Here is a 72,089-nt window from a genome sequence, read left to right as displayed (position 1 = left end):
GTAATTCGGGAAGATCAGGAATAAAGGAAACAAACTGACGTTCTCTGTTTCTTTTTTTTCTTTTCTTTTTACCTTAATGACTACTCTGCTGAGAAACGAGAAATAAATGAAGCAAATCTTTTTTTTGAATTTTCTAAACTTAATGTTCTATAACCTATTTTAAACTCAAGCTTAATGGATTTGTTTTCTTTTCTTTGAAACGAATACTCTATTAAGGAAAAACTCTAGAAGAGAAAGATATTTTTTGATTCCTTTTTTAGGAAGAAAATCTAAAGAGTGAACCACAGAAAAATATTTAGAATTTTTATTTGATATTCTGATGCAAGGTTTCGAAACACGCAAAGAAAAAGATAAAACAAAAAGTTTTTGGATTTCAATTTTGATTGCCTAAAGAAGAATTTCTAATGATAAACAAAGGATAAAATATGTTTTTTTTTCTATGTACAATATCCTAAAGTTCTAATGAAAATAAAAAGAATTTTTTTTTCATTTTCACTAATTTCCCCAAGAAACACCTCAAAAGAAAATCTTTTTGGATTTTGGAATTAATACCTTAAAGAAGGCTTTTAAAGAAGTACTAAAAGAAAATTCTCTTTTTTTTTAATTTTGGTCCTAATATAGTAGAGGAAATATAAAAACAATTCATTTTAAGTCCTAGATAGTAATTGCCTAAAGGAAAAACAATCTCAAAGGAGAATTTTTTTTTATTTCTTATAACAAAAACGCAAAATTTCTTTCTTCTTTTTTCTGGATTTTCGACTTGTAACACATTTCCACATACAAAATAAGAAATACAATAACAAAAGACTCGACAAACTTAACCTTACTATTACAAACTCTAACATCACCTAAAAGACTAAATACTACTATACAGGACTAGAAAATAAAACAAAAATAATTGACTCAAAAACATAAAATGGCTCCTCGAGCAGCTCCTGAATGCAGTGATCCTGGGGTATCTGTAATGCTCAAACTCCAGTAAGTAGATCCACACCTGTATGAGAAAACTTAAACTAGCACTATGTGAGACAATAACATTCCCTAAGACACATGCAAGACATGATTGAGGCTATTTTTGCAAAATGACTTATTTGGCCAAAAGGTGGCTAGAAGTGAAAAATTTGGCTATGACTCCGCAAAGCCAAGAACCTAAGATTTACTAGGAAGACCGGACCCTATGTGGGTTGCCTACATATCACGTCCCGAAAGACGAGAATCAGGTATGCGTAGTTCGGACAGATAGGATATGGGCGAGAAATAAAAATAACAACTAATTTAGAGAAAATATGTGTTTTTTTTCTTTCTTTTTTTTTAAAAAAAAAAAAGATGAAACATGTAAACTCTTTTTTTTATTTTCTTTTTCCCCTTTTTTGATTTTTGATTTTTGAAAAATGATGAAAAAGTACAAAAATCTTTTGAATTTTCCAAGCTCTTTTTTTTCTCTTAACAAAATGTAACAGAAAACATAATTAGGCCCCACTCGCTTTATCTTCACACTTCACCCTCTCTTTTTCTTTTCTTTTTTCTTTATTCTTTCTTTTTCTTTATTTTTTTTTCATTCGCCCTCAATTATCATTGGTCCGCCAAATGACCCTTTTACCCTTGAAGAAATGCAACATGTAGCACATAGGATGCATCAAGCTGGTCTGTTATTTTGGGTACACCTGTCATAGACAGACCCAACCCCTGTGTTGAGTCCCCTAAGTCAAATGCACATGATGCAAACAAGCGTTCCTACTAGGGATCCGGCATGAAGCTGTGTTTTTCTAGGCTTAAATCTTGGGGTTTATTGTTCTAGACTTGGCTTACCCGAGCGGACAACTCGAGCCGAGGGGGGGCTATGTACCGGTAACCAAAAGATCATCCGGCTTTGCAACTTGTTCGACCCTCGTTCTATTTGGGATATGACACTAACAGAAAGAAGTCACGACCAGCGTGCACTCCTCGGGAGAGAGAAGAGAGGGGTTTCGTAGAAGTTTATATATACAGTTCAGATAATATCAAAGCGGTAAAAAGCAACATTTAGCACATTAGGCTCAAACATGTAATAAAATCAGATAACAGATAAAACCGAATATAACAATTCGTCTAAGCTCGAATTCTTGAACCCTGAACCAGAGATTCTGGGTTCTTTTCCCCAGCAGAGTTGCCAGAGATGTCACACCTCCTTTTTCACTTACACCCCCGGAAGAGAGTATATAAGAGAGTTTTTTCCAATTAAAGCGACAATCGAAACAGGATTATTTATTTATTTATTAAATTCAGAGTCACCACTTGGGATAATTTAGGGTGTCCCAAGTCACCGGTTCAAATCCCGAATCGAGGAAAAGATTGACTCTGTTTTACAGTCCGCGAACACAGAAATCCAGGTAAGGAATTCTGTTAACCCGGGAGAAGGTATTAGGCATTCCTGGATTCCGTGGTTCTAGCACGGTCGCTCAACTGTTATAATTGGCCTATTATCTGATTCTAATACATGTTTTAACCTATGGTACAATTTTAACTCTTTAACCGCTTTTATTCAATTATATCTTTTTCAGGAAAATTTCAACGTTATTTAAAACATGTCTTGAACCGCGTCACATAAATGCACCCGCGATCCTCGACACATTTCATCTAACATTGTTGAGATTTGGATTTGGGTCACATAAATGCGCACCCGAGTTTAGGAAGGTAAATTATTAAAATACCGCACCTAAAGCAACTACGCGTTTTATGGTGGCAAACCTTCATTATATGGCTAGCTGGTACCAATTACCCAACTCTAGTTCAACTAAAAAAGGTCATGTTAGACTTGATATAAGTGAACAAATAATGCAAATCCAAGACTTAAATAAAGAAATTTTATTTCTTCCTTGATGTTAAAAGGAAACAACTAACACAATAGCCTTTGACTCGTACAATAGGTTAATATTACAGAAACAAACAAAACAATAATTTAAAATCTACAACAACAATTAAATCTAAAGCAAACGGGGTCAGCTATACTAATTAAATTATCAGCATCACCTCTTGACATGAACTTTGTTGTGTAGCATTTCGAGTTTATGAAGAAACATAACTTAGCTATACAATTACCAGATTCAGAACCATAATATTGTATAGTTAAGCCAGTGGTTGAAATAATTATATAATTAGGTCCAATTCTATTTATTTTATTTTATTTTATTTTTAACTAACAAATATGGCTCCTTCTCTCTTTAAGCAGACTTCAAAAATGCTATCTCAAGCAAAAATGAAACACGCTCAACAATCGAACTAAATGATAACAGAATTTAACCAACAACAAATCATCAAGACGATTAAATACAAAATATCACAATAAACTTCACACCAAACAAAGCCAACAAAGACTAGACCATTCGTATTAAATCTGAAAAATTGAGCTCTACGACAAGAAAATCGCTGAGCAAACAAGCATGCCTGGAAATCACTGATTGCTTAAATGTCAAATAAAGACCAAAAGAACAAAGAAGAAGCTCAGTAGATCAGTAGCACGATGGCAAACAACAACAATAGATTCAGCGACCAAAAATACTACTTCAACTCAAATGTCACCCAAAATTCCAGAAAATTGAAGTAAAGAGTAGAAATTCGAATAACTTTTTTTAGATCTGGATTTCCATGGCGTCTGATTTCTTTTGTAGATAGGAGAACAAAAACTTTTGTTGGAGAAAGCTCTTAGCCAAGAAGTGCAAATGAGAGTCTGATTTTTGCTTTTAGGTTGATGGTTGACTGAGGGACGCAAGGAATGCGTCGTTGCCTTTGTGTAGGGGTCTGATACTTTTGTTTAGGTCTTAGTTCTTGAAGAAGATGAACAGGGAAGGGGTCTGTTTTCCAAAAGCTACGCTAGAGTCTCTTCCCCCCCCCCCTTTGCATTCCTCCCTTAGATATAGAGTGTAGGGTGTAGCTATATAGGAAAGGTTTTAGGTTTAGGGGTATGGGTATGGGTTTTGTGTTATTGAGCTTTGAAATTGGGCCAAAGACTAGAAAAAAAACTACAAAGTTCATAAAGACGGAATAAACCAATCTGACACTAATTCCTCCTTCTAAACTTATATACAATTATAATATAAAAATATAAATTTAATTTTATGATTAAACTAAACTATATTAAGACATGAAACTATTTTTGGTGTTTTTAAAATTATATAAAAATAAAAACATGGTACTATTTTTGTATATTTTTATTTAAATTTATGAAAGATATATAAACTAAAAGCGACTAAAAAGGAGAATTATTTTTGTAATTTTCATTTTCTTGTAATAAAATAAGTTAAGAGAGTCAAAATGAGTTGAAATAGTTGTATTAGGCCTAAATTAAATATTTACGTACTAAAATATGAAAAATCTTGGGAAGGGTCAAAAATCACATGTCTACAATCTTTATACACAAGCACCATATAGTTATCAAAAAGTATATCTGTAGTTGTGCAACGAAAAGGATGGCCGCGAGGGTGGTAGCATTCCTTCTTTCTCAGATAATATAGGGCAATGTCAATATGTTTCATAAAAAGGTAAAAAATAAAACAAATCCATCAGTCATAAAATACTTAAAAAATAATAAATTAAGAATAAAGAAAATAAATGACTTGTGAATTATCAAACCTTATCATCAAGTACAAAGTTACTATCTGAAAGCTCAAGGAAGAACATTTTGCTACTGATTTTTTAATGATACAATTTGTATGGATTCTTTCTCACACCATTACCATCATCATATATATCAATTTGTCCCCTGAAAATTTTGAAAATATCAAAGTTAGAAGTTAGTCATCATTTCCTAATTAAGGACATCTAGTCCTGAACTTAAACTTTCAAGTTGAAAAGTTAAGGACAATTGATCCTGAAGTTTGAGTTTCAAGTTCAAAAATTAAGGACACTTAGTCCTGAAGTTTGAGTTTCAAGTTTAAAAGTTAAGGACACATGGTCCTGAACTTAGACTTACAAGTTCATAAGTTTAAGACTAACATGTATAAAAGTTAAGGACGGACAGTCCTTAACTTATAGTTCCAACTTCAAAAGTTGAGGACACTTGGTCCTGAACTTAGACTTTCAAGTTCAAAAGTTAAGGACACTTGGTCCTGAAGTTTGAGTTTCAATTTGAAATGTTAAGGACACTTGGTCCTGAACTTCAAGTTTTAAGTTGAAAAGTAGGACACTTGGTCCTGAACTTCAAGTTTCAAGTTCAAAAGTAAAGCACACATGGTCCTGAACTTAGACTTTCAATTTCAAAAGTTGAGGGCACTTGGTCCTGAACTTAGACTTACAAGTTCAAAAGTTAAGGACACATGGTCCTGAACTTTGACTTACAAGTTCAAAAGTTCAGGACACTTGTTCCTGAACTTTGACTTCCAAGTTGAAAAGTTAAGGACACTTGGTCCTAAACTTTGACTTACAATCACAGAAGTTAAGGACACTTAACTTTAAGAATTTCAATATCAATACACTTAGTCCTAAATTTAAAATTACAAGTTAAGGACACGAATTTAAGCAATTAACAAATAATGAAATACATTAAGGAACTTGCGGTTTTTTGCGACCTCTCCTTTTCTCCTTGCCCAACCATCCAATGAATTTCTTTAATAATTTTGCATCATCTTTGGCATAATGAAAAATACATCTACGAGTATATTTTGATTTTATCCAGCCCGAATTCTTGGGAGTATTTTCATTGTGCGCCATCGATGACCCTGTTTTTCTTTCCTGTTCAAAAGGAAATTTCAACTGCCAACTAAGCTTCTTATTCCTTTTACCTCGACCAAGCTCTTCTTCAACATTCCCTTCAGCCTCCATAGACAAACCCTCATCAATGCTCATTTGTGTACTTGGAGGAGTAGGAGTAAGAATAGAAAATGATGGACCATCATAACTAATACTATCTCTCTTCCTTTTCCTAGTATATTGGTTAAGAGCTTCATCTTTTTGTTGCTCTGCAGACAACACTCTAATATATATATATATATATATAATAGTTTGCTACAAGTCGTCAAATGAAGAGACAAAAACTAAGAACATTATTTTTTAAATGTACAGGCATTTTCAATTATGAATATAATATTTAGGGCACAATCAATACCTGTCTTGTTCACACTGCCTTCTTGTATTTTTTCAACAGACAATTGAGCTGACATATTAGTTGCATTTTCTTTATCTTCCAACTGCATATTTTCTTTATCTTGCAACTGTTCTCCATGATCTTCAATTGCAAGTTCACAAGATTCTGCAAAAATATTTACAAGAGCTAATACAATTAGTACTTGTTACTAATCTTTGATTAAAACAAACATGTATAAAACTAAAAAAAACATTGTCTAACCGTTTGCAACTGTCAAGATCATCCCAGTTAAATCATTATCTTCACTAGTATTTTCTTGGCTTCCAATATTGTCGGTAAGAGAGCGAGGTGTAGAGAGATCACATGTTCCATCTATGCATTTGGAAACAATCTCACTTATGCTTGTTCCTTGGGTATTTTCTAAGTCTTGAGATTGTACTCCACTTTTCTCTTGATACTCCACTCCATCTTCTTCCCTTGCAGCTTCAAAAGATTCTATAACATTTACAATTAATACACATTCTAATAGTTCACTAAAACTAACATTCAACATATCATGAAAATTCCATCTAACCTTGATTAGCATAATTTTGAACTCCAAATTTCTCTTTATATGAGAGAGGTGTAGACATATCATATGTTTCTTCTAAATATTTGCATACAGTCTCCCTAACACTTGTTCCCAATGGACTTTCTAAATCCTGAGATTGCACTCCACATTTACAAATTTTTTCTGTTACTCCTATCTCTTTTGGATTTTCCTGGACTTAATATTCTACTACATATTGAACTTCCACTCCATCAATAGATTCTACATATATTTGTAATCACAAAAAAGTTTATATGTATTACGCTATTGAATATAAATTTCAATGACATGCAGTCCTTAACTTTGAATTCCAAGTTAAAAAGTTAAGGACAATAGGTCTTGAACTTCAAGTTTCAAATTGAAAAGTTAAGGACACTTGGTCCTGGACTTCAAGTTTCAAGTTCAAAAGTTAAGGACACTTGGTCCTAGACTTCAAGTTTCAAGTTCAAAAGTTTAGGACAGATGGTCCTGAACTTAGACTTACAAGTTCAAAAGTTAAGGACACTTGGTCCTAAACTTCAAGTTTCAAGACAAGATAAAAAGTTAAGGACAATAGGTCCTTAACTTCAAGTTTCAAGTTCAAAAGTTAAGGACGGACAGTCCTTAACTTTGAATTCCAAGTTCAAAAGTTAAGGATACATGGTCCTTAACTTTGGCATATAAGTTAAAAAGTTAAGGACACTTGGTCCTGAACTTCAAGTTTCAAGTTCAAAAGTTCAGGACAGATGGTCCTAAACTTAGACTTACAAGTAAAAAAGTTAAGTACAAGCAGTCATTAACTTTGAGTTACAAGTTCAAAAGTTAAGGACATAAGGTCCTGAACTTAGACTAACTAAAATTAATGAAATTACCTTGATATCATTTTGAATCTTTTTTTCTACAGATATTTTCTGATTTATTCTAGTAACTTTAGCCTACAAATCCTTTTTAAACTTCTCTGATAATCTCTGAATCAAAAACCATAAAAATAAAAAAGTCTCTTAAGCAAAAAATAATCAAATAAAAAACTAATACTATTCAAAGACAGAAAACCTACTTTAACAATTTCCTTAAGCATGGCTTCATCAAATTGTGTGGAAGAAGGCATTGATCTTTGATCTTGAGAAATTGGCTCATGCACACTAACAGGCTTTGTATCTTCTTCACAAGAAACAAATGGTGCCACCTCGATCAAATTATACACCGATTATATAACAAAAAAACATAAGTTTTCAGAACTAAAACACATAAACAAAACAAATAGCTAGTAATTAGATTAACTTACATTTTCACTATGGAAGTATTTTTTTTACATAGAGAATCATATTGTGTAGATTTCATATCCGAATGACATAGCATCCGAGGAAAACCACATTCTCGGAAGTTCACAAATTGTTTTTCCTAGAAAATAGGCAATACTTTCATAATCGAAACACAAAAAGCAAAAGGAAAGCCAAGTATAATGTAGCTATCCTTGTCTTTATCTTTGTCTTCATCTTTGTCTTTCTCTTGCTCATTCTCATTTTCATTGGGCTTCAAACAAATCTTCAATGATTTTAACGGGTTCTTTGACATCGACTCGATTGCTAGGAAGAATGCGGGCTTAGAGCCAATAGAACTCGTGTTCCTTCGTCACCCTCTAGCGTACCGAACTTGTGAAAAGCATGATTTAAGATATGCACGGACAAAAGTAGCTGCTTAGGTTGCATATATAAGAATAGGAATCGAATCCACAGCTATTGATATTGAATCCGCTGTTCTCACCTTAAAAGCTGGGTAAGCCAAGGGGGGACTTTGAACTGTTAAGAGGTGCCTAGCGCTTTCATCAATATGAAAGAGGAAGCTTCTGGGTTGTACCTGTACAACTAGGGATTGGGGGACGTTGAATAGTAAACTAAACGAAGATGTTGTTGTCCAATTGGCCGAACGGAATATCGACATGAGAAGCCGATGTTCTTGGTACAGAATCCCATGCAGATTTCTTAACTGTTTTGTTAGGCATTGGCATGAGCAAGAAAGTAGACAAGAGGAAATCAGAAGAACGGGGATTTGAATCGCCTATTTTTTCCCCTTCTTGTTTGCAAGAAAAAAAAGTAACTGAACTAAACGGTAAACAGGAGGCATAGTAGCAGAAATAGAAAGATGCTCATCCCATTGTATTTGGATTTGGAAATAAAGAAGAAGATAGGCTCTTTATTCTTTTATAGAATCTTTTCTTAAAGTTAAGTTAATCCGAAAATAGAAAATTGTGTATAGTATATAAGAAAGGTATCCGCTCTGGCTTTTTAGGAAGAACATTGTTTGCAAGATCCAGTCTTAGTGAGAGAGTTTGGCGACCAGACTCCTCTTCTCTGGAAGTTTAATGGTTTGGGGGACGTCGATTCCCTGGATTTTCTGGCTTCCCTTCAACCAGCCACTCTTTTAGTTCCCAAAATATATAGAATCCAAAATCCTTTTAAGCGCCTTATCATGAAAGTGACCAAGCAAGCAGATGATGATGGTTCAGCCGGTAAGCTAGCAAGCTTACGAAATGAAGGAAGATGAGACCCTTCTATTATAAGTTGAAAGCGAAGTCGATAGTCCTCGTATTGGTAATTATTATACGCTAAAAGTCTATATAAGATATAGAAGGCAAAATATGATAAAATAAAATAAAGAAAGAAAAAGAAGAAGGCCCTCTATATTATTATTAATTAAGGCTGTGGATATATATATGAATCCAAATCTGCCAAATCACTCATGTTATGATCTTCTACATCCTGGGTCTTCCCATTCCGTCATCTGGCTTATGTTCTTCATGTAGCATTCAGACCGAATGACTCTATGAAATTACGTCGATACTTCCACATATTATGGATAATGTAGGAGACATCTCTATTTTTCCCCGGGGGAATCTTTTCATTATTGCCGATATTGAGACAGTTATGATAAACGATATCCATGTGCCATATGCTGCGGGTTTTTTAGTGGTTGAACTGGGTGATGCTCCATCAGAAGAGATGGGCTGTAGTATTGAAACGTATTTCAGTGAAGACAATCCGGCGTCTCTATTTCCAGCTATCCATAAAAGGAGTAGTAAGATGTTGTCCGACTTTCTAGAGCGGTTAGCAGTCGTAGTGAGCAAAAATCTATCAATTCATACTGTCTACTTCCACAACTTATCGCGATTTGATGGTATTTTATTTTTGAAATGAGAGCAGTAAGAGCAGATAGTAGAACAGAACTAGAAGCAGATAGGCATTCAGTTAGCTTGAAAACAGACTCGTAGTTAGAAATCAAATGCTTCCTCAACAACTATCTTTAGAATGTCCTATCTCTCTTTTCAATGCTTTAAAATGAGCTAGAAGGCTTCTCTTAAAGCAGAAAAATATGAGTTATAGTAGTTTCAACTATTAGATTCGAATGAGTGCCCTCACTTCCTTTCCTTATTACGATATGCCCAAAAAAAAGAAAAAGAAAGTGCAACATGTCAAAGAGCGATGACACAAATTATCAGTGACCTCCTACATAACATATGTGAGCCTTACGTGGACGATTTGGTAGTCTTTTCAAAAGAAAGAACCGATAACATTTCATACAAAGAGAGCCCTAGTTGAAAGAAGAGCAGAGTTCATCATCATCTACAATTTCCATTATCTGCTCAGACACATTCATATTCTTCCGCTTCCACATCAAAACAGATTCAACAAAATAAATTATTGCCAACTTCACAGCATCATCATCGCTGCCTACAAATGATGCAGTTGTACCATTTGGGTGACTAATAATAAAATTAAACAAATCACCCAACTCAACTCTATCCTTTCTGGGGAAATAGACTTTCGAAAGCCTATTCTCTTTTTCATGCAAACCTTTGATGTCCAGTGAAGAAGAACAGTTCAAACCAGTAATTATATGAAATGCTTCACGTGTAAACTTAATTTCATGGTCAAAAACCTTGAATGTCATCGAATTAGGGTCATTATTTACAATTTCTAAAAGCAATACACAGTGAATAAGTTTACCACAGAACTTCACACTTTGTAATCGGAAAAAGTTTCCGAAAATACCATCCCTCAACTTCTTCCACTACCTGTTCAACAAAAAACTTTTTATTGTTTCCTTATACTGTAAAATCTCTTTTCCAATAGCTCATTAAATTATGCCAAACATCAAAGTTGAACACACGATCTCCTTCCATTAGCACACTACAAAGAAGGAAAAAGAACATAAAAGATTAGGACTAAAAGATTAGGACTTACAGTTACAAGTTGAAAAGTTCAGGACACTTGATCCTGAACTTCAAATTTCAAGTTAAAAAGTTAAGGACATGCAGTCCTTAACTTAAAGTTTCAAGTTCAAAAGTTAAGGACAATAGGTCCTGAACTTCAACTTTCAAGTTCAAAAGTTAAGGACACTTGGTAATTAACTTCAAGTTTCAAGTTAAAAAGTTAAGGACATGCAATCCTTAACTTATAGTTCCAAGTTGAAAAGTTAAGGACACTTGGTCCTGAACTTCAAGTTTCAAGTTCAAAAGTAAAGGACACTTGGTCCTTAACTTTGAATTCCAAGTTCAAAAGTTAAGGACACTTAGTCCTGAACTTTGACTTACAAGTTCAAAAGTTAAGGACACTTGGTCCTTAACTTATAGATACAAGTTAAAAAGTTAAGGACATGCAGTCCTTAACTTATAGTTTCAAATTGAAAAGTTAAGAACACTTGGTCCTGAACTTCAAGTTCCAAGTTCCAAAGTCATTTGGTCCTGAACTTCAAGTTTCAAGTTCAAAAGTTAAGGACACTTGGTCCTTAACATTGAATTCCAAGTTCAAAAGTTAAGGACACTCAGTCCTTAACTTGGAGTTCCAAGTTCAAAAGTTAATGACACTTGGTCCTTAACTTTTATGAACACAGTTAACTAAAAATTCATAAGCACAGTTAGCTTATGAATTCGTACGACTATTTTTATGAAATATCCTTACATAATCAAATATATTGATTGAACCACAAACACATTTCAATACCAAAATTTTTTGAATAACTTCCTCGCAAAAATCTGCTCCTTATTTGACACTGAATCAACTTATAATCAATATTTTTGAATTTTTATACATACTTGATGCCAAGCACAGCATTGATATTACACATATACAAAAACAAAAATGCATAAAAGCAACAAAAAAATACCAGTTCGATCGTTCAATGTAGAGAAGATGACAAAGGAGAAAGACTAAGTGCAACTAGTTTGAATGCAAGGACGATACAGATACTGAGGAGCACGCGAAAGTTGCCTCTGAAATTTTCCCTCTGAACGAATAAAACAAGGGTTTGGGAATATAAGAATTGAAGAAAGGGTAAAACTATCTTTTCAAAACAATTTTAATAGAGTAGTAGCTATTTTTGCTCAGCGTTAGAATTAGTGGATAAAAAATAAATACCACCTTACTTAGTGGCTACCACACGCCATTTTTATAACAAATGGTTCATTCTTTTCTTCTTCTTTGTCAAGTTATGAAACATGAGAAGAAACGTGAGATGTAGTTCATAGTGGTGGGAGTGCCTTGTTATTTTGGGCAGAGGGAATTTGCATTGGTAACAAAGTTAAACTACAATGAATTTTTTAAGGAGAAGAAGCTACTAAAGATCCATGAAAAAGGTGAGCAGCTCTGGCAAAAAATATAGGATAACAAAAAAAGAGTAATCCCGGGGTAGGCTAATGTATTTGATGGACATGAGAAAATTGATTAAGGAAGAGAAGTTTAAGGCGTTATTGCTTGGTTTGTCCACACTTTCTTCATATATAACTATATCAATGAAGAGTACAAAAGTGAAAAATCTGACAACTTATTTGGATGGTTGTTATGTATTGTTTCATAATATATCGTATAATATTCTTGTATCGTTTTGATGTATAAAATATTTGAATAAATTATATTTGTTTGGTGTCATTTTATGATGCCATGCACCAATAATATGAAGAATGAACTTGCAATATTACGAAGAAAAAGTAACGTAGTGGGTAGAATTACTATAGAAAAATGTAGGGCAAGGGATGAAAGATGATTATTTAATAATAAAAAAGGAAAAAATGAGAGAAAAAAATAAAGTAATGACGTGTCCATACCAAATCGATTGTTCCATAAAGTGGCATTTTTCGTCGTTACGTAACAATGAATTTAACGATACGATACACAACATATTTGTTGTAACGACCCGGCCGGTCATTTTAAGAATATACGCCCCGACCCCTATTAACTACTTTTGCCGTGTTTGTTTCTGCTGTTGTGAGTTGCCAGGAGGGTTTATTTCGAGTTTCGGAGAGTTTTGGGACACTTAGTCCCTAAATGAGAGTTTAGGTTGTGGAATTTGGGCTATAGTCGGAACAGTATGAAGACGACCTCGGAATGGAATTTCTATGGTTCCGTTAGCTCCGTTGGGTGATTTCGGGTTTAGGAGCGTATTCGGATTGTGTTTTGGAGGCTCATAGCTAATTTAGACTTGAAATACCAAAAAATTGAATTCTTGAAGTTTCTGGTTCGATAGTGAGATTTTGATCCGAGGTTTGGAATGGAATTCTAGAAGTTGGAGTAGCTTCGTAGTGTTGAAAGTGATGTATGTGCAAAATTTCAGGTCATTCAAACGAGGTTTGATAGACTTTTTGATCTAAAGCGTAATTTGAGAGTTTTTGGAATTCTTAGGCTTGAATACGATGTAAAATTGGTATTTTGATGTTGTTTTGAGTGTTCCGAAGGTTGAAACAAGTTTGAATGATGTTATGGGATATGTCGGCATGTTTGGTTGAGGTCCCGAGGGCCTCGGGTGAGTTTTGGGTGGTTAAACAGACCAAATTCTTGTTTTGAAAGTTGCAGATTTCTTCAGTTCTGTGTTGCAGAGAATTTGCCCTTCGCGTTTGCGACGTTTCTCCCGCATTAGCCAAGGGTATGTCATAGTGTGCATCACGAACGCAAGTCAGGTTCCGCGTTCGCGTAGAGTATTTGGGGCAGCTGGGATCCCAGGAGCTTTGTGTTTCGCATTCGCGTAGGTGGAGACGCGTTCGCGAAGGCTTGGAGAGTTTGAGCATCGTGTTCGCGAGGAGGTGTTCGCGTCCGCGAAAGAGGAGTTGAATTGGTCAGTGATTTTGTGCTTCGTGAACGTGAGGTAGTGGCCACGTTTGCGAATGTCACGACCCGGATTTCCACCATCGAGATTCGTGATGGAGCCTACTAGTATGAGCTAGGCAAGCCAATTAATTGCACAATTTACCTCTTTACCCATTTTATATTCATTAACAACTTCAAAATAATAATATTTAAACAGCGGAATTTAACACAAGCGGAAGAAAGAAACAATAAGCTATCTGAACATGAATATCTAATACAACTGTTTGAGTCTCGACTACCCAGAACTAGTATCACGGTTTCACAGACGGTCTAAGAATACTACAAATAAAGGGCCTGAAAGGAATAAATACAACATTGTCTCTAGAAAAGCAAGAAAGAAACAGGAACAGTAGATAGAAGGAGACACCAAGGCCTGCGGACGCCTACAGGACTACCTCGGGTTGCCTGATGATCAAGAATCAGCAATCTCACTGCGGTCCGAAGTCCACAACACTGGGGTCTGCACAAAAGAGTACATAGTGTAGTATTAGCACAACTGACCCCATGTGCTAGTAAGTGCCTCGCCTAACCTCGGCGAAGTAGTGACGAGGCTAGGACCAGACTACCAAATAAACATGTGCATTTCGAATATATATATATATATATATATATATATATATATATATATATATATATATATATATATAGCGGAGAAGAAATACGGAAATAAACAAGTAAAGATGGGAGGGGGAAACATGCTTCGGAGAATAACAGGTAAAAACAGAATATCAAGAGAACTATAAAGGAATCAAAATCCAACCACTAACAAGAATAAGGAAAACAAATGCGGATTTCACTTTCTTTTCACATTTTGTTGTAGGTGTGCAACCCGATCCCGTTTCCTGTATCTCGTGGCAGACGTGCCACCCGCTCCCATTTCATTATATCTCGTGGCAGGCGTGCCACCCGCTCCCATTTTATTTATCTCATGGTAGGTGTACCACCCGGTCCCATTTCATTATATCTTGTGATAAGCGTACCACCCGCTCCCATTTCATTATATCTTGTGGTAGGTGAACCACCGGCTCCCATTTTATTATATCTTGTGGTAGGCATACCACCCGCTCCCATTTTATTATATCTTGTGGTAGGCGTACCACCCGCTCCTATTTTATTATATCTTGTTGTAGGCATACCACCAGCTCCCATTTACAAGCCAACAATAATCACAAGGAATCCCGGCAAGGGAACAATAATATCAACAAATAATAACCCGGTAAGAGAGAAACAGTTATAACCAAACTTGTTACAACATCTAACTACCTTAGCTATAACCAAACTTGTTACAATATCTTAACTACCTCAACTATAACTAAGCTTGTTACGACACCTAATACAAAGAATCATCAACCTAAACATCCATAATATCAATTAAGAACACAATGCAAGGGAATCACAACTCAACAATAGCCCGGCATGGGGGCAACATAGATCTCTTCTCTTTCTCACTTTTACTTCACAACTCGAACCAATACTCTAGAGTTTCAATTATCACTTATACTTTCACAATTCGTTTTACGACTGGAGCCAACGCCCCTCAATGTTCATAGGTCACTATTCTTTCCACAACTTTACACAACAAATGGAAATCTTCACCAAGGCATGAATAATACAACGAAGTCATGAAAATCACAATATAAGACCCACGGTCATGCTTGACACCAATGTATAGATACTCGTCACCATGCCTATATGTCGTACTCAATAAGAAGCAAATAGAAAATAGGACACAACTCCTAATCCCTCAAGCTGAGGTTAGACCAAACACTTACCTCGATGCCACGAACACAATTCACGATTCAATTATAGCTTTACCCCTTGATTCCACCACTAATTCGCTCGTATCTAGTCACAAGTTACTTAATTACATCAATAAACGCTAAATAAATAAATTTGAATGCATGAAAATGAATTTTCCAAAGTTTTACCCAAAAAGTCAAAATCGCCCCGGGGCCCACATGGTCAAAACCCGAGGTTCGAACCAAAACCCGATTACCCATTCCCCCACGAACTCAAATATATAATTTATTTTGAAATCGGACCTCAAATCGAGGTCCAAATCCCCAATTTTTGAAAACCTAGGTTCTACCAAAAACACCCAATTCCTCCACGAAAATCATTGATTTGAAGTCGAAATCATGTTAAAAGATGTTAATGATAGAAGAAAACTAGTTAAAAACGACTTACAAATGATTTGGAGAAAAAGGTTGTTTCAAAAATCGCCTCTTATATTTTTGGGGTCTTAAAAAATGAAAAATAACTGAAAATTCCAATTAAAATACTGCCTTCAGATGCCCTGTGCGGACCGCACAAAATCAAATGCGGTCGCACAGGCTTCTTGTGTTATGCAGTAACAAGTCTTAATATTTTGGCCATAACTTTCTCTACAGATGTCCAAATTATGATTTATTTATCTTTATGTAAACTAAACACGAAGGGCTACAACTTTCGTTTTTGCATCATCTTAACATTCCTTGTAGATCAAAAGATATAGGCTTCTGAAGTCAGACCAGTGAATTGTTCTTCACCGCGGACCGCACCAAAACTAGTGCGGCCGCACAGGCCTCTCCGCGGTAGCAGTCCATATCGTGCGGACTGTACTGCCTGTTCAGAGGTCCTCCACCTCTCTGAGCCTGCAACAACTCAGTTTTTAAGCCTAAAACACCCCGAAACTCACCCGAGCCCTTGGAACTCCAAACCAAGCGCACACAAAACATCAAAAAGATCCTACGAACTTATTCGTGTAATCAAATCATCAAAATAACATCATGAACACCAAATTAAATCTCGAGATCAATAAAATTTTCTCAAAACTTCGTTAAACATAAATTTTGCGATTTAAGTCCGAATCACGTCATATGACATCCGTTTTTTACCAAATTCCACAGAAATGTCTTAAATCATATATAAGACCTGTACCGGGCACCGGAACCAAAATACGGGCCCGACACCACCATGTTCTAAGCAAATTTCATTTCATATTTCTTTAAACAATTTCAGAAAATAATTTTCTTTAAAAAATTCGTTTCTCGGGCTTGGGACCTCGGAATCTGATTTCGGGCATACACCCAAGTCCCATATTTTCCTACGGACCCTCCAGGACCGTCAAATCACGGGTCTGGGTCTGTTTACCCAAGATGTTGACCGAAGTTAAATTTATCTATTTTACAGTCAAAACTTATCATTTTTCATAGATTTTCACATTTAAGCTTCCGGCTACGTGCCCGAACTGCGCACGTAAATCGAGATGGTGCTAAGGGAGGATTTTAAGGCCTCGAAACATAGAATTTTATTGAAACACAAGTGATGACCTTTTGGCTCATCACAACGAAGAAGGAAATAACTGGGCAGTATATAAATAGCCAATATGCGACCCTTCTTCATTTTTCCACCATTTTTGAACGGGATTGAAGCTTTTGAGGGAGATTTTTGAGGAAACCAAAGGGAAATCACTTGGAGGTGATATCCTTGGCTTCATAACTCGTTTATATGTGATTAAAGGTCTAATTAGTGGTGAAAATTAGGAAACAATCAGTGCAAAATGGGTAATAAGGGCTTGAGATTAAGAGACCTTAAATGGGTATTTGAGGGGCCAATTGAACTCCGATTTCAATGTTCTTAATATGTATAGACTCATAAGAGTATGAGGATTCTGAAAATATAAATTTTACCTAATTTCGAGATGTGGGCCCGAGGGGCATTTTGGTTATTTTACCAAATTTCGCGTATTAGCTTAGAATTTATTTGTAGAATCAGTTACTTGAAGTGTTATTTACATTATGCAATTGAATTGAATAGATTTGAGTCATTTGGAGTCGAGTACTCGTGTCAAGAACGTGGTTTCAGGTTGATTTTGAGTCGGTTCGAGATAAGTGGATTACCTAACCTTGTGTGGGGGACATTCCCCGTAGGATTGGTATTGTGATAAATGAAATGACTTGTACGTGAGGTGACGAGGGCGTACTTGTGCTAATTGTTGAAAATCTTGTTTTCACTAAGGTAGCTTTAATTGTATTTTTCCTTTCATGTTTATACTACTTGGAATTTAAACCTACTGTTAGCTTAGAGAAACATGTCTAATTGACTTAATTGCTTTATTTGCTTAAACTACCTTATTTGTATTATGTGAAGCATGCTAGGTTAGAATTACCTATTTTACCTTAGTATGAAGTTGAGTTTAATTGAGTATTCTTGTGTTATTTCTGTGTGTTTTACTTTGGGACTACAGGACGACATCCCTGGAGATCTCCTGTACGTATTTTGGATTTGAACGGAAGTGCGGGATACCGAAAGATCCCTAGCATGTATATTGAGGATACTAAGAGATCCTCGGAATACCAAGAGATCCCTAGCATATATTGAGGATACCAATAGATCCTCGGGATACCAAGAGATCCCTGACATATATTGAGGATACTAAGAGATCATCGGAATACTGAGAGATCCCCGATTATTATCTTTGTGAAGGGTGGTATTCCTTGTGATTGTGTTTGTCTCTGTTTCAGTTGTTGTTATCCTTATTGCCCTGTATCAATTCTTACTGTTAGCTTTCAACTGTACTGTTTTATCTTATACTATTATATCTTATGTTTCATTTAATCTCAGTAGAGCCCTGACCTTCCTTGTCATTACCCGACCGAGGTTAGGCTTGGCACTTATTGAGTTCCGCTGTGGTGTACTCATGCCCTTTCTGCGCATGTTTTTATGTGCAGATCCAGGTACCTCCACTCAGACTTATCACGCTTGAGATGAGGCACTTGTAGAGACTCCGAGGTATATCTGCCATGTCCGCAGACCGAAGAGTCCCTTTCTACTCTCCCTTTTGTGTATTATCCCTTCCGTATTTTTGTTTCCTTGTTATATATTCTGGAGTTAGATGTTTGTAGACATTTAAAAGCTTGTGATCATGAGATTCCGGGTATTGGGAAAAGATATTAGTTTCAAGAGTTGTTATTGTGTATGCCGAGCGGCATTTTAAACATTGTTTTATTTCACTATTTCAGTTTTTAATTATTTCTTCTGCAAATTTTGTTTATTTTTTGCATTGTTAGGCTTACCTAGTCGTAGAGACTAGGTGCCATCATGATGGTTCATAGAGGGAGAACCAGGGTCGTGACAAGTTGGTATCAGAGCTCTAGGTTCATAGGAGTCATGAATCACAAGCTGGTTTATTAGAGTCTCGCGGATCGGTACGGAGATATCTGTACTTATCCACAAGAGGCTATGTAACTGTTAGGAAAATTCCACTTCATTTGATTTCATTGTCGTGCGATATTTTGATGTCACAATTCTAAACTTCTGTCTCCTATTCTCTCACAGATGGTGAGGACACGTGCTACCCGAGATGATCAGGCAGCCGCGCCCCCTACTGCAGCCGTTAGAGGCCGAGGTCGGGGTAGAGGCCGAGGACGCGCACGAGGTGCAGCCAGAGCACCCATGCGAGCTACCACCGAGGTACCACCAACAGTTCTAGCCGGAGTCTAGGCACCCGATATGCCTACTACTACTACTACTACTACTCTAGCTCTTTAGGAGACTCTTGCGCAGTTCATGAGCATGTACACCACTCTGGCTTAGGCAGGGTTGCTTCCTCTTACTGCAGCCACATCTCAGGCTGGGGAAGGAGCACAGACTCCCGCCGCCCGCACTCCTGAGCAGTGGGTGCATGTTGATCAGGTCTTGGAGATTATTCCTGTACAGCCTGTAGTCCCAGGTCATCCCGAGGATAGGGCAGCGGCTTCAGAGGATGAGCAGCGTAGATTTGAGAGGTTCAAGAAGTATGAACCTCATTTATTCATTGGGTTAGCATAAGATGATACCTTGGGATTTCTGGAGAAGTATCACCGTATCCTCCGGACTATAGGTATATCAGGATCGGGTGGGGTTTCTTTCACTGCCTTCCAGCTTTGAGGAGCTGCCTATGAGTGGTGGCGTACCTATGAGTTAGACAGTCCGGATGAGGCAGCTTCAGTGACTTGGACTCAGTTTTCAGATATGTTCCTTAGAAAGTTTGTTCCTCAGAGCCTCAGAGACGCATGACATGCAAAGTTTGAGCATTTGCGCCAAGGTGCTATGACTATATCGGAGTATGCTGTCTGTTACACTAGCTTGGCTAGACATGCCCCAGCCTTGGTTTCTACTGTTCACGAGAGGGTTCGCCGGTTTATTGAGGGGCTTATTCCCAGCATCAGGTCTAGCATGGATGTGAGTTGGAGATTGATATTTCTTATCAGTAGGTGGTGAGCATTGCTAGGAGGATTGAGGGTATACATGCTAGGGAGAGAGAAGAGAGGGAGGCCAAGAGGTCTCGAGAGTCGGGCCATTATTCTGGTGTCTGTTTCTCTGCAGGTCGTCATGGTAGGGGTTATATAAGACGCCCCGTTCATTCAGCTCTTCCAGCAGCCAGTGGTATTCTAGCTCCTCCTAGGCCTTAGGAGCCTTATTATGCCCTTCAGTATCTAGTACGCCTCCTGCGCTGGGTGCTTTCAGAGGTCAGTCCAACAAACTTGGCCCAAGCCAGTCATAGCTGCCACGTCCTCCCAGAGCTTATTTTGAGTGTGCTGACACACGCCATATGGTGAGGGATTGCCCTATTCTTGGGAGGAGTGCACCTCCACAGACTTCTCAGCCACAACGTATCTCGCAGAGTTCTCAGGCTATGGTTACAGCTCCAGTTTCTACCCCACCTGCCCATCCAGCTAGAGGTGGAGGTCGGGGAGGTAGAGGTCGCTCTAGAGGGGGAGGCTAGGCCTAATACTATACCCTTCTTGTCCGTATCGAGGTTGTTGCCTCCGATTCTTTCATCACAGATATTATACTGGTTTGTCACAGGGATGCATCGGTTCTATTCGATCCAGGCTCCACATATTCTCATGTGTCTTATTATTTTTCTCCGCATTTGGGTGTGCCTCGTGATTCTTTGAGTTCCCCTATTTATGTTTCTACTTTTGTGGGAGATTCTCTTGTTGTAGACTGCGTTTATCGGTCATGTTTGGTTGCTCTTAGTAGTTTTGAGACTAGAGCTAATTTATTGTTGCTCAGCATGGTAGATTTTGATATTATCTTGGGCATGGACTGGTTGTTGCCCCATTATACTATTCTTGATTGTCATGCCAAAATCGTGACGCTACCTATGCCAGGTGTACCGCGTATTGAGTGGAGGGGTGCTTTAGGTCACACTCCTAGTAGAGTTATTTCTTTCATTAAGACTCAGTGAATGGTTGAGAAAGGGTGTGACGCATATCTAGTATAAGTAAGAGATGTTAGTATTGATACCCCTACAGTTGATTCAGTCCCAGTAGTACGGGATTTTCCTGATGTGTTTCCAGCTGATCTTCCGGGCATGCCACCCGATAGAGATATTGATTTAAGAATTGATCTGTTGTCGGGCACTCAGCCTATTTCTATTCCTCCGTATCATATGGCCTCTCCTGAGTTGAAGGAGTTGAAGGATCGGTTACAGGAATTGCTTGATAAGGGTTTTATTTGGCCTAGTGTAGCACCTTAGGGTGCTCCTGTATTGTTTGTGAAGAAAAATGATGGTTCTATACGTATGTGTATTGATTATCGCCAGTTGAACAAAGTTACAGTGAAGAATTGTTACCCTTTGCCTCGTATTGATGATCTGTTTGACCAGCTACAGGGTGAACGAGTGTTTTCTAAGATTGACTTGCATTCAAGGTACCATCAGTTGAAGATTCGGGAGCCAGATATCCTGAAGACTACTTTCAGGACTCGGTATGGTCATTACGAGTTCCTTGTTATATCATCTGGGCTGATCAATGCCCCTGCAGCCTTTATGCATTTGATCCACAGTGTGTTTCGGTCATATCTTGACTCATTCATCATTGTCTTTATTGATGATATTCTGATGTATTCCCAGAGTCGGAAAGATCTCAAGCAGCACCTGAGGACAGTGCTTCAAACCTTGAAAGAGAAGACGTTATATGCTAAGTTCTCGAAATGTGAGTTTTGGTTGGATTCCATGGCATTGTTAGGCCACGTGGTGTCGAGTGAAGGTATTCAGGTGGATCCGAAGAAAGTAGAGGTAGTGCAGAGTTGGCCCAGACCATCCTCAGCTACAGAGATCCCCAGTTTTCTTGGGTTGGCGTGTTACTACTATCGTTTTGTGGAGGGGTTTTCATCGATTGCAGCCCCTATGACCAGACTAATCTAGAAGGGTGCTCCGTTCTAATGGATGGAAGAGTGTGAGGTGAGATTTCAGAAGCTCAAGATAGCTTTGACAACAACCCCAATTTTGATATTACTTACAAGTGATATCTCGAGGATTGGCCTTGGAGCGGTTTTGATGCAGGACGGTAGGGTGATTGCCTACGCGTCTAAACAGTTGAAGCTACATGAGAAGAATTATCATGTCCATGATCTTGAGTTAGCTGCCATTGTTCATGCCGTGAAGATCTGGCGTCATTGTTTGTACGGTGTTTCTTATGAGATTTATACTGATCATCGGAGCTTGCAGCACATGTTCAAGCAAAAGGATCTAAATTTGTGCTAGAGGAGGTGGTTAGAGTTGTTGAAGGACTATGATATCACTATTTTGTATCACCCGAGCAAGGCCAATATGGTGGTTGATGCTTTGAGTCGCTAGGTAGAGAATTTGGGGAGTTTGGCTTATTTACCAGCATCGGAGAGGCCTATGGTGATGGATATTCAAGCCTTAACCAGCTAGTTTGTGAGATTGGATCTTTCAGAGCCCAGTCGAGTTCTAGCTTGCGTGGTTTCTCGATCTTCCTTATTTGATCGTATCAGGGAGCGTCAGTATGATGACCCTCATTTGCTTGTCCTCAAGGACAAGGTCCAGCATAGTAATACCAAAGATGTGACTATTGGTAATGACGGGGTATTGAGGATGCAAGGTCAAATTTGTGTACCCAATGTTGATGGGCTTTAGGAGTTAATTCTAGAGGAGGCCCATAGTTTGCGGTATTCCATTCATACGGGTGCCACGAAGATGTACCAGGATTTGAGGCAGCACTATTGGTGTGGAAGTGGATGAAGAAAGATATAGTTAGGTTTGTAGCTCGGTGCCTCAATTATCAGGGGGTGAAGTATGAGCACTAAAGACCGGGTGGGTTGCTTCAGCAGATAGAGATTCCGGAGTGGAAGTGGGAGCAGATCACCATGGACTTTGTAGTTAGGCTCCCACGGACTTTGAGGAAGTTCGATGTCATTTGGGTGATAGTGGATCGACTGACCAAGTCCGCACATTTCATTCCTGTGTGTACTACCTATTCTTTGGAGCGTCCAGCAGAGATTTATATTCGGGAGATTGCTCGTCTGCATGGTATTCCAGTTTCCATCATTGCAGATAGAGGTACTTAGTTCACATCACGGTTTTGGAGGGCCGTACAACATGAGTTATGTACTCGGGTAGAGTTGAGTACAACCTTCACCCTCAGACGGACGGACAGTCCGAGCGCATTATTCAGATTCTTAAGGATATGCTCCGTGCGTGTGTGATTGAGTTTGAAGGGTCTTGGGATCAGTTCTTGCCATTGGCAGAGTTTGCCTATAACAACAGCTATCAGTCCAGCATTCAGATGGCACCGTATGAGGCTTTATATGGTAGGCGGTGTAGATCCCCAGTAGGTTGGTTTGAGCCGGGTAAGGATAGATTATTGGGCACAAACTTTTTTCAAGATGCTTTGGAGAAGGTTAAGGTGATTCAGGATAGACTCCGCACAGCCCAGTCCAAACAGAAGAATTACGCAGACCGGAAGGTTCGTAATGTTTCCTATATGGTTGGAGAGCGGGTCCTACTTCGGGTATTGCCTATGAAGGGCATTATGAGATTTGTGAAGAAAGGGAAGTTGAGTCCGAGGTTTATTGGTCCTTTTGAGATATTGAGACGTGTTGGGGAGGTTGCTTATGAGCTCTCCTTACCTCCCAGCTTGGCAGGAGTTCATCTGATATTTCATATTTCGATGCTCCGGGGTTATCACGATGATCTGTCGCACATGTTGGATTTCAGTTCAGTCCAGTTGGACAAAGATCTATCTTATGTTGAGGAGCAGTGGCGATACTGGACAAGCAGGTTCGAAAGCTGAGGTCAAAGAACATTACATCAGTAAAGGTTTAGTGGCGGGGTCAGCCGGTCGAGGAGGCGACCTGGGAGATCGAGCAGGATATGCGTAGCCGTTACCCTCATCTTTTCACTACTTCAGGTATGTCTCTATGCTCGTTCGGTGATGAACGAATGTTTCCGGCCGGTCGTTTTAAGAATTTACGCCCCGATCCCCTATTAAATAATTTTTCCGTATTTGTTTCTGCTATTGTGAGTTGCCGGGAGGGTTATTTGGAGTAGGGCTGGGCATAATTTGGTAAATACCGAATTACCATACCGAAACCGAAAATTTTGGTATTTGGTATACGTTATTTTGGTATTTGGTTTAAGTTTTAAAAAAAATTGGTATTAGGTATGGTATTTGGTATTTTAAGATAAAATACCGATACCGTACCGAAATATATATTATATTACACAAAACACATATTATCACTTATAACATAAATAAAAAAAATCAAAAACTTTACTTTCCTTTATTCTCAAAGTTCATCAATTAACTCTAAACAAGTAACATGACATTTCTAATGATCAAATATTCTTTTATGTACAATTTTCTCTATTTGGGTCGATATTTGCTAGTTTTGGACAAAGTTTTTGTGTCAACAAACATTTTTAGTTTTGTATTTTTGAGTACTTTAATTAAGAATATTAGAGTGTATGGCTCTATGCACTAGTTATTATTCAAATCGAAGTTATCGAACCGAATAAACCGAAATCTAAAGGAGAAAAACTAAACCATACCGAATTTAATTAAGTACGGTATTGGTATAGGATTTTAACAAATTTAATACCAAAAATACCGAACCAAAATGTCCAAATACCGTACCATACCGACCGACGAACACCCCTAATTTGAAGTTTCGAAAAGTTTTGGGATACTTAGTCTCTAAATGAGAGTTTAGGTTGTGGAATTTGGGCCTTAGTTGGAACAATGTGAAGACAACCTCGAAATGGAATTCCTATGGGTCTGTTAGCTCCATTGGGTGATTTCGGGTTTAGGAGCGTGTTCGGATTGTTTTTTGGAGGCTCGTATCTAATTTAGGCTTGAAATGACGAAAGTTAAATTTTTGAAGTTTTCGGTTTGATAGTGAGATTTTGATACGAGGGTCAAAATGGAATTCCGGAAGTTGGAGTAGCTCCATAGTTTTGAAAGTGACGTGTGTGCAAAATTTCAGGTCATTCGGACGAGGTTTGATAGACTTTTTGATCGAAAGCGTAATTTGAGAGTTTTTGGAATTCTTAGGCTTGAATCCGATGTAAAATTGGTATTTTGATGTTGTTTTGAGTGTTCTGAAGGTTGGAACAAGATTTAATGATGTTATGGGATATGTTGGCATGTTTGGTTGAGGTCCCAAGGGCCTTGGGTGGATTTCAGGTGGTTAAACGGACCAAATTCTTGTTTTGAAAGTTGCAGATTTCTTCAGTTCTGTGTTGCAGAGAATTTGCCCTTTGCGTTCGCGACGTTTCTCCCGCATTCGCGAATGGTATGGCATAGTTTGCATCGCGAACGCGATTTAGGTTCCGCGTTCGCGTAGAGTATTTGGTGCAGCTGGGATCCCAGGAGCTTTGTGCTTCGCGTTCGCATAGGTGGAGTCGCGTTCGCGGAGGCTTGGAGGGTTTGAGCATCGTGTTCGCGAGGAGGTGTTCTCATTTGTGAAAGAGGAGTTGATTGGTTGGTGATTTTATGCTTCGCGAATGAGAGGTAGTGGCCGCATTCGCGAAGAAGGAAATAACTGGGCAGTATATAAATAGCCAATCTGCGACCCTTCTTCGTTTTTCCACCATTTTTGAACGGGATTGAAGCTTTTGAGGGAGATTTTTTAGGAAACCAAAGGGGAATTACTTGGAGGTAATATTCTTGACTTCATACTCGTTTATATGTGATTAAAGGTCTAATTAGTGGTGAAAAATTAGGGAAACATCAGTGCAAAATGGGTAATTAGGGCTTGAGATTAAGAGACCTTAAAATGGGTATTTGAGGGGTCAATTAAACTCCGATTTCAGGGTTCTTGATATGTATAGACTCGTGAGAGTATGAGCATTGTGAAAACATATATTTTACCCAATTCTGAGATGTGGGACCGAGGGGCGTTTTGGTCATTTTTCCTAATTTCGCGTTATAGCTTAGAATTTATTTGTAGAATCAGTTATTTGAAGTGTTATTTACATTATGCAATTGAATAAAATAGATTTGGTCCATTTGGAGTTGAGTACTCGTGGCAAGAATGTGGTTTCAGGTTGATTTTGAGCCGGTTCGAGGTAAGTGGCTTGCCTAACCTTATGTGGGGGAAATTCCCCTGAGGATTGGTATTGTGATAAATGAAATGCCATGTACGTGAGGTGACGAGGGTGTACTTGTGCTAATTGTTGAAAATCCTGTTTTCACTAAAGTAGCTTTAATTGTATTTTTCCATTCATGCTTATACTACTTGGAATTTAAACATGTTGGTAACTTAGAGAAACATGTCTAATTGACTTAATTGCTTAAACTGCCTTATTTGTATTATGTGAAGCATGCAAGGTTAGAATTACCTATTTTACCTTTGTATGAAGTTGAGTTTAATTGAGTATTCTTGTGTTATTTCTGTGTGTTTTAATTTAGGACTACGGGACAGCATCCCGGGAGATCCCCTGTACGTGTTTTGGATTTGAACGGAAGTGCGAGATACCGAGAGATCCCCAGCATGTATATTGAGGATACCAAGAGGTTCTCGGGATACCAAGAGATCCCTAGCATATATTGAGGATATCAAGAGATCCTCGGGATACCAAGAGATCCCTGGCATATATTGAGGATACTAAGAGATCCTCGGGATACTGAGAGATCCCCGGTTATTATCTTTGTGAAGGGTGATATTCCTTGTGATTGTTTTTGTCTCCATTTCAGTTGTTGTTATCCTTATTACCCTGTATTAATTCTTACTGTTAGCTTTCAACCATACTGTTTTATCTTATTCTGTTATATCTTATGTTTCATTTAATCTCAGTAGGGCCCTGACCTTCCTTATTACTACCCGACCGAGGTTAGACTTGGTACTTACTGAGTACTGTTGTGGTGTACTCATGCCCTTTTTATGCATGTTTTTATGTGCAGATTCAGGTACCTCCACTCTGACTTATCACGCTTAAGACGAGGCGCTTGTAGAGACTGCGAGGTATATCTGCCGCGTCCACAGACCGAAGAGTCCCTTTCTACTCTCCTTTTTTGTATTAGCCCTTTTGTACTTTCGTTTCCTTATTAGATATTCTGGAGTTAGATGCTTGTAGACATTTAAAAGCTTGTGATCATGAGATTTCGGGTATTCGAAAAAGATATTAGTTTCGAGAGTTGTTATTGTGTATGCCGAGCGGCATTTTAAACACTGTTTTATTTTACTATTTTGGTTTTTAATTATTTCTTCCGCAAATTTTGTTTATTTTCCGCATTGTTAGGCTTACCTAGTCGTAGATACTAGGTTCCGTCATGATGGTTCACAAAGGGCAAATCGGGGTCGTGACATTTGAAGTAACAATATGATAGGTAACAACCATCCAAACAAGCAATAAAGAAAGCATATGAAGTTTACTTGCACAAGTAGTATGCTAAACTTCAAACCCGCTTATGTCTGAAGTTTATAACTGTAGACGCGGCTAAACTTACAAAAAAGTATAAACTTCGGCAATGACTTAAATTTCTGTCCTCAAAACGGCTGTTTATGGTAAAAATTTCACGAGGGCACCCTATTTGGTCACCCCCATTTAACCTATACCCATATTTTTAAAATTATTTAACATATACCCTAATTTTTACAACTTCAGGCCCTTCCTTCTTCCTGCTACTTGTGCTCTCCTCTCTTCCTCCTTTCTTTTCATTGGAAAACTTTAGCGTGGAATTATGTATAACGAACATATACATAAAGGAAAAAAGCAAATCTTGCTTTTCTTTCTGTACGATGAGGGCAAAATAGATATGTGAAGGAAGAGATCTTCATAGCTATGCCCCACAATATTGCGTCGATATTACGTCCTGCAGTATTAAATTACGAAGATGTTGCACCCTGTGGTATTGTACGTTAAATTTGTCATAAGGTAAGTGACATCAGTCCAAGGAAAAGATTATTTGGAGATTATAAGGATTATGCTATATCAAACAAGTGGTAAGTAAATTCGTGAAGATGAAAGGGTAAGCAAGTCAAAGAAAATGAATTTTCGTCCAAGTTTGGCATGTTGAGATCAAATTCGGGCCAAGCGTTAATACCCGATATTTATGGACTAGTACCATACAAGGTACTATATGACAACGATAGTATGATATATAAAGTATATTAAAACAATGAGTAATATTTTAAGTAGTTTGAGATAATTCTCAATTATATAGGTAATTGATTAATTATCGGGTAACGGGACATTACCTAATTATCTAATAAGTAAATAAAGATTAAAAAAACCCACTTCACCCCATGTGGCAGCAAGCCACTAACAAATCAATGACTCATGGTCACATTAGATTAGGTGGCAACATGATATAATGATATCAAGACACCTTATTCAAGAATCTGAACAAAAGACCACATTTCCCATTCTAACATTTTCAAAACAAAATCTGACGCAAATCTTGCAAAGTCAGTATGTGACTTCTTGCAAAATTCATTCCAATTTCCTACAAGCCCCCACAAAAACAGTAAGCAACATAATTCCTACAAAAATTCCTACAACATTAACAATGAATTGATAGTTAAGAAGCCATAGAACGTTAGCTATTCTTAAGGCTTTTAACAAAAACGTGAATTCTTGCAACTAAAAGAAATCCAACGAGAATTGTTAGCAACGTAAACTTTTGCCGTTCTAAAGGAGTACGGTACAACCTATTCCAAGAGTATCATACGAATTTTTCCTACTCCAGGTATGTTAAAGCTATCCCTTCTTTCTTTTGGCATGATCCATACAGTACAAATGAAACGAGCAAAATACGCAACTTTCATAAATGACTCTATTCATAGAAATACTTGGGGTGTCTATATTTTTTATTTCCCATATGAATTATTATTATATCTTCTGTTCATGGGTCTCAGAAAAATATGTATTTGATAAAGTTTATCCGAAAGAAATATTGATTTTTATGGAATTCCGAGAAAATCTTATTAACGTATTTCTTATGCTTTTCATGCATTTATACATGTACATTGACCCATTACCAGATGGTGTTATATAGGTATATATATATATGTATGCGGGATATGGGAAAAGGTTACGGCGTTATATACGCACCACCACCTGATCAGCTGGTATGCATTAATTAATTTGCCCACAGTGGGCAAGATGATATGACGAGATGCCCTTAGAGGATTGATGATATTATGAACCCACGTACTTATGCACGACATGATATTCATATGCATATGCATGACAGTACAAGTATTTCATGATTTACAAAGTTGTCCATACTTATAGGTTGAGTCATGTACTCTATATTTCTTCCATGTCTTTTATACACTTATTTATGTGCCTTACATACTCGGTACATTATTCGTACCGAAGTTTCTTTTGCCCGGGGACGCTGTGTTTCATGTCAGTAGGTCTCGATAGACAGGTCGAGAGTCCTCCAAGTAGGCGATCAGCTCAGCGGAAGATGTTGGTGCACTCTATTTGCTTTGGAGTTGCTTGTTTGGTTAGTATGATTTAGATATGTATTGTTTGGTATGGCGGGGCTCTGTCCCGGCCTTTATGACAATTATGTATCCTTAGAGGCTTGTAGAAAGATGGCATATACGTAAACGATTGTATGGCCTTGTCGGCCTATGTTCAGTATACAATGGTTATTTTGGTCTTAGAAACCCATCGTACTAAAAGGTAAGTATACGATGGTTATTTTCTGTGTGACAAGAAAGTTCCACCATTACTAAAAGGTAAGTTTTATAGAGCAGTGGTAAGGCCTACCATGTTGTTTGGGACCGAGTGTTGGCCTGTTAAGAACTCACACATCCAGAAGATGAAAATAGCAGAGATGGGGATGTTGAGGTGGATGTGTGGGCATACAAGGATGGATAAGATTAGGAATGAAGAAATTCGAGAGAAGATGGGCGTGGCTCCCATGGAGGACAAGATGCGGGAAGCAAGACTCAGATGGTTCGGTCACATTCAGAGGAGGAGCACTGATGCACCGGTGAGGAGGTGTGAAGGACTGGTTGTGGTGGGCACGAGGAGAGGTAGAGGAAGACCTAAGAAGTATTGGGAAGAGGTGATTGGGCAGGACATGACGCGCCTTAGGATTACTAAGGACATGGCCCTTGACAGAGAATTGTGGAGGTCAAGCATTAAGGTTGTAGGTTAGGGGAAGTTGTGAAAATTTCTACAGAGCACTAGAGTGAGACTAGCCAGTTAGGAGTTAGTCTTAGGATTTTAGTCCTAGGATGCTACTGGTCAGTTACTGATGCAGGACTTTATATGCTGGATAGTATTATATCTTCCATCCTTTTCGTATTTCCTATATTTTTTATATTGCTGTTATTTTGTTATTTTATGTTATTTTATAATTATGTATGTTATGTTATTTTATTATACATCTATTGATAGTACTAATATATTGTCTCTCTTGTTGCTTTCTTGAGCCGAGGGTCTCTTGGAAACAGCCTCTCTGCCCCTCGGGGTAGGGGTAAGGTCTGCGTACATAATACCCTCCCTAAACCCCACTTGTGGGATTATACTGGGCCGTTATTGTTGTTGTTGTAGACCCATATGTCTTATGTATTAGTTGGCATTACGTTTTGTATTCTACGTACTTCACGACAACCTCTACGGCTTAGTTATCTATGCTATTATGATACGAAAAGATATGTTATATTGGTACTCGGTTGAGTAAGGTACTGGGTGCCCATCGTGGCCCATCGGTTTGGGTCATGACAAAAGTGGTATTAGAGCAGTTCTGTCCTAGAGAGTTTACAAGACGTGTCTAGTAGAGTCTTGTTTATGGGTGTGTCATGCACCACACTTATAAGTAGGAGGCTACAGGGCATTTAGGACTGTCACTCTTTCTTCTTACTCTAGATCGTGTGGTAGAGCTCAGTTGTAAGAACTCAATTTCCTAAACTCTACCTTATTCGTAATACGACGATGCCTACATTCAGAAAGACGGTCGGTAAGAGATATAGTTGTGGAATGTTGAGTTAGAGGAACTCAATTTTGCATCTTGCTTATGATGAGTAAATGTGAGGTCTTCAACAGATCATGCGTGTACTAAAAGGTGTAAGGTTCTTGATAAGGAGCTTTAAGGAAAGAATACTTATCCATTCTTATGGTAAAAAAAAGGAATCACATAATCGGAAGTTAGACACAAGTTTCAGCAAGTAAAAGAAGGAAGGTGAAGAAGGGTACGAGGTACACAGTTAATAAAGATTATCATTATTTACCATTCAAGAAGGGAGATATAAGCATTTTGAGTTACCTTTAACAGTAACAGATGTACGTACAATCAGCCACACCTATCTTAGTCATGCCCTATATGAGCTAACGGATATGGTTTAAGAGAAGAACGGGTTATCAGGATCTGGCTGGGGTTAAAATAACCCAAAATAGGGGATAGATTGGTAAAGTTAGTTGACATTCCCGAAGGATAGTGTAAACGTGGTAATGGATCTCCTTATGAGACACCTAGATCATAAACTGCTACAAAGACAGGCACCGGAATCCTAGAAGGGGTAAATATTACCTTAGTGTGGGTCCCGTCCCTAGTAGAGCGAGAACATTGAGCAAACCGACGAGCCAATGAATGAAGCAAGGGGAAAAAGAATGTCTTGTTTGAGTTTTCAGATCAAAGTGGTCGACATTGATGTTAGCGGGAAATAAGAAAAGAGTTAGTGAAGTATTATAAGTAAGATGTGATACCTGGATGGAAACGGTAGAAAAAAGAAAAATGAAAATGGTGATAGTATTACAGAGTCTACAGTCAAGTGAAGGAAAAGACGAAAGATGACAGGCCTTGAGACAATAAAAGAATATAGGCCATAAAGTCATATCCTCATTTCGAGAAATAAGTTCGCAACTCTAACGTGATTAACAAGAGGAAAAGCTAGACCCTAGAATAATAGAAACTAGTATGGATTGGTGAACAAGATAAACTAAACATGAATTAGGGACCTAGTGATTTGATAATAGTCGCATCATGAGAATTTCAGATTTCGTTCTGGCGATAGTAGAATAGATAACAAAAGAAGAATCAAGAGAATGGTCATTCAGGAAAACGCTTCCCTAAAGCAAGCAATATGAGCAAAGTTAAGCTTAAGGGACTGTATGTACCAGTTACATTAAGTGTCACCCTTGCAAGTAAGGAATTTTGTTATCCTTGGTACAGAAGGATGCAAGGCGAGTAAGGGTCATCGACGATGTGAAAAGACGTCAGAGATGAAAAGGTAAAACATCTATACGTAGATCATCATAGCACTAAATCTTAGTACTCCCCTAAAGGGAGGAATAAGGTGTAATGTGGTATTAAGACAAAATTAAGTTGTTCTAGTAATTATGGAAGGTAAAGGAAGAGTGTGATAAGAAAATGAGAAAGGAATGAGATTGCACTTATCCGAATCCTACAGATATGCTATGATTCCAGAACGTTATGTAAGCACAACGTCAGAAAAAGGAAGTAAGGGTTCCTGCCCAGAAGGTTACTGATAAATAAGGAGCCAGTGCAAGAGGTAAGTTAGACAAAGAAAATAACCCAAGAGAGATTACGCGGAATATGAATATGAGAATTGGCCGACGAGTAGTTAGTAGTTGATTCAAGAAGAGCCTAGTCATGACTAGACAAGAAGTTACAGACAAATCAACATATCATGTAATATAAATGTAGTAAACCCTAACATGGAGAACTCAGCCTCTCTGTAATGTTATTATAATACTTGAGATATATTCAAATAAGAGTCGGGGTAGTTAAAGGTACCTCATGAATGTTACGAGAATAAAAGAGAGTGCCACTTGGAAGATAGTCAAAATTTCAGTTCAGAAGCAGCCCTACAAACATAAGGGCATGGAGGTAAGTAACTACAAATAATTATAGGCAAGGAAGGACATCAAAAGGTCCGTCGAGTATACGATGTAATAAGCTCACAGCTTTACAAGAGTCAAGGTTTCTCCCTAAGTACTACAACGAAAGACTAGCTGAGAAAATAAGGAAGAAGGATTCAACCTAAGCACAACGACCTAAAGAGGAAATGATCATGTAACAACAGTCTCACAACAACATTGTAAGCACTCCAAAGGAAAGTGGAACCTGTCGTGGCTAATGAACGGGAAGTAAAATTAAAAGTAATATTCGAGATCATATGAGTTGTATGAAAACGCTGACAAGTGTGGGCACTAAGATAAGCTAAGTATGGACGCAATAAGGGGGCAGAGAGACCAGGAAAAGTAATAGCTTACGTTGGAAGAAAGCTAAGATAGAACAAAAGAAAGTATTCGATCAATGATCCAGAGTGGGTTACGTTATGAATGCACTTAAGAGTTCAGAGTTTTATACATACAGCATATACAACCGTAGAAGATTCTGGTATACGTTAAAAGAAAGAATTGAGCCCAGGACTTAGACGAAAGATTAAATTCTTAAAAGATTGTATCATGCATATTGCTCTGCACCCATGAAAGGCTAAACAGAATAACTAATACCATGAACCACAGATCGGGAGATAACTTAAGCCGACATAAAGGCCAATCAGAAGAAATAGGAAACTAAAAAGTTACATCAACTAAGTAAATTAGGAGTCTGCTTGTTGGACCTAGAAAGTTACAAGCATCATGATGGAGAATATTGTAGAATCACTCTTAATATCAGAAGTACAAGAGAAATAGTACAGTAGTCATATTCTATAACGGCTCTATGATAGAGCCAGTTAGAAGAGTACCAATATGGAGCTACCACCGAATTGTGTATGCCCCAGAGGTGCAAGTATTATGATAGAACTTCAAGTTATAAATGTGAATTATAATTATGTGGAAGGGAGGTTATGAAAGAGAAAATATACGATGCAAGATTTTAAGGTAAGAAAGGTAAAGGTGAACAACGTACGAGATACTCAAATGCAGAAGGTTGTTAATAACCCATATTGCGGATAAAAGTCTAGAAGCGGGGGGATCCAGTACCCAGGAATGATAGTAGCATCTTCAGTGGCATACCTTCCAGCCTATGGTTTTTAAGTACCGAAAGGCCTAATTAGAGAGTAAAAGAAGAGTTAGAAACATTGTGATGTCTCTCTTGATGTTCCAAAATAACATAAGGAAATTTATGGTACAAGCAAGTTGAAGGAAGGTTGCGAGCAAATATGAATAGATATGTGTAGGTCGTAAGCTAAAGTATGGTAGAGCGACAAGGTTTTAGGAAGACATGAGTAAGGATAAGAAAAAGTGAGTGAAAAAGTGACAAGAATGGATAAGTTTTTGGGATTAAGCTCATGAAAATAAGAGAGCTGATGGATTCTCTAAGTTATAAAAGGCTCAGTATAGCCAGAATGAACTCAAAGGAGTCTAAGACTAGTAGCATTTAGAAGAGATGGAATGCTGCCCTGGTAGTGGAATACGAGCGTAATTGTGATAGATAAAGGATGATGATTGGGCCTTCGATTGAGTAATGACTTGAAGAGGATTGCATGAATTGTAAGGGACCAAAATACCCATAGAAGGTGAGTCACATTGGGATGCTATAAAGTACTGTTATGGAAGTATAGTATCACTCCTAGGATCGACCTAATTACTCATGATATCCCCGATGAGACGCGAGCCCTAGATGCGGCGTTACATAAAAGATCAAGTTATTAGTGGTAGATAATGAATCAACATTAAGGTGAATCAATAATAAATGGATAAAAGTCCAACAGTATGAGATGAGATTAGACCATCAATCTTAAGGATAAGTAGCAAGAGTAACCTAGAGTTGGTTGCAGACCTTGGTTACGATAGATCGAAGTAAGAATTATGGTATAGTATGACCTACGTAGAGGCAAGTCATACGAATAGATAACCAGGTCTATGAAATAAGATATAGCCATATTTGCAAGTTCTACAAAGTACCGAGCGAAGAACGTCAATACACCTATAGATGCACGGAAAGGCATCCTATTAAGCCTTGTATATGTTTACAAAGTAAACCATAGAGATTGGCTAAAAGCTGGAGGGAAAAAAGAGAGAATAGTCGCATAGGCACACTTACAAGGTCAGTATCGTAGAGGCTGCATGATAGAAGGTAGCAACAGTTACGAGATTGAAAGAAATTCGATCATAAGTCATAGCATGGGAAAGAGGCCTAAAAGGGGGAATGCCCTGGCCTTTGGATTTATTCATAGAACAACTACCTAAATGGAAAGGAGAGTATTGAGGTATTCACAAGAGCTATAAGTTATGAAAATGATAAGAGCATCAGTCAATATTCAAGGACGAATGTTCCAAAGGGGGGAATGATGTTACGCCCCACAATATTACGTCGATATTACGTCCCGCAGTATTAAATTGCGACGATATTGTACCTTGTGGTATTGTACGTTAAATTTGTCGTAAGGTAAGTGACATCAGTCCAAGGAAAAGATTATTTGGAGATTATAAGGATTATGCTATATCAAACAAGTGGTAAATAAATTCGTGAAGGTGAAAGGGTAAGCAAGTCAAAGAAAATGAATTTTCGTCCAAGTTTGGCATGTTGGGATAAAATTTGGGCAAAGCGTTAGTACCCGATATTTATGGACTAGTACCATATAAGGTACTACATGACCACGATAGTATGATATATAAAGTATATTAAAAAAGAAAGTAGTATTTTAAGTAGTTTGAGATAATTCTCAATTATATGAGTATTTGGTTAAGTAGCGGGACATTACCTAATTACCTAATACGTGGATAAAGATTAAAAAAAACTACCCCACCCCATGTGGCAGCAAGTCACTAACAAATCAATGACGCATGGTCACATTAGATTAGGTAGCAACATGATATAATGATATCAAGACACCTTATTCAAGAATTTGAACAAAAGACCACATTTCCCATTCTAACATTTTCAAAACAAAATCTGACGCAAATCTTGCAAAGTCAGTATGTGACTTCTTGCAAAATTCATTCCAATTTCCTACAAGCCCCCGCAAAAATAGTAAGCAACATAATTCCTACAAAAATTCCTACAACATTAACAATGAATTGATAGTTAAGAAGCCATAGAACGTTAGCCATTCTTAAGGCTTTCAACAAAAACATGAATTCTTGCAACTAAAAGAAATTCTACGAGAATTGTTAGCAACATAAAATTTTACGGTTCTAAAGGAGTATGGTGCAACCTATTCCAAGAGTATCATACGGATTTTTCCTACTCCATGTATGTTAAGGCTATCCCTTCTTTCTTTTGGCATGATCTGTACGGTACAAATGAAACGAGCAAAATACGCAACTTTCATAAATGACTCTATTCATAGAAATAATAGGGGTGTCTATATTCTTGATTTCCCATTTGAATTATTATTATATCTTCTGTTCATGGGTCTCAGAAAAATACGTATTTGATAAAGTTTATCCGAAAGGCATATTGATTTTTATGGCATCCCGAGAAAATCTTATTAACGTATTTCTTATGCATTTCACGCATATATACATGTACATTGACCCATGACCAGATGGCGTTATATACACGTATTTATATGTATATATATATGTGATATGGGAAAAGGTTACGACGTTATATACGCACCACCACCTGATCAACTGGTATACGTTAATGAATTTGCCCACAGTGGCTAAGATGATATGATGGGATGCCCTCAGAGGCTTGATGATATTATGAACCCACGTACTTATGCACGACATGATATTCATACGCATATGCATGACACTATAAGTATTTCATGATTTACAGAGTTGTCCATACTTACAAGTTGAGTCATGTACTATATATTTCTTCCATGTCTTTTATACACTTATTTATATGCCTTACATACTCGGTACATTATTCGTATTGACGTCCCTTTTGCCCAGGGACGCTGCATTTCATACCCGTAGGTCTCGATAGACAGGTCGAGAATCCTCCAAATAGGCGATTAGCTCAGCGGAAGATGTTGGTGTACTCCATTTGCTTCGGAGTTGCTTGTTTGGTCAGTATGATTTAGATGTGTATTATTTGGTATGGCGGGGCTCTGTCCCGGCCTTTATGACAATTATGTATACTTAGAGGTTTGTAGACAGATGTCATGTACGTAGACGATTGTATGGCTTTGTCGGCCTATGTTCAGTATATGAATGGTTATTTTGGTCTTAGAGACCCATATGTCTTATGTATAAGTTGCCATTACGTGTTGTATTCTACCTACTTCACGACAACCTCTACGGCTCAGTTATCTATGCTAGTATGATACGAAAAGATACGTTATGTTGGTACTCGGTTGAGTAAGGTACTGGGTACCCGTCGCGTCCCATCAGTTTGGGTCATGACATTTATCGTTTACTGTATACGAATAACATTGGACTTCCTGATTTTGATGTTGTGATTGCAATTTCAGCACAATGTGCCTAAAGCCAATGGATCCCATCCCATGACTCGAATATTGTTAGCCTGAGTTTACATAGTAATGTAAAATGCAGTGTTACTTGATGAACATAAATGGTGCAATTTATGAAATTTTTTCAAGCTACTGCTACAAACTTAATAAGATTACATCAGGTTTAGGGAAAGCTTCTTTGAGGCAATAGACCTATAACGAGTTTGTAACTTTAAATATAGTCCATAAATCAGTTGAAGTTTAGCAAATATAAAATAAAACTTCAACTAAAACATGCTGAAGTTCAACAAATAGAGAACAAAACTTCAGCTAATAGAATGCTTAAGTTCAGCAATTACAAACAAAAACTTTAGCCAACACTAAGTTTACGCAAAAAACTTCAGCTAAAACATGTTGAAGTTCAGCACATAGAGAACAAAACTTCAGCTAGTACGACTGTAGGACAAAAACTTCAGCTTATTTTAGTGCTGAAGGTTTTACAAATGAACTAAATAACTTCAGCATCTTCTGCGGAAGTTTTTGAAAAGGCTTTATGACAAAACTAAGGAATCCAGGACAAAACTTCTAACTTATTTAGTGCTGAAGTTTTTACAAATGAACTAAATAACTTCAGCATCTTCTACTTAAGTTTTTGAAAAAGCTTTACGATATCGAGGACAAAACTTCAGCTAAAATATGCTAAGTTCAGCAAATAGAGAACAAAACTCAGCTAGTAAAATGCTTAAGTTCAGCAATTACAAACAACTTCAGGCCCGTCTACTAGAATGCTGAAGTTTGAGTGATTGCCTTTGCTACTTCAGGCCCGTATGCCTGAAATTTACGCGAAAAGTGGGTACACTTGCAATTTTTTTGCAAAGCGGGTATAAGTTAAATATGACCCCAAAAAGCGGGTATAGATGCAAATCCCTGTTTATGCACTTATTCTCATATACAGGAAGCCCAAAACTGTGTTGACCCAAGGACCATAAAGCCCAATCCAAAATACAATGCTGACTTTACACTTTTCAAGTGAATGAATCAGTTAAAGAGGAGACTGACTAAAGACTGAAGAGAAGTCTTTACCATTTTCCTCAAATACAGCAATGGGAGCTATGGCGATCCTTCGACTAGCCCTAGTTTTCTCTATCTTCACCTCGCTTTCATTACTCACCAGATCTTCTCCGTCTCCGTCGCCGCAGTTGCAGATCGTTAACGCCGAACGCAGAGTAAGCTCTCACCTTCCCCTTAATCTCTCAATTTCAATCTATATACGCATCATTGATTAAGGATTGTTATCTTATTTAATTTCCTGCTATGTTCTGAAATTTTCTGGTTCTAATTTTAGATTTCTATTCTGAAGTAGCTGAGTTTTCTGATCAATTTTGTGTTTGGTATTGGGCGGAAGATGCTTTTTGTTTTTCTGATAATTTTTTTTTTTTGAAGAAATGTATTTTGGGTACCTACAAATTATAAATTTCGTAAGAAAAATATATTTGGAAGTTACAAATATTTCAACTTTTACTGCATATTGCTTATTTTAAAGGGGTTTCAGTTGAATCCTGTTAGCTGGACAATTGCTTCGTGCAAAGAGGCTAAACAAAATTTCTTGTATATACAAAGTATTGAATCCCCTTGACATAGTTTATAACTTCGAAGTGACATTTTTACATTTTTTTGAATCCCCTTACTCAAGTTCCTGGCTCCATTACTGCCTATAGTTTCAACCAACATTCTTACAGTTTTGTGAACCATGATACTAAAAAAATATCATCAGAACATTGTCCTCATAACATACATTCTGATCTGTAGTTAACTATTATTATCCCACCAAACTCTTGGAAATGATCCATAAATTTTCCATGGAAACCACTGTCCTCCATGTCAAACTTCCTCAAGATACAACAACAACATACCCAGTGCGGTCCCACAAGTGGGGTTTGGGGAGGGTAGACTGTATATAGACCCTACCCCTACCTCGTGAAGGTAAAGAGGCTATTTCATCAAACTTCCTCAAGATGAAAACTGGAAAGGTTTTATATTCTAGTCATTATTTGAACACAAAAATATTAACTTTTTTCTTCTTCTAAAAGTTTGTGTGTGCATAAAGTTGCAGCCGAATGCATGCATCTCTATTCCTTCCCCTTCCAGGAGAAAAAAGGAAGAAGAATTCAAAGAAAAAAGTTTTCTTGTGATCTTTCATTCTCATGTCTTTTGCCAACTTTTTATTGGTAATCAGAAGAAGCTCCTCATTTTTGCTGTCGTGTGACCAGGAGGTCACGGGTTCAAGCCGTGGAAACAACCTCTTGTAGAAATGCAGGGTAAGGCTGCGTACAATAGACCCTTGTGGTCCAGCCCTTCCCTGGACCCTACGCATAGTGGGAGTTAGTGCACCGGGCTGCCTTTTTTAGAAGAAGCTCCTCATTTTTGCATCTATGTTTAAAAACTTCCGTCTTTGTTAGTATTTTTGTCCACTATGCCTCCAACTACTCACTGGTTGTATTGAATTGCTGCAGATTGACTTGAATTCACACATTGTGAGGGTTTTCTTGACTTTGAAGGTATCAATCTGAATTTTGGAACTACTTTAACTGGTCTTTTGTTGAGTTTTGACTTATTTTCTGTTTACTATGCTGATCACCTTCTATATATAGCTTCAAATCATCCTTTAATATTCCTTATAAAGATCTCATCTGTACAGGGAAGATCCACAAAGGCAACATGTGAATTTGGTTACATTTGAGATTTTATAGTTAGTAAGATTTCAATAATATAAAAACAGAATTAATGAAATTTCAATGTTAAATTATTGTTACAGCCAAGAGTCACTGGAAATGTTGCGACCATATATACTGGCCCATTATCATAAACCTGGAAAGAATATTCATTCTACAGACTTTTAATAGCATAATAAAACTGGATATCTGATTGCTTGGTGTTTCAGGTTGAAAATATTGGTGAATCGCCTGCTTCGGAAGTCCTTCTTGCCTTCTCTCCCACAGAAGCTGATCATCTGGCATTGGTAAAAGCAGCAGCTGTTGCTAGCAAGAAGAAAAAGAAATCTTATTTGCCACTTGATGTGAAGCCAATTAACCTGGTTGATGGACCAAATGGGACTAAGTATTATTTAGTGTATTTGCTTAAACCATTGGTCAAAGGTGAAGCCATCTCGCTAGAAGTTCTTTATTTATTAACACATTCTCTCGAGCCTTTCCCAGTAGAAATAAGCCAGTCGGAGTCTCAATTAGTTTATTACCGTGACAGTGCGAAAATTCTGTCACCATATCCTATTAAACAGCAAGCAACGTTTCTAAAGACCCCAACTAGCAAGGTTGAGTCATTCACAAGAGTTGAGCCTACAGATCGTGCTAACACAGAACTAAGATATGGGCCATATGAGGAACAACGTCCGTATTCATATTCACCTGTAATTGTCCATTTTGAGAACAATAATGCGTTTGCTGTGGTTGAGGAGCTTGTGCGCGAAATTGAAATCTCTCACTGGGGCAGTGTACAGGTCACTGAACATTACAAATTGGTACATGCTGGTGCTCGACATAAAGGTGTTTTTTCAAGGTCAGTTGCCAATTATTATATGCAGCGATACTTTTATATTCTAAAATTGAAAATCCAGTAGGTTCTGTAAGCTTATAATTCAGTCGGAGAAATAAAGCTGGTATTTAACAAAATTGAGTAAAGAATGAATACACTGAAATAATTCAGGTAAAGGAAAGCTCTTCCTTTTTTTCATTCTTTATGATGCAAGAACAATAAAAAAACAGTAACATAAACAAAAACCTAATACAGATAATCAACAAGCTGTCCTTTTTAGCTTTCTGAGACAAATGTTTTCTGGAATTAGAATCCCCATCTTTAGGTGGTTTGAGTTTAACTGAAGTATAGAATATTTATCTGTCTTTTTTAACATTTACAAGTTCAGATTCATTATATGTATTAGTTGCTCAATTATTTTGGTGCTCCTGGCAGGGTTGAATATCAGTCTAGGCCCTCGCACAGTGGTGTCTCCTCATTCAAGCATCTTCTTGCAGAACTACCACCAAGGGTCCATTCTGTCTACTACAGGGATAACATAGGGAACATTTCATCCTCTCGCTTACGCACAAATCGTAAGAAGGTATCAATCATGTTCCCTCCATATAATTTCTTTGGGAAATTCTTTCATTGTCTTTCTTTTCTCTTTTGTGGCAAGGTTATAGATCACTCTTTTGATTTTATGATTTCCATGAATTTCCTTTGCAGTCAGAGCTGTTAATAGAACCACGGTATCCTTTATTTGGAGGCTGGAAATCTACTTTTGTCATCGGATATGGGGTTCCTCTAGAGGACTTCCTTTTTGAGGCAGCTGATGGCACACGTTACCTGAATTACAGTTTTGGATGCCCTCTTGGACAGACTGTTGTTGATAAGTTGACCGTCAAAGTGGGTGCTCCCTGTTGAATTAATTTGGTTAACCATATTCTGTTGATATTTGTTGCGTCAGTTCTCTATAGACTTTTTTTGCAACATGCAAGTAATGGTGCAAGAATATCAAATTTCAGGTTGTGTTACCAGAAGGATCAAAGAACCCATCCGCGGTGGTTCCATTTCCTGTGGAACAACGATTTGAGGTAACTCTCACGTACCAAACAGATCTTATTTCTCATATAGTAGAACTTCAGTATTTGTTCATATGTTAACATAACCTCTAGCCCCTGTAGCAAATCAACTTTGGCATGTAATGTCTTTGACGATTCCATCGAAGTACACAGATAGCACAACTAGTATCATGAGAAACTCTGAGAAAGAATGATAGATGCTCAGAGGAGTGAAACCCGTTGTGAAAGAGAGGAAAAGCATAAAGTATTTGCAGTTATCCTTACCGTATTACTTTCTATCCAAAGCCAAATAGAGGAAAGAAAACAGTTTCCAAATAAAAGGTAAGGGAAAAAAGAAGAGAAGTGGAGAAGAAAGTAAGATAACTATTTTTCTTTTTCTCTTACTTTCTTCTCCACGTCTATTCTATCCTCCCTTACTTTCTATTCTTCCCTTAGTTTCCAGCCAAAGGGTTAATGTCCAAGCGTCTAGCAAGTTATTGAGGTAAAAGGATCAAACATATGCTTTTCATTTCCTTGTTCTTTTTTGTCAGGTAATACTTGACTACTGCCAACTTAGATAAGCATACTTGTCTTCAAACATGTTAAAATCAAGTGCTTACTTTGATTTTTCAGAAGAAATACTCGTATCTTGATGTTGTGGGAAGGACAGTGGTGGTCCTAGAAAAGGAAAATGTAGTTCCTGAGCACAACTCTCCTTTCCAGGTGATCTTGCTGACTTTTATATGCTGATTTACTTTATCTTATTGTCTTTTGAAGAGAAGGCGGTCTGTGGAATTAGTTAAAACCCTCCTTGTCCTTTCGCTATTCGGGGACATCTGGTAAAATGAACGTACCTAAACTTGACCAAGATCTCTAACATACTTGAAAAGTATCTTTCAGTGTGTTGACATATAACAATTTGCTTGATTTTGTGCACAAAATTACCAGTTAAATTGTGTTGTTCTTTAATAAAACGGCACCTTGTTTAATGCCTAACGAATCGGTAAGGAGAGGGAACCCAGGTATGGGAACTCGTGATGTTCTTCCAAAGAAAGCAGTTTTAGAACTTTCATGGGGTTTGATATCAGGTTAAGTTGAATACTATAAACCTGGTATTGTTGTAATATTTTTGGGGGCTTTTTTTCTTCTTTTCTGCCTTTTGGCTGGGAAATAAACTTTACTGACAAATTATCCTTTCTGGTAAGATTGTCCAAAAGGAAAACTGTATTTGAATCGCGGTGAATCAATCAACTATGTCTTAATCCTAGATTAGTTGGGGTCGGCTGTATGAATCCTCTGCGTCCAAGTATTCAGATGTTCATCTTAATTAAACTGTTTGACATGGATTGTCAACCTATGCTAGGCTCTTCCTTTATCAGGAATCCGTTATACTTCGTGAAGGTCTGATTGACGGAGTTGTATTTGAATATGAGAATTGGGAAAGTTGGAAAACTGTAAGAGCGTCTGAAAATAAAATCAAAAATTGGTCAAGGATTGTGATCAGAATAATTTTAATGGATTCTTTGATTTTGGCAGAATTTTAAAGGCATTGCAATAGTTGTGTTTCTTATTTTCATTTTTTCAAAAAGCACTGGATCCTTTTTATAGGAAATAACTGATTAAGAGTAAAGGTGAAATACCTAGGTTACTTATAATCCATTTATAGCCGTCATAAATCTTTTGGCATCCTCTTGGGCATATGAAATTATTTTTGACATAAAAAGGGATGGGTTGCCATGGTGCTTTGGTCTAGTGGTAAGAGCACAACGCGTGATGTGTGGATTAGGGGCACGTCACGAGTTCGAACCCTACTGCAGACAAAAACCTGGTATTTAAGTGAAGGGTAGAGGGATGGCCCATTATCCACTATATTCCGAACCATGTGCCAACTGGCCCTCGGGATTAATCAGTTATCAGAGGAAAAAAAAAGGATGGGCTTATAAGTTTAAGTTTCTTATATATGAGATTTTACAAGGATAAATGTGGGTACTATGTTATCTTTGAAATACTATAATGTCAAAAGCACATTGAATAGTGAATGAGTAGTCTTCAATTGCAGAAAGTGCACTCACTTTTGCGATTTATTATAAAAATGTAAAACTAGGGTGAAGATTCTGAAATAAGAGGAGTAATATTTCGTGTAACATTTTTAGATGGTAAAGTGTGGTATGTTTGAGTTGAAGTTCTTCTCCTGGATGATACTATAAAGACCAATGATTATTTCCTGACATCACAGGGAAAGCAACCCGAGATGATTGGTTTCATAAAATAGAACTAGATAATTTTTGCTGTCTCCACCAATCTTTGCCTACTAATAAGCCTACAACTAGAGGGCTAACTTGGAACATAAGTTCTATGCGAGAACCATTTTGGCTTTCTTGTAATTCGCACATTATATAGAGTTTGATACAGGTTATTCAAATATTAAGTTAGAAAGCTTGCACACAGCAACAGATTTATTGCTTCCTCAAATTTAACTTTAGCGTTGTTCTTGAAAAGGCTATCTCTGTTAGAAATTGAACTTTTGGGAAGCTCTTAAAGTATTTATCAAAAGAAAGATGGGAAGCTGCTAAAATATAGAAGATTCCACCAGTTAGTGTTTCCTTTTTGTTGTAGTTGACCATGGATTTAGCTAATCCCTAACTAAACTCTCTTTGCAGGTCTATTACCAATTCAGCCCCATTTACATGCTTGCAGAGCCGTTGATGTTGACTTCTGTCTTTTTCCTTTTCTTTATGGCTTGTGTCACTTATCTGCAAGTAGATCTTTCAATTAGCAAAATCAAGCAAACATGAGTTTTTGACACTCTTGAGAGGTACTTCCTCTAAGCTAAAATGATCACTTATAATTTATATAACCAGTACACTGTTAATTTCCTATGTTTCTTTTCTGTGTAGAAGCAGTTTTGATTGTGAGATCAAAGATTAGTAGAAGCAGCTGGAACTTCCAATTGGGCAAAGGTAGAACATATTGTTTGAATTGTAGCGAACCACACTGGATTTTGAGAACATCTGTTGTTGTTTACCTTAGAACATTTGTCTTCTTACAACTGTATTGGTCTTACATCCAAGAAAGTAAATGCAGAGAACTATTTATCAAGTTCTTTTCGGCTAATATACACAGCTATGATAATCAAACTTCACTTCTCTTCTTGGACCTTCTGGGTTGTAAAATCAGTTAAATGGACATTGAGCACTACCTATAGCAACCTCCACTTCCAACCAAGAGGTTGTGAGTTCGAGTCTCCCCAAGAGCAAGGTGGGAAGTTCTTGGAGGAAAGGATGCCGGGGGTCTATTTGGAAACAGCCTCTCTACCCTAGGGTAGGAGTAAGGTCTGCGTACACACTACCCTCCCCAGACCCCACTAAGTGGGATTATACTGGGTTGTTGTTGTTGTTGTTGAGCACTACCTATAGCCAGCTAGAGAGAAATTGAAATGCTGTCTGAATGTATCTGCATACTGTATCATTCTATGTAACAGTTCAGCCTGCTAGTGATATTGTCCGCTCTGGGCATAGGCTCTCATGGGTTTAAAACACGTCGCTAGGGTCTAAGGCTTGTTAACTTATATACCCATTATTTCTCTTATGTTTTGTCGACGTGGGACTGTCTAAAGTCTGGGTTGTATGTTACACCCCATCTTATGGACTCAGTGTCCTTGCTGAGGTTTGCCCCACCGCATGGGATTCACCTAAACTCAGCACTGAGGTTTGTCCCGCCTAATTGGGATTTGCCTAAACATAGTTGAACTCTGACCCACCATCGGCAAGGATGACACAATAGTGGCTTTGATACCATCTTTAAAGCCGAGCCCGCTAGTGATGTTGCCTGCTCTGTCACGGGTTTAAAACACGTCGTTAGGGTCTAAGGCTTGTTAACTTATATATCCAGTGTTTGGGATGTTACAATGAAGGACTTAATCTATTCTTAGGGATGCCACGCCAAGGGCGTGATCTAGACTAGATGCAGCGGGTCTGACAGAGCCCCTCTGCCTCCGGCATAAATCGAATAGTTGGCGTTGGGCGCTAAATTATTTATTTTGTTTTTGGCTTTAACAGTATCATTGTTCAATTGTTATTTGGGATTGTACCTGTTGCAGTCTAGTGGTTCGCAACTTCACATTTAAGTGTTAACAATGCAATTACTTTAGGTTGAATCAGCAAATACTCACCCTTTGTTATAATCTAATTGCAAAAGAAGCCAACTCAGTAGAAGGATAAATAAATATGCATTTTTTTTCTAAATTATTTACATAATATTCTCGTTTACTTTCACATTTTTATTTTCGGAAAAGGGCCAAAAATGCCCTTAACCTATTGGAAATGGCTCAAAAATGCTCCTCATCTACCTTTTGGTCCAAAAATGCCACTAACGTTTTCTTTATTATCAAAATTACCCCTTGAACTAACGTTTGACTTATTGGATGTGTGGGCCCTTTTTTAAATCCACGTGGCACTGTCCAATTGGTTAACATTGAGGAATAAAATTAATAAGACCCAACCCATAAACCCGACCTACATATTCTGGTACCCATATTTTTATTAGACCTAATATCCTTTCTTTATCTTCATCTTCATCTTCCTTTCTTTCTCACCAAAAAAGACATCACTATGTCTGATACGAATTGAACCCAGATTAGCAAGAATCTTATCCAAGCAAACCTTATATGAATAAAACAAGCAGTAGGTCCTCAAAAATAGAAAAAATTAGATCGGCCTCACTAATTATCATCTCTTACAAAACAAGTGCACTGTCCGTTTCTTCGATTTCTTTGATTTTTTAATTAATTAGCTAGTATAATAATCTGAAATGCTTTACTTGTGTTGTCAATGTCAGCGAAGTAGAAGCATTGCTTGATCTTATACAAGAAATTGAGTTGCTTCATCACCAAAGATAAGATGACCCATAAGGTATCTAATCTGAATACAAAATGGTCATTAGAAAGCTATCTTTTAACCTTAATTTGTTGTCTCTATCCTTGGAATTTCAAGCTAATTGCCGAATAGCAGCTGTTACTGATTTCCATGGGAAGACGTCTTACTGGCACTTTTATTAATTTTAATCCTCAATGTTAACCAATTGGACAGTGCCACGTGGATTTAAAAAAGGGCCCACACATCCAATAAGTCAAACATTAGTTCAAGGGGCAATTTTGATACGAAAGAAAACGTTAGTGGCATTTTTGGACCAATAGGTAGATGTGGGGCATTTTTGAGCCATTTCTAATAGGTTAGGGGCATTTTTGGCCCTTTTCCGTTTTATTTTTGTTTATTGGAGGATCTCAAAGGAATAACTTTGGGTAACAACAATCTTTTTTATAATACTCTTTACCAATGATACTCCTCTGTCTCTTAGGACCCGTTTGGTACGAGGGATAATAAATAATTAATCTGCAATTAAAGTTGAGATGAGTTTATCCCATGTTTGGTTGGGATAAAATTGCGGTATAACTAATCCTGGTCCCGGGATTGTAGTATTTTCTTATCCCTATGGAAGGGTGGGATAACTAATCCCGAGATAATTAATCTTGGGATAATTAACTCTAGAATAACTTATTTCCAACCAAACTACCTCGTACAGGTGTGGGCTTACGACCCGGACTAACAGTTGTTAGCCATGTCACATTCATGCGCTATATGTCCCCCTTTTTTTAGTTTCAAGTTAAGTGTATTTTACATATAGGTGTTATGCGATACTTGTTCGCGTTAAATATTTGATGATTTTTACTTTTTCACTATTATTTATATTTATAAGAATATTACACATATTTACAAGTAAGTAAAAATAAGCTACAAAAAATAGGCCATTAATGACTCATTAAAAGTTTAATTATATTCATCATCAAATAATATTTACATGATTGACAAAACAAATTACACAAAAACAGAGTTTAATTTAATATACACAAGGCGTACTAGCCATCAATGCGTCTCACATCCTGTATGGCTCAGGCCTCAGCCTATCTGTCACGATCCGAATTTCCCACCCTTGGGATTCATGATGGCGTCTACTCGTAGAAGTTAGGCAAGTCACAAAACATAGAAAATTTCTAACTCTTTCATTTTAAACCCTTTTTAACAATCTGAATTAACAGGTATCCAACATTTAGATATTAACAATAAATGAAATCAAGCGGAAAACTTAATCTAATATAATAACCACGACCAGTACGATAATGACAACACACATCTCTACCCGGAATCCGGTGTCACAATATCATGGACGGACTAAGATTACTACAACAAATGTCTGAAAGAAATACAATCTGTCTCGAAATCTAATGAAAACAGAGTACATAATAAAGTAGAAGAGAACGCCGGGCCTGCGGACGCCTGCAGGACTACCTCAGGATCTCTGGCTGGATTGAAGGCAGGCTCCCCAAGTGCTACTGTCCAAAAGCTGCTCCGGAATCTGCACATAGTGTAGAGTGTAGCATCAGCACAACCAACCCCATGTGCTGGTTACCCCGGCGAGGTAGTGAAGAGGCTAGGACCAGACTCCAGATAAACCTGTGCAATTATATAATATACAACAGAAAATAAACAGGAATAAACAATTAACATGGGAGGGGTACATGCTACGGGGGAAATATCGAATCTAGCAGAAACTTAAGAGAAATATGAGAGAACAATTCAAGATTTACAACAAAACCATAATAACACTGTTGCGGCGCGCAATCCAATCCCTATCATTTAACACTGTTACGGCATGCAACCCGATCCATTTATATCGCTGTTGCAGCGTGCAACCCGATCCAATATAACATTATTGTGGCGTGCAATCTGATCCAATTATATCACTGTTGCGGTATGCTACCCGATCCAATATAACATTGTTGCTGTGTGCAACCCGATCCAACATAACATTGTTGCAACGTGCAACCCGTTCCATATATAGTATTGTTGCGACGTGCAACCCGATCCAACATAACATTTATATACCTTTAGCAACAACCATACCAAGAGTCCCAGCAAGGGATCAACAATAAGCTACACTATCCCGGCAAGGGATTCGACAGTAAAAGCAAATACGTCCCGACAAGGGAGAAACAACTATAACCAATCTTAACCCAATTTCTACTCATCTCAGCTAACACCAATACTCAATCATAAGTAATTTTCACGAAAACAAACTTAATCCTTGCTCAATATCGAGAATCATCAATTAAAGCATCTGTAGTACTATTTAAGAACACAAAATAAATTGCAATTTAAGACTCATGTCATGCTCGACACCAACGTATAAATACTCGTCACCATGCCTATACATCGTACGCAACAAGAAACAAATAGCAAGTAGGACACAACTCCTAATCCCTCAAGCTAAGGTTAGACCGAACACTTACCTCGAACTTCCACGGCCAACTCAAGCCTCAAACACCGCCTTTCCTTTTGAATTTGACTTCAAATCAATTGTATCTAGACATAATCGACTTAATGACATCAATAAACGCTAAACAATCCAATTCCAATGCTTAATTATAGCTTTCCCATCATTCTTCCCAAAAGTCAAAAATTGACCACGTGCTTACTTGGTCAAAAACCGAGGTTCAGACCAAAATCCGATCACCCATTCACCCACGAGTCCGAATATATATTTTGTTTTGAAATCCGACTCCAAAACGAGGTCAAATTCCCAAATAATCAAAAAGCCCTAACTCTACCCAAATCCTTAATTTTCTACCCTTAATCTCATGTTTTAGGCCTATATTTTGTTGTTCACTGGGCACTGAACAACAAAAACCTGTAACCTTTATGAGTTCAAAAACCTTCTGAAACACACCCGAGCCCTCGGGGCTCCAAACAAAACATATGTACTAACTCAAAAACATCATATGAACTTATCTGTGCGATCAAATCGCCAAATTAACCCCTTAAACAACGAATTAAACCTCAAAATCAATGAAATATTTCAAAACTTCTTAAAACATCAAATTTTGCATCTAAGGTTTGAATCACGTCAAACAGATTCCGTTTCTTACCAAACATCACAGAACTATCTTAAATCGCATATAAGACCTGTACCGGGCGTCGGAACCAAAATACGGGCCCGAATACCAACATGATCTAATCAAAATTCATTTCTAAATCATTTAAACAATTTTAGAAAATAATTTTCTTTAAAAATTCATTTCTCGGGCTTGGGACCTCGAAATTCGATTCTGGTCATACGCCCAAGTCCCATATTTCCTACGGACCCTCCGGGACCGTCAAATCACGGGTCCTGGTCCGTTTACCCAAAACGTTGACCGAAGTCAAATTAATTCATTTTATAGTCAAAATTTATCATTTTTCACAGATTTTCACATATAAGTTATCCGGCTACACGCCCAGACTGTGCACATAAATCGAGGTGATGCTAAAAGAGGTTTTAAGGCCTCGGAACGCATAATTCAATTTAAAAACAAGTGATGACCTTTTGGGTCATCACATTCTACACCTCTAAAACAACCGTTTGTCCTCGATCAGACATAAGAAGGAAGTACCTGAGTCGGGAAAAATATGGGGATAACGGCTCTGCATCTGACTCGGACTCCCAGGTTGATGCCTTAGCAGGCTGACCTCTCCACTGAACACAAATAGAAGGAAAACTCTTCGATCTCAACTGACGAACCTGTCAGTCTAGAATAGCTCCGGTTCCTCCTCATAAGACAAGTCCTTGTCCAACTGGACAGTGCTGAAATCTAACACGTGGGATGGATCGTCGTGATATTTCCAAAGCATGGACACATGAAACACTGGATGCATGATAGATAAGCTCGGCGGCAATGCAAGTCTATAAGCCACCTCTCCCACTCGATCAAGGATCTCAAACAGGCCAATGAACCTAGGGCTAAGATTGCCCTTCTTCCCAAATCTCATCACGCCCTTCATAGGTGACACTCGAAGCAAAACTCGCTCACCAACCATAAATGCTAAATCATGAACCTTGCGGTCGGCATAACATTTTTGCCTGGACTGAGCTGTACGAAGCCTATCCTGAATGATCCTGACCTTGTCCAAGGCATCTTGAACCAAATCCGTACCCAACAACCGAGCCTCTCCCGGCTCAAACCATCCAACTAGAGACCGACATTGCCTACCATATAAAGCCTCATAAGGAGCCATCTAGATACTCGACTGGTAGCTGTTGTTGTAGGCAAACTCTGCTAAAGGCAAAAACTGATCCCACGAGCCTCCAAAGTCAATGACACAAGCTCGGAGCATATCCTCCAAAATCTGAATGATCCGCACAGACTGCCTGTCCGTCTGAGGATGAAACGTTGTGCTCAACTCAACCCACGTGCCCAACTCTCGCTGAACTGTCCAGAAGTGTGAGGTAAACTGCGTACCTCAGTCCGAAATGATAGACACGGGCACACCATGAAGGCGAACAATCTCCTGGATATAGATCTCAGCTAACCTCTCAGAAGAATATGAGACTGCTACAGGAATGAAATGTGCTGACTTGGTCAACCTATCAACAATGACCCATACTGCGTCTAACTTCTCCGAGTCTATGGGAGTCCAACAATGAAATCCATAGTGATCCGCTCCCACTTCCACTCGGGAAGCTCAATCCTCTGAAATGAACCACTAGGCCTATGATGCTCGTACATAACCTGCTGACAATTCAAACACCGAGCCACATATGCAACGGTATCCTTCTTCATTCTCCACCAACAATAATGATGCCGCAAATCCTGATACATCTTCGCGGCACCCGGATGAATAGAGTACCGGGAGTTATGGGCCTCCTCTAAAATCAACTCTCGGAGTCCATCCACATTAGGCACACAAACCCGACCCTGCAATCTCACAACTTCATCATCACCTACGGCAACCTGCTTGGCACCTCCATGCTGCACCGTGTCTCTAAGGACACACAAATGGGGATCATCATACTGTCGATCACGGATACGCTTCAATAATGAAGAATGAGCGACTATACAAGCTAACACATGGTTGGGCTCAGAAACATACAACCTCACGAACTGATTGGCCAAAGTCTGAATATCCAAAGCAAGTGGTCTCTCACTGACCGAAATATAAGCAAAACTGCCCATACTGGCTGACTTCCTACTCAAAGCATCGGCCACCACATTGGCCTTTCCCGGATGATATAAGATGGTGATATCATAGTCTTTCAACAACTCCAACCACCTCTTCTGCCTCAAATTCAACTCCTTTTGCTTGAACAAATACTGAACACTCTTGTGATCCGTGAACTCCTCACATGCCACGCCATACAGATAATGCCTCCAAATCTTCAATGCGTGAACAATGGCTGACAACTCCAAATCATGAACCAGGTAGTTCTTCTCATGAATCTTCAACTGCCGCGAAGCATAGGCAATGACCTTGCCATCCTGCATCAACACTGTACCAAGTACAATACGAGATGGATCATAATAAACTGTATAAGGCCCTGAACCTGTGGGCAAAAGCAACACCGATGTCGTAGTTAAAGCTGTCTTGAGCTTCTAAAAGCTCACCTCACACTCGTCTGACCATCTGAACTAGGCACCCTTCTGGATCAACCTAGTCATCGGGGCTACGATAGATGAGAACCCCTCCACGAACCGACTATAGTAGCCTGCTAATCCCAAGAAACTCCGAATCTCTGTAGTTGATGCTGGTCTAGGCCAGTTCTTGACTGCCTCAATCTTCTTCGGATCAACCTGAATACCCTCTGCTGATAAAACATGACCTAGGAATACAACTGAACTCAACCAAAACTCACACTTCGAGAACTTAGCATAATTGATTGTCCCTCAAGGTCTGAAGAATCACTCTAAGATGCTGCTTGTGCTCCTCTCGGCTGCAGGAATATATCAAAATATCATCAATAAAGAGTATCACGAACGAATCCAAGTAAGGCCTGAACACTCGGTTCATCAAATCCATAAAAGCTATTGGGGCATTTGTCAACCCGAATGACATCACCAAGAATTCATAGTGCCCGTACCGAGTGCGAAAAGCTGTCTTAGGGACATCGGATGCCCTAATTCTCAACTGGTGGTAGCCAGATCTCAAGTCAATCTTCGAAAATACCTTATCACCCTGAAGCTGATCAAACAAATCATCAATCATCGGCAATGGATACTTATTCTTGATCGTAACCTTGTTCAATTGCTGGTAATCAATACACATTCTCATCGATCTGTCATTCTTCTTAACAAACAACACTGGCGCACCCCAAGGAGAAACACTCGGCCTAATGAAACCCTTCTCAAGCAAGTCTTGCAACTGCTCCTTCAACTCTTTCAACTCAGGCGGGGCCATACAATACGGCGGGATAGAAATGGGCTGAGTGCCTAGAGCCAAATCAATGCAAAAGTCAATATCCTTGTCATGTGGCATACCCGGAAGGTCTGAAGGGAAAACCTCAGGAAACTCACGAACAACATGCACATAATCAATAAAGGGAACCTCAGCACTAGAATCACAAACTGTTAGCGGAAACGTAAAAGAAAGAACACAAGATTTAACGTGGTTCGGATCAAAATAATCCTACGTCCACCAGAGAACAGTTGCCTTTTTAATATTAACAAAGGAAGGGAAGAGTTCCCAATTACACTTAAGAGAATTTCTCTCTTAACTCTCTACTCACTACAATGTGTTGTATTATTTTTAGGATGGTTTCTACAAATGAAGGAGTGCATCTATTTACAAAGGTAAAGACCTCCTCTTGATGTCATTGGTGACATCAAACTACCTCCTCTTGATGTCATGGGTGACATCAAAGGAGGAAGCTTCCTCCTAGCATCCACACCAACTCTTTCCACCAACTCTTCCAATTGGCATGCCATTGTTGACTAAACATAAACCAACATTTTCAATCTCCACCTTGGTTTGCGTTTCGAGCGTGTGAACAACTCTGGCCAAAACTTCTAAGCTTACTGGGCAACCCCGTTGTAAGAAACAAGAAGAATCAAACCATTGTTGAACATACCACCTCCACCTAGCAACTGTTCTCTTCGGAGTTGCATCAGTTGATGCACACCCCCGCCAAGTCCTTGCAGTGTGCAAACTTAGCGAGCGGGACTATCTTGGTCAACATGTCTGCAGCATTATCGTCTGTGATAACCTTCACGACCTTGATAGTTCCCTCATCAATAACATCTCGAATAAAATGAAATCTGACATCAATGTGTTTAGTGCGCTCATGAAATCTCTGATTTTTCATTAGATGAATAGCACTCTGACTATCACATCTAAGAGTTGATTCCAGCTGAACCAAACTCAATTCCGCTACTAAACCTTTCAACCAGATAGCTTCCTTCACCGCCTCCGCTATTGCCATGTATTCTGCTTCTGTCGTAGACAAAGCGGCAATCGACTGCAGAGTCGACTTCCAACTAACGACATTGCCAACGAGGGTAAAGATGTATCCAGTTGTGGACCTTCTTCTGTCAAGATCTCCTGCATAGTCAGAATCTACATAACCGAGAATTGAAATACCTCCACCACTTTTTCGAAAGGTCAGACCAACACCAGAAGCTCCTTTGAGATATCTCAATATCCACTTGACAGCTTCCCAATGCCTCTTTCCTGGGCTGGACATGTATCTACTTACCACACTTACAGATTGAGCAATATCTGGACGTGTGCATACCATAGCATACATAATGCTACCAACTGCACTGGCATAAGGAATCTTTGACATATGCTCCACCTCATCCTCGGACTGAGGCATTTGTAACTCTGAAAGTTTAAAATGAGAAGCTAATGGTATACTTACATGCTTGCACGTATGCATATTGAATCTCTTGAGAACCCTTTCAATATACCTCTTCTGAGAAAGATGTACAACACCGTCTTCTCTTGAAATCTCCATACCAAGGATTTTCTTTGCAGCTCCTAAATCCTTCATGTCAAATTCCTTACTCAACAGTTTCTTCAAAGCATTTATCTCTGTAATGTTGTTAGCAGCAATAAGCATATCATCAACATACAACAGTAAATAAATCATTGAGTTACCAGACATCTTCTTGTGATACACACAACTATCAAATGCACTCCTTGAGAATTCATGTGTAGTCATGAATGCATCAAACCTCTTGTACCACTGTCTAGGGGATTGCTTCAAACCATACAAAGACTTCTTTAGTTGGCATACGTGATCTTCTTTTCCCTCAGCTAGGAAACCTTCAGGCTGATCCATATAGATTGTCTCTTCTAGATCACCGTGTAAGAAAGCAGTTTTGACATCAAGCTGTTGAAGCTCCAAGTCAAATTGGGCAACCAATGCTAGTAGCACGCGAATTGAGCTATGCTTCACGACTGGAGAGAAAATCTCATTGTAGTCAATTCCCTCCTTCTGACTGAATCCTTTTGCAACCAATCTCGCCTTGAACCTAGCATCTTCCACTTCAGGAATTCCCTCTTTCTTTCGGTAGACCCACTTGCATCCAACTGTCCTCTTCCCCTTTTGTCTTTTCACTAAGACCCATGTCTGATTCTTGTGAAGAGACTCCATCTCTTCAGTCATGGCTAACCGCCATTGTACAGCATCCTTGCAAGAAGTTGCTTCAATATACGAGGAGGGCTCCAGATCCTTAATCTCTTCTTGTGCAGCTACGAACGCATATGCAATCAAGTTTGCTTGATCTATAAGGCGTTCCGGTTCTCGTGTCTGCCTCTTCTCCCTCCCCTTTGCAATTGTGTATGGTTCATTGACAGCAAGTTCTTCAAGGTCTACATCTTCTGACTCATCTTTAACCTGAGTCTCTTGATCCTTTTCCTTGGCAAGCTCCACCGGAAGCTCCACCTGCTCGTCGTTCTTGTTTCCTGAAAACTCCACGGAAACTTTACGGGGATCAAGTATAGAGGATTCATCAAAGGTGACATCTCTACTAACTATAAATTTGAGTAAAGACAAACACCAAAGTTTGTACCCTTTTACTCCATCCACATACCCTACGAATATGGCCTTCTTAGCCCTTGGTTCAAGCTTTCCTTCATTAACGTGATAATAAGCTGGACACCCAAATACTCGTAAGTATGAATAGTTAGAGGGTTCACCTGACCATACCTCATTCGGAGTCTTAAAGTCAATTGCCGATGCTGGAGATCGATTGACAATATGAGCAGCAGTGTGAACTGCTTCAGCCCAAAATACTTTGGACATTTTGGCTTGTAGGAGCATACAACGAGCCTTTTCAAGAAGAGTTCTGTTCATTCTCTCGGCAACTCCATTCTGCTGTGGGGTATGCCTGACAGTCCTATGTCTTGAGATCCCATGAACCTTGCAGAATTCATTAAACTCTTCATTGCAAAACTCCAAGCCATTGTCTGTGCGAAGATACTTGATTTTCCGCTCCATTTGATTTTCAACCAAAATCTTCCACTCTTTAAATGCTTCAAAAGCATCACTTTTTGCCTTCAAAAAATGCACCCAAACCTTTCGTGAGAAATCATCAATAAAAGTGAGAAGATACCTCTTTTTTCCCTTCGATGGAAGTTTAGAGGGACCCCATAAATCTGAATGGATGTTGTCTAGCACTCCTCTTGTCTTGTGTTTGCCAGTGCTGAAGCTGACCTTCTTTTGCTTCCCTAGAACGCAGTGCTCACAGAAGTCAAGTGTGCTAATCTTTTCACCTTCCAAAAGGTTACGATTGCTCAACTTCTCCAGTCCACGTGCGCTCATATGACCCAGTCTCATGTGCCATAGTCTTGCCTTGTCATCATTAGATAACTGCACTGTAGATGCATTTGTAGAGCCAACAATGGTGCTTCCGGCCAATGTGTAAAGGCCGTTCTCCAGCTTTCCTTTCAGCATGACTAAAGAACCTTTAGTCACCTTTATAGTTCCTGCTTCGCTCATGTACATGTAGCCTTGTTCATCCAGAGTACTCGGTCACATCCCCTTCCTTTCCGTAGTGTAGTCCCTCCAAGTAATGGTCGGGTCAAAAACATGTCTAGTCGTTCTTTGTCGGAAAACTCTTCGTGTTTCCAGTCAAAGAGGGGCAGCTGTAGACACCTGATTTTTGACCCTCCCCGAGAATTTTCACATTTTTAGCGTGAATATGTGAAATTGGGTCTAATATAGCTATTTTAACTATTTTACTTTATTTCGTCGCAAAAGAAAAATTACAAAAAAATATATATATTAATTTTAGTTTATGTATTTATCATAAACTTGGAAAAATACAAAAAAAACACTGTACCTTATTTTGTACTTTATATAATTTCGAAAATTACCAAAAAATATAGTTCTATTAATGTTTTGTAGTCATTTTAATTTTTGAAAAAATACAAAAATATTACTTTATATTTTTTCTTTATATAAAAACGAAAATTACAAAAAATAGTTTTATTAATATTTTGTAGCTATTTTAATCTTGAAAAAATATATTTAAAAGATATAATTTTGTTTTAAATATTAGTCTTTTGGTAGTTATTTTGCTTACATAGGAGTAGTTGAGCAACGTCGTGTTCTTATTCTCGGGTCCGGGCAAAAGAATAATATTTGGGTTTAAACTACCCGCTTTTAGGCCTAATTTTCGGACCTAGTCCATAATAATCCGAGTCCACCACACATGGGGGACACGCGTGGGGAACACGGACGGAACACGACACACGGGGAACCCCACCACGCATGGGGGACACAAGTCTTGAACCCCACCACGCGTGGGGCCATTTTTCTTGGCAAAAGGCTAATACACGGACAAGCTATAAGGACTTTGGACAGATTTTGAAATGGGGGGATGGTTTTCACTGCTCATATTCTTCTTCCTTTAGAAAGAAGAACAAAAACCCTAGACAAAAAAGAAACCCTCGCACCCCAGCAACACCAAACAGACCCTTCCACTGTCAAAACCCTCGTCGGACCCATCACCTTCCCACAACGAAGCCACCAGTCCGGACTCCCTCACGTCGTCGCTGCCCTTGGAGCGCGGCTGCCCAAGCAGTCCAGTGAACGACCACCTCTCAACAAACCAACAAAAAACCCTACTATCCAAAACTACCATCCGCAACCCCCCCTCGTCGGAGCTCCAGCTCCAGTCCGTCACCTTCCCCATCGTGACCCACCTCCAACCAGCAACCACCCATCAGCAGCCCCCACACGTCGTCATTTTCCAGTCGACAACCAAATAACCAGCAAACACCACCGGAAAAACCAGTAGTCCGCCATTGTTGTTTCATTCTTCTCCAGTCGCGACACTCCCTTACGTCCGAACAACCATCGCCTTCTTCCTCCGTGAATCCACCATTGCTGCCGCTACCAACTCCCTCCATCGCGTCCAGCCTCTATCAAGCAGCAACCGCTGCTGCTTTCCCGGCGTCACACTGCCTTATCGACCCCCACGCCTCAGGTTGGTTCAAACAGCAACTGTTGTTGCTTCCCCATCGTCATCCTCACCATCTCGCCCAAACTGCCACCCCCATCATTCCAAAGGCTACCACGAACAGCCCCTCCCGTCGTCACTGCCCAAACGACCCTCCATAACCTGTTTCTTCCTCATATCCGAACGACCCCTTCTGCTTATCTTCACGTACCCGTTGCTGCGTCAGAAAAATACAGCAGCAACTAACAATCTCTGGTCGTTGACAGTTTTGGGTCCGAGCTTTCTATTTCCATAGAGGTCGTCTTTGGTTCGTCGAGGTCCGGTACGCCGAGGTGTTTGTTCGAGGTTTCGTCGTTGTTCCCCGTTCAGTGAGGTCCAGCTTGACTTCCGTCGGGGTCGTGTTTGTCGTTCTGAGGTTGTCGAGGTTCGAAGGTTATTTTTCTTCATCCTTTGTTTCATTTCGTTCGTTTCGCATATTATGGTTCAAGATGAATGTCAACAATGCAATTTTTTGTTGTTTTGTTAAAAATGTTTATCTTATGGTTAGTTACCGCATATGCTTAAAGTAAATGTGAGAATATATCGTGAGCTTAAGTTTTTTTTACGAGAATGTTTATTTCTATGCATATATTTGTGTTTATTAAGGGAACAATTTGACATCCAGTTAATTGTTGCGAACATATGTACTCGCGTATATTATGTACTCTCATTGTAATAGGTATGTGAACGTCTGAATGAAAAATCATGACTACTAGCGTTTAAGCCTTATTCCTCATTTTTAGTAATAGAAGTTGGGTTTAATAACAATAACAATACGTTAACAAAGTTGGGACTAATAAGAGCCTTATTAAAATTCTTAGAATTCAGGACAGGCCGTTTTAGCGAATTTTACGGCCTTCCCAAAATAACAATACGCTAGTTGCTTTAGGCGCGCATTCAATAATGTTATCTCCTTAAACTCCGGTGCACATTTATGTGACCCAAATCCAAATCCCAACGGAATCGAAATGTGTCTCTAATCACGGGTATATTGATTGTGGCGTGGTCTGAAATGCATTTCCATAACGTTGCAAATTCCTTTTAAAAATAATGAATGAGACGAGCCTCGACAAACAAAAAAGGCACAAGCTGCGGGGCCCTCTAAATGTATATATTAAAATACTTAGAATTCGGGACAGGCCGTTTAACGAATTTTACGGCCTTCCCCAAAATAACAATACGCTAGTTGCTTTAGGCACGTCTTTAATAATGTTATCTTCCTAAACTCGGGTGCACATTTATGTGACCCAAATCCCAATCTCAACAGAGTTGAAATGTAGCTCTAACCACGGGTACATTGATTGTGACGTGGTTCGAGATGTGTTTCCACGATATTGCAATTCTCGATAAAAATAACAGTAAATGATAAAAGCGGTTAAAAGATAAAATTGGCACATAAGTTCATATTTGTATAAAATCAGATAATCAAGCCAAATATAACAGTTGAGCGACCGTGCTAGAACCACGGAACTCGGGAATGCCTAACACCTTCTCCCGGGTTAACAGAATTCCTTATCCGGATTTCTGGTACGCAGACTGTAATATGGAGTCATTCTTTTCCTCGATTCGGGATTAAAATTGGTGACTTGGGACACCCTAAATCTCCCAAGTGGCGACTCTGAAATAAATAAACCAATCCCGTTTCGATTGTCCTTTAATTCGAACTGAGCCAATGCCAACTATTGCACAAGTTGCATTATTGCCCATTACTACGGTTCCTCCACTTTTCTCATAGCTGCTAAACCAGTCTTTTCGGAACGTCATATGCAGAGTGCAAGCAGAGTCTAACACCCATTTGTTTCCATAACTACTATTATTATTACACGATGTTGTTAGTACATAATCATTATCAAAATCATGTACCTGTTCAACTGTGGATGCACTCGCCTTTTCCTTGGACTTTGACATTGGGCAGTCTCGTTCAAAGTGCCCCTTCTTGCCACAACCCCAACACTCTGTATTCTTCTTGTTCACACGAGACTTTGATCTGTGCTTTGATTTGCTCTTTCCCTGTTGGCTAGTCCGGCCTCTCACAAAGAGCCCACTTGCCTGGTCATCTCTATCTCCTTCAATGTGCCTGCCGCACTTGCTCAAGCTTGATAGGCTCCTTGCGATACATCATTGAATTCTCAATATCACGATATCCTGAAGTCAATGAAAATAGCAAAGCACATGCAAGCGTCTCCTCCTCCTTTTTAATTCCTGCAATCTGTAAGTCCATGACAAGTTTATTGAACGCATCTAAATGATCTTGTAACGAAGTACCTGACCCCATCTTAAATGTGTGAAGACGCCGTTGTAACAACATCCTTGTTGTCACTGATCGGTCTTGGTATAGCCCTTCTAGCTTTTCCCATAACTGTTTGGCCGTCTCTTCGGTACCCGTACTCACTTCACAAAGCACGTTAGGTGCAAGGGATAGTTGGATTGCACTCAATGCATCCCCTTCAATCTTCTCCTTGTCGGGAGCTGATATATCCGTAGGATACTTTCCGTCAATAGCATGGATTGAACCTTCCCTCCGCAGTAACGCCATCATCTGGATCTTCCAGATATTGAAGTTGTTGCGTCCATTGAATCTATCAATTTCAAACTTCATGGAACTCATATTTGCTTGTTCTTTCTCCTTGGATCGTTAAAGAATCCTGTCGCTCTGATACCAATTGTTAGCGGAAACGTAAAAGAAAGAACACAAGATTTAACGTGGTTCGGATCAAAATAATCCTACGTCCACCAGAGAACAGTTGCCTTTTTAATATTAACAAAGGAAGAGAAGAGTTCCCCATTCCACTTAAGAGAATTTCTCTCTTAACTCTCTACTCACTACAATGTGTTGTATTATTGTGAGCACGTGATTTTTGCCTCACGAAAAACTACTCCAAAATAAATCAAAAATAAAATAAATTTCTTTTACTGTGCAATTTTTGAATTTTTGCGTGATGTTTGTTAAAAATTTGTCTTATATCCGTAAATGTTTACTTTGTCATAACAAAATGAAAATAAAATAAAAATATATGTTTCATGCATATCTAGGATTTAATTATGCATTTAATAATTGATTCAAAATAAAATCACAAAAATATGCATTTTTATTTTTATTTTTCGTCATACTAATTGTGTCATTGTGTGATTAATGTTTTATCTACGTGTTAATGGTTATTAAAAGGTAATTAGTATTATTGTAATGATAATTTTTTGTTTTTATAATTTTGATTAGGATTTTATTAATTAAGAATAAATTTAGGAAATAAAAAATAGGTTGAAAACATAAAAAATATCGGACCTGGATTAAAATCCAGGCCCAAACCAAGTTACCCCCCCCACAGCCCAAATCAAACGAGCCCAGGTCCGGTCCAGTCCAAAGGAGTCAAAACGACAGCGTTTGGTCATAGTTTATCATGGACCGTTGGATCAAATCCAACCAACGTATGAGATCTCATCACCCTAACCCATAATCCTTACCCGATCCAATACCCGGTTCAACCCGTCCCCCCAAACTTAAGCCAAACGACGTCGTTTGGTTAAGTGAGTAGATCCTGGCCTTTCATTTTGATTGATCGGACGGTCAATATCAATCCACCATTCCCCTATATAAACCCATAATCCTTACCCCGGTCCCCCTAGCTAAACACCCCCCTCCTCTCCTGTTCATCGTCTTCCCAAACAGACCCCTAACCCTAGCCGCCCCTATTCCCCATCGCCTGAAACCCGGTGGCATCAACGCCGCCGGTCACCAAAATAACACCCTAGACTCCTCACCACTTCCTCTACACAGATCTGACCTTAGTTTCCTTCGAATCAGACCCCAACTCTTCGGATATTAAATCGAAGGTGGGTCTGAAAACTCAAACCTTTCCAATGGCTTCCAAAATAACACCACAGCATCCCCTAGCCTACCTCGTTTTAGATCTAGTGTTGGTTTGGTTCGAATCCCCTCAGAACTCTTCGAATCTTCTTTTGAAGATTCGAATGAAACCTAACCCTACTCAGATTCCTCCCAAATTAACACCAAATGACCTTTAGGCTTCCCTCACCCTTGTGCCATCTTTGGTTTCCCTCGAATCTACCCAGAAGTGTTCGGATTTAAAATCCAAGATCTGAAACCCTAAATTTTCCAATCTTGGCATCTTTTTCACTTCAGACGAAAGATTGAGGTTTAATCGACCTTAGTCAAAGTATTTTCAGTAGAAAATACTTCGACTAAGGTCTGTTTGATTTCAAACAAAGTCCAAATCCAAGTTGAGTTGAGTCCGGTTGAATTTGAAGGTTCAGAGGTAATTTTCTGTTTCTTATGTGTATTCTACGTATATTCTATGTTTGTTTCATTAAGTCTGTTTAATTTTTCATAATTTTCTAGTCAATTCTGTTATACTGTCTCATACCCGTCTATATGATCAAAATATGAAACTGTTTCTGTTGGTTGTGATTATTTACAATGTGAGTAATCGACTCGATTAAGTTCGTCGATTAGTTATATTATGAATTCTCATTTATGATAATGCTGATTGAAACAGTCTGTTTCTATTGTTTTAGACTGATTATGGACAAATGTTGTAAATAGTCAACTGATTAATACTCGTCAATTAAATCATGTTGGTTTGCAAATCAGTAAATTCAAATGAATGTTGTGCATATATTGTTTTCTGAACATTGAGTTTCAGGGCATTGTCAGTATATTGACAGTGCTCCTGTATTTGTTTGCTTTTTAGTTCAGTTTTGAATCTCAGTTGAAATAATCCTGCATGTTCTGTGTAATGTTAGTGTGTTTTATTCAGATTCAGTATTCGATTGAGAATCCTCTGTTTAAATTCAATTCTTGTAAATAAATGTGATATACTGTCTCAAATCATAGGGTTGGTTATTAGCTGCTAAACATGTTAGTTCAGATAAATTTGTTAAGGTTTAGGCAGTTTGGTTTGGGGCTGTAATAACAGTAAGATTCAAGGGCATTTCTGGGATAAAACAGTGAAGGTAATATGATATAATAGTGGGCTGAAAGTGGGTTGTTAATGGCTATTACTTAATGAGTAATAATGGGGAACAAGGGATAATGGGGCTGCTGAAAATCAGGATAAGAGCACTTAATAGGATTTAAAGTATTGAAAAGCAGATGGTAATGGAACTTTCTTAGTTTTTAAAGAGGAAAGGGGTCCAAGAAGCACAAAAAGAGTATAGGACCAGACCTGTATAAATACAGGGAGCTGGACAGACCTTAAAGGAGGAGATTTTAAAAAAGAGGAAAAAAGGAGAGCTTTTCAGACAGAAAGGAAAGAGAGAAAGAAAAATCTGATCTGGAGGACAGATTTTAAAACTGAAGAGAGGAAAAATCAAAAGGTAATTAGAAGAAAAGATCAGATTTTAAGAAGGAATTGGAGAGGAAGAGAAATCAGTTTTCAGACAAAGATTTTAGGACTACCAGTCTTCAGTGAGAGTTTTTTTTAGAGAGGGAAAAGATAAATTTGAGTGTGGAAAATCAAGCAGAAAATCAAACAGAAAAATCAGAAATGGGAATTTGAAACAGAAAAGAAACTGAAATCTGAAATATTGTTCTTTCGTTGAATCTGTTCAAATTTATTTGATTCCATTGTTCAGTTAAAATCTGAAGCCTCTTTAAAAATACTGTTACTGTGCATCTGGGTTCCTCGGGTCTTATTATTGCTCAAATCTGTGGAAGTACTGATATTCTACCAGTATTTTGTTACTGCTGCAACTGCTGAAATTTACTTCTTCTACCTTTATTTCCAGGTACTTATCTTTTAAATTCTATATTGGAAAGAGATTCAGCATGACAAATCAATGAAGCTTGAATTGCAATTCTGTTTTCCATTTGTTCAAATTCATTAGTTTAAATTTCATTTTTTGTTTCATGTTAATTCAATTTGATAGCTATGAGTTAATTGTCTTATTTTGAAATTCGTATAAAGCTTTGTAATAATGTTAGCCATTCCGAAATCTCATTAGTTTAGTCATATTTGAACTGTCAAGGTAGGGAACATGGCGTAAAGTTGGCCATTATTTAAATTTTATAGTGTTGTTAGCTAAGTAAAGAATAATGTAGAAATATCAAGAAGCTACATTACTAACTTCTGTTGTTAGATAAGGTTAAGATGGTATAGGTGGTCTTTTTATAGATGTGTGTATAACCATTGGCGAAAGGTGATATAATATAGTTTGTTACGATGTTTACAACATACAGTTAGGTTGCATGTAAGGCAATATTATTAAATCAATTTGCATAATAATTCCCTTTCTTATCAACTTGATGCTTATCTACCACCGTAAACAAATTAATTAAAATAATTTCGCCTATTAGATTAAAAATAAGTATATGAGAATGAGATGAGATGTATAAACACGAACTGCAATATTTTATATCAATGGTAAGTAGAAATAGAATTTGTATTAAATCAAAATAACGAAAATTCTTGGAAAATATTTCTTCCCTTTATGAATCATTTTTTTTAGTTTCATATGCAATTCATTCTTTGGTAGATATATAATGTTGTATTTGCCGAAAATAGTGTTAATCATATTTTATTCTTTTCTTTGAATTTGAATAGTCTGGATAAATATAATTTATACGCGGGAATTATAATCGACGGACAACATTTAATAAATTGTGAATTCTTTTCAAGAGTTAAAGGGTATCTTAAATGGATATTTCTCATGATATAATAAACAATTTGGGGAAAGTCCATAATATTATTAGCAAAGATTTCGCGCAATCAGGGATGCATTCGCGCACCCTGATTATATTTTTAAAAGCAAAAATTCGGATTATGCGTATGCGCAATTTCGAGTGAATATTTAATAAAAAACGAATTTCTTTGGAAAATATTAAATTTATTTCATAAAACCCGAGATGTGCGGTTAACTATTTAAGAAAGACGAATATTCTTGATTCGACACAATTTCGAAAAATCATTTTTTTTAATAAATATATTATCAAGATTATCGTGTACACGTGCGCGTGACACAATTCCGCATTTTTTTAATTTATAACACGAATATACGTACGCGTGATTCGATTCAAATAAGGGCCCTTAATCACAAGCAGTATAAATAAAAGCGGTAGTAAAAATCATGCAATAAGGACGCATTTATTAAAAGTCAAGATAATTAAGCCAATAATAAAAACAGTTGAGCGACCGTGCTAGAACCACGGAATTCGAAAATGCCTAACACCTTCTTCCGGATTAACAGAATTCCTTACTCAGGATTTCTGGTTCGCAGAATAATAAACAGAGTCATATTCTCCTCGATTCAGGGATTAAAAATTGGTGACTTGGGACGCCTTAAAATTCCCAGGTGGCGACTCTGAAATAATTAAATAAATCCCGTTTCGACTGTCCTTTAATTGGAGAAAACTCCCCACGCGCCCCGCGGGCGCGGTAAAAAGGAGGTGCGACAGCTCTGGCGACTCTGCTGGGGACGATATTGGTACTGTAACCCAGAACCACTGGTTCAGGGTTTAAAGAATTCGAGCTTAAAATAACTGCGATAATTGGCTTTATTTACTATATGATATGATTAACATGCTAAATGTTTTTTTTACCGCTTTAATATTATTTGAATTGTGAATATATACAACTGCTACGAAACCCCCTCTTTCTGAGTCTTCTAAATTTATGGTGCACACGTGCGCGTGGCCTACCTTTCTGTTAAAGGTCATACCAAATAAGACGAAGTTGGGACAAATAACTAGGCCGGATAGACTTTTGTTCTCCCGGTACGTTGCCCCCGCTTCGGCTCAAACTGTCTGTTTGGGTAAGCCAGGTTTAGAACAATCAACCTCAGGTTTTTCACTTAGAATAACTCAGCCATGTACCGGATCCCTAGTAGGAACGTATATTTGCATCATGTACATTTGGCCTTGGAGACTCAACACAGGGGTTGGGTCTGTCTAGGACAGGTGAACCCGAAATGAAAAGACCATCCTGATGCATCCTACTTGCTACTTGTGCATTCATTTGCCTCGAACATGCTTGTTGACCAGCTTAAATGAAATCATGGTGAGAAGAGAGGAATAAAATGGGTTGTTTTAAAAATTTCAAAAAAAGAAAAATAGTTTTAAATCTTGAAATAAAGGTATTTAATAAATAAAAAATTTTGTGAAAATGATTTTTTTAGTGTATATTTTCAAAATGAGTCTTGACTTTATTAAATTAAATTTCAGATACAAAATGAGCACCACGCAAAACCCCCCATCCACGAATACAGAAGAGTTTCTATTTCAGCTTCAAATGTGGTGGTATGATTTAGGCGAAGCTGGTCAAAAATGGGTCGTCAAGCATTTGGGAAATCTCACGGATATTATGAAAGTTAAACCCCGTGATGATCTGATTGCGGCGTTAGTAACTTTTTGGGACCCTGTTCACAATGTCTTTCGTTTCTCTGACTTCGAGCTTACTCCTACATTAGAGGAGATAGCTGGATATGCTGGTTTTGACGGAAGTCTAAGAAATCAAAGCCTAATATTCACAAAGGCTCCTTCGGTACATCGATTCTTCGGTCTTCTGAATATCAGCAGTCAAATCAGGAAAAGCAATGTCATCAATGGATGTTGTTCCTTCAACTTTTTGTATTCAAGGTTCGGAAAGACAGATGGGTTCGAAATTCATGAGAAAGGCCTTACTAACAAGCAAAACAAAGACACTTGGCAGATTCACTGTCTCTTTGCTTTCATGGTGGCTTTTCTAGGAATCATGGTCTTCCTAAACAAAGAGCGAACAATTGATATTCGCACCGCGAAAGTTGTGCAAATCCTCACCACCAAAGAAAATCACACCCTTGTCCCCATCATTCTCTCAGACATTTATCGGGCTTTGACTTTATGTAAATCAGGAGCAAAAGTCTTCGAAGGATGCAAAATTTTGTTGCAAATGTGGGTGATTGAACATCTCCAACAACAGCCCAAGATCATACAGTATGGGTCAAACAATGATAATTGCATCGAGAGTTATGAGGAAAGAATAAAAAATTATCAGGCTCCAGAAGGGATAGAAGCATGGGTATCTCATCTAAAGGCTTTAACGGCAAATCAGATTGAATGGACTTTGGGATGGCTCCCGATGAGGGAAGTGATACACATGTCAACCTCAAATAGTTATCTGCTACTATTGGGATTGAGAAGCATCCAGCCGTATGCGCCACTAAGAGTCCTAAGACAACTAGGGAGATATCAAGTAGTTCCTGATGATGAAGATTTGAGTATGCAAGTAATCGAATTACACCCAGAAGCCACTATTCCCGAGGCTCTACTTCAGCAGATGTGGAATGGATGTCGATACTTGAAAAGTGATACTCAAGTCCCAGACACTACAAAGGGTGAGATAAATCCTGGATATGCAAGGTGGTTTGAAAAACGGTCTCGCGTGGATGATGTACCAGAGCCTGAGCTAAGAAGGCCAACAAAAAGACCCCATGTTCAAAACTTCAATGATAAAATCCAAGAGCGGTTGATCTGGGGAGAAAAGGAAAAAGGGTACAAAGCAACTATCCATGCCCTAAAAGAAAATCTGAGAAGCCTCAGTTTGGAGAAAGATTTGCAAGCACAAGAAGCCGAAGGCGAGAAGAAGAGTCTAGCTTGTGAGAATGAAAATCTTCATGCTCGATTCCAAAAAATGAAAAGAGTTTCTGAAACACCAAAGAGGAGCTGGAAGGATCAAAAAACCATCGCCAATCTTTTTGAAAAAATGCAAGATTATGATTCCATTCTTGCGGAAAACGAAAGGGCGTTGAGCAAAGCAAAAGAAAGGATCCAACAATTAAACGAAGAGGCCAGATCTAATAAGGAACGCCAAGTAAGGCAATCCGAAGAAGACAGGGCACAATTCAAGAAGGAAAAAGACCATTGGATACGATCAGAAGATCAGCTTCGTGCACAACTAGAAGAGGCAAGAAGATGCAACAGAGAACATCAACAAGCAGACATCGACAGGGAAAGAGCGCATGCAAGATTAGAGCAGGCCAGACTCCGAGCTCTATTAGAATCAGCTCTAGATCGTGAAAACCATGTCAGAGATATAGCCACCACTCGCCAGCAGCAATTACAGAACCAAGACCAACGTCTCCAAGATTTCACGGCACAAATCCACGACCTGGCGGTCTACACATCTCAAAGTTACGTAAACTGCCAAGGAATGGATTATGAAAGGTTCACAGAGCATGCACCCATTTTTGCCCGTCATCTAGCAATGGAGTTGGAAAGGATGTATCGTACGCTGGGAGGTCATCAAGTCAAGCCCCACATTGAGCAAATAATCTATTAATTTACAACACAAGTGGAAAGTGGGGCACGTTGTGAGATGTTAAGAGTTGTATCTTGTATTTTTATTTAAGTATGTGTGTTTCAAACCATTTTCTTAAAGTTTTCAAATGTAATTCCATCTTTGTATAATGAATAAAAGTGATTGCCTTTAGTCCGAACTACGCAAGGTCTGATTCATGCGGGGGCATGATACGTAGGCAATCTCTATAAGATTCGACCACCACAATAAAAGATATATATAATAAATAAAATAAAAGTAAATAACAATAAAAATTTCAAGAAAGCTGGGACGACACAAGCGGCCGAGCAAATGCATAATAGAAAGGGGATATTTGTCTAGGAGCATTGCATCTCAACGTGTAATTATATATATGTTAAACTCTCAAAACTAACAAGTTTGCTCATTTTCAGAATTCAAGCAGTTAGTTTCTCTAAAGAGTATACTGGCATATTATCATTATCACACGAGATCAAAAGGACCACTACCCGAAAGTAGGTCTATCCCAGATGTTGACACATGTATGGAGCTAGAGGAGATGGATGTCGGGAAAATGAAAGAAGAGATGTTTAAACTCAAGCAGCAAATGGCTGAGATGTACCAAGCCTGGTCTACAGGACAGTTACCCCCGTCTTATTCAACTAACCCTGCTCCATCAATGACCCAAACTCAGGATAATATTACCACTGAATTATCCCCAAATTTCCCCATTTACCAGCACTACCGAGGCACCACCTCTCAGACACCGCAGTCTCCACCTCTGAAACCAGTTCCATATTTTCCTCCACCTATGACTCCTGTTTTCGTAGCACCTCCCCCTGCTACATTCCACAAATCTCCTAGTGAGCCTACATTCCAGGCCCAGGACAACCAATATTACCCCCCGGAGCCCACCCTCAAAGCCTCCGAAATTCATTCAACCACTCCTCGTTTTGATCTCCCAACCGAAATTGACAAACCAGCCAAAAATGCTGAACAAGAAGAGATGTTCAGGAAGGTCAAGAGTCTAGAACAATCGTTCAGAGACATGCGAGGATTAGGTGGGCAAGTCAGTGTAGCATACAAAGATTTGTGCTTATTCCCCAATGTACAATTACCAGTCGGCTTCAAGATGCCCAAATTTGACCTATACAACGGGCACGGCGACCCAGTAGCCCACTTAAGGGGTTTCTGCAGCAAGATGCGAGGAGCTGGGGGAAAGGATGAATTATTGATGGCTTACTTCAGTCAAAGTTTAAGCGGATCAGCTTTGGAGTGGTATACACGCCAGGACCATGGGAGATGGTACACCTGGGATGACCTGGCACAGGCATTCGCATACCATTTCCAATACAATCTGGAAATCATCCCAGATCGATTATCTTTGACAAAATTTGAGAAGAAACACAATGAAAGTTTCAGAGAGTATGGTTTTCGGTGGAGAGAACAGGCAGCAAGAGTGGATCCTCCTATGAAGGAGAGCGAAATGGTAGACTATTTCCTTCCAAGCCTTGGAGCCAACTTACTATGCCCATCTGGTTTCAGCGGTTGGAAAATCATTCAACGAAGTGGTGAAGATGGGAGGTATGGTGGAAGAAGGTCTCAAAACAAATAAAATTATGAGCTATTCAGCAATTAAGGCAACTACTCAAGCTATTCAAGGCGGGGTAGGAGGAATCGGAAGAAAGAAGAGGGAGGAAGCAGCGGTAGTTGATTCAGGAATTTGGTCGGGACCCAGAGGTTCACCGCTTTACTATAATCAACAACGACCTCGCCAATCAGCTTACCACCATGATTCATCCCAACACTACTATCACCCTTCAGAGCCTCATTTTTCCATTAACCATGCTCAAGCATACAATCAGCCACCTGTTCACACCAATTGGCGTGCTCCTGTCACACCAAATACTTACCCACGAGCCTATCCCGGACCAGGTTTCAGGCCTAGGCCAGCATTCAGGGGAGAAAGGGAACAGAAAAAGAAAACTTACACTCCATTGGGAGAGTCTTACACTAGTCTGTTCCACAGGCTGAGACAGCTAGACATGCTAAGACCAATACAATCCAAGCTACCCAATCCTCCTCCAAAGAATCTGGATTACACCATTAGCTGTGAGTATTGCTCCGGTGCACCAGGCCATGATACGGAGAAATGCTGGCATTTGAAAAATGCAATACAAGAGCTGATTGATACTAATAAAATCGAGGTTCAAACCCCCGAAGCTCCCAATATCAATAGAAATCCAATGCCAGCCCATCAAGAGGCCAATATGATAGAAATCATACAAGCTGATGGGGAGACAAAGAAGCCGTCACAAACTGTCATGATGATCAAGTCTCATGAAGCCAAGCCAGATAAGCAGTTAACAGAGGAGAAGCCGGTACCTAAGCAGAACAGAAATGGTGATGAACCATCTATGATAGTCGAGGAGGGATCATCGAGCAAAGTTGCCACAAAACAAGAAAGGCCGAAAGTGATAGTACCAGGGGTTGCTAACAAACCCATTGTATTCGTGGAAGGAGCCCGTACAGATCGGGTTATTATCACACCTGTAACCCAGCTGCCAGTCATCAACAACAAAGCCATCCCATGGAACTATGAACGGGTGACTGTAATGTACAAGGGAAAAGAAGTCAAGGAAGAAGTGTGTGAGGTGCAAGGCTTGACTCGTTCGGGAAGATGTTTTACGCCCGAAGAGTTAAGAAAAACTAAAAATAATCCAACACCAATAAAGAGAGCTGTGACGGAAGAAGAGGCGGAAGAGTTTTTAAGAAAAATGAAACTCCATGATTATTCTGTTGTGGATCAATTGAAGAAGACGCCCGCTCAAATTTCATTGTTGTCATTACTGATCCATTCAGAGGAGCACCGTCTGGCTTTGATGAAAATCCTGAATGAGGCTCATGTTCCTGAAAAAATCTCTGTAAATCATTTGGGAAGAATAGCCAACAGAATCTTTGAGACAAACAGAATTACATTTGCTGATGATGAATTGCCTGTGGAAGGTACCGAGCACAACAGAGCTCTTTACCTCACCGTGAAATGTGAAAACTCCGTAGTAACCCGGGTATTGGTTGACAATGGGTCAAGTGCAAACATATGCCCTCTCTCCACTTTAAGCAAATTAAAAATTAAAGAGGAGAGGATCCAGAAGAATAGTATCTGCGTACGAGGGTTTGACGGTGGAAGCAGAGATTCATTTGGCGACATAGTGTTGGAACTAACAATAGGGCCAGTTGAATTCACAATGGAATTTCAAGTGTTGGACATAACTGTTTCTTACAACTTGTTGTTGGGTCGACCATGGATCCATGCTGCTAAAGCAGTCCCGTCAACACTACATCAGGCTGTCAAGTTTGAATGGGATCATCAAGAAATAGTTGTACATGGGGAAGAAAGTTTAAATGCTCGCAGCAGTGCCATTGTACCGGTCGAGGGAATAGAAAATGACCAGGGACCATGGGTATACCAAGTGTCCGATACAGTGTCGGTAGAGAAAATTCCAGAAGGGAAGTACCTTCCGAATCCAAAGATAACCTCTGCTTCAGTCATGGTAGCTTATGAAATGTTAAAGAATGGTTTTATACCCGGCAAAGGTCTGGGCTTATCTTTGCAA

The 72,089-nt window shown here is 38.6% G+C and overlaps 2 protein-coding genes across 3 annotated transcripts; both read left to right on the top strand.

Annotated features, from left to right (window-relative positions):
* The first annotated feature begins 29,829 nt into the window (after window positions 1–29,829).
* LOC138868535 (uncharacterized) lies at window positions 29,830–30,156 on the top strand. The gene has a single exon (XM_070146089.1). The coding sequence runs from the start codon at window positions 29,830–29,832 to the stop codon at window positions 30,154–30,156; it is 327 nt and encodes a 108-aa protein (XP_070002190.1).
* Window positions 30,157–38,356: 8,200 nt separating this feature from the next.
* Window positions 38,357–45,012, top strand: LOC104211977 (dolichyl-diphosphooligosaccharide--protein glycosyltransferase subunit 1B). Of its 2 annotated transcripts, none has more exons than XM_009761136.2 (9): window positions 38,357–38,547; window positions 39,835–39,879; window positions 40,263–40,894; window positions 41,306–41,453; window positions 41,579–41,758; window positions 41,878–41,946; window positions 42,547–42,636; window positions 44,574–44,728; window positions 44,817–45,012. In XM_009761136.2, exons 1-8 carry the CDS (start codon window positions 38,425–38,427, stop codon window positions 44,706–44,708), a joined length of 1,422 nt encoding a protein of 473 aa, XP_009759438.1. In that variant the 5' UTR covers window positions 38,357–38,424; the 3' UTR covers window positions 44,709–44,728; window positions 44,817–45,012. The 2 variants fall into 2 exon arrangements, with proteins under 2 accessions (XP_009759438.1, XP_009759437.1); XM_009761135.2 differs by having other exon boundaries at window positions 44,811–45,012.
* Window positions 45,013–72,089: the final 27,077 nt, after the last annotated feature.

The sequence above is a fragment of the Nicotiana sylvestris genome, chromosome 5 (assembly GCF_000393655.2).
Source record: "Nicotiana sylvestris chromosome 5, ASM39365v2, whole genome shotgun sequence".
Lineage (NCBI taxonomy): Eukaryota > Viridiplantae > Streptophyta > Magnoliopsida > Solanales > Solanaceae > Nicotiana > Nicotiana sylvestris.
This window is presented reverse-complemented; position numbering and strand designations above follow the sequence as displayed.

What these genes read in the sequence shown, in the direction of transcription:
- LOC138868535 (XM_070146089.1), top strand. Translation starts at nt 29,830, where the DNA reads ATGGGGATGTTGAGGTGGATGTGTGGGCATACAAGGATGGATAAGATT.
- LOC104211977 (XM_009761136.2), top strand. Translation starts at nt 38,425, where the DNA reads ATGGGAGCTATGGCGATCCTTCGACTAGCCCTAGTTTTCTCTATCTTC. An exon ending in TCGTTAACGCCGAACGCAGA is followed by an intron (nt 38,548 to 39,834) that starts GTAAGCTCTCAC and finishes GAATTGCTGCAG; the next exon opens with ATTGACTTGAATTCACACAT. An exon ending in CTGTGGAACAACGATTTGAG is followed by an intron (nt 41,947 to 42,546) that starts GTAACTCTCACG and finishes TTGATTTTTCAG; the next exon opens with AAGAAATACTCGTATCTTGA.